Genomic DNA, 72,089 nt, shown 5'->3' with positions numbered 1-72,089 from the left:
ACACACGAAGTGAGTTTAAGAGCAGAGGTTTAATAGGTGAAAGAGAAAAGAGAACATCTCTCTCTCCTGCAGACAGAGAGGGGTTCCCAAGTGAGTCTTCCGGTTTCATGGTAAAATGCAGGGGTTTTTATAGACAATCTTGAGGAGGTCGTGTCTGATTTACATAGGGCCCAAGGGATTGGTTGGACTCGTGTGTCATTTGCATAGCACACAAAGAATCTGGCCATCCCACCCTAATCTTTTTTAAATTTATTTTAATTAATTTTTATTTATTTATTTTATTTATTTATGTATTTTATTCTATTCTATTCTATTCTATTCTATTCTATTCTATTCTATTCTATTCTATTCTATTCTATTCTATTCTATTCTATTTTATTTTATTTTATTTTTGAGATGGAGTTTCGCTCTTGTTGCCTGGGCTGGAGTGCAATTGGCTGATCTCTGCTCACCACAACCTCTGCTTTCCGTGTTCAAGCAATTCTCCTGCTTCAGCCTCCCGAGTAGCTGTGATTACAGGCACGCGCCACCACACCCGGCTAATTTTGTATTTTTAGTAGAGATGGGGTGTCACCATATTGGCCAGGCTGGTCTCGAACTCCTGACCTCAAGTGATCCACCTGCCTCGATCTCCCAAAGGGCTGGGATTATAGGCGTGAGCCACCAGGGCCCAGCCCCACCCTAATCTTTTATTATGCAACTGGGATATCTACCTGGCCTGCACCATATTGCCTGTCTCTTTAGTGCACATGTGGCCACAAAGAAACGGGAAGTGGGAACCTCCACGTTGAACATGTCTGGCACCCAGGTAGCCCTTTTCTATTGGTGCAGCTGCCAGCATTTACCTATGCAAGCTTCCAGCTTGCTTATTTATATCTGCAGCTGTTTTACAGGCTGCTGTTTGTTAGAAATGATGTGATTTGGGGGCTGCTTTTTGTTAAAAGGGAAGCCTTACCAGGGATTCTCTTACCCTTACTAACTACCTGAATATTTCCTTTCTAGCTCCTGTATCACCAACACTAGTTATTTTTATTTTTTCTTTTGATAACAGATTTTTTTTAGTGAGTGTAAAGTAGTATCTCAATGTGGTTTTGATTTGTATTTCCCTAATGATTAGTGATGGTGAGCATCTTCTCATATGGTCGTTGGTTGTTTGAATATCCTCTTTGGCAAAATATCTATTCAAATTCTTTGCCCATTTTTGAATTGGATTGTTTGTTTTTTGTTGTTGAGTTAGGGTATTAAAATATATATAATTTTTGATATTAATCCTTTATCAGATATATAGTTTGCAAATATTTTCTCCCATTCTGTAAGTAGCTCTCTTAGCTAGGACAGCCATAACAAAATATCGTAGACCACATGGCTTAAGCAACAGAAATTCCTTTTCTTACAGTTCTGGAGTCTGGAAAATCTGATTGATTTGGTTCCTGGTGAGGACTTTTTTTGCAGTCTTGTGGGCGGCTCCCATCTTGTCCTGGGGCATTAAAAAAAGCCAATTATCATCTTAAAGAGAAGGTTGAAACCTACCTCTGTAAAGCAGGCATTCTCCAAATAGAGAGGAGATGGAATGATTCAGTTCATCATAGGAAGTGTGGCACCACCAAAGGTTTACCTGACACCTGTCTGAAGATTTGTTTTCAAGTCCCTGCTGAGCATGGTTCCCTTTGTGACCTCCAGAAAGTCACTCAGATTCTTTGGACTTTATTTTTTTCATCTCTAAGCTCTCATTTCATTCTGATTTCTATTTAGACAGATTATAGGACTAGGACTCATGTTTTTCTTCTTACTATTGAAAAGGCTATTCCAAGAAACCCACTTTACCATGAGAATCTAATCTGCAGAGGATTCAAGGACTTAAAGTAGTTCAAATTATACTTTTAGAACATATTCAATCCAGAGTCATTACTCAGTTTACCTTCTGTATTTCTTTCTTTCCCCATACTCATATTTTTCTAATTTAAAATATTATGTGGTGCCATAAATATATTTTGTAACTAACTTTTTTACATTCTTTCACGTAAGGTCAGTTAGTGTTCTAACTTTATTAGCAAATTAATTTTACTCAGTATTGTTGTACAAGGTATTAAAATTTTATTGCTAATAATTTTCAGACAGTTTTCATTAATAAGCATTTAATATTCAACATTATGATGCCCATATTTGACGTGTAATTTCCCCTTGCTTAGATTACTTTTCAATGCCCACCAATACTGTCTTACAACACTAAACATTTCATATTATGGTAAATAAATGATGGTAAATTTAGGATAAGACATGTTTGGATTCAAGTTTGTAGATGTCAGTGCACTTTGAACGTATTGACTCATCTTAGAGCTGGTCACTGTTAGTGGATTACTACGGTTTGTTATTCCTGTTTTGCTGATGGGTAGCACATTCAGAACACAGGGTTTGCACACCATTAGTAAACATAGAACTCCAGCTTCCTGTGTTGCTAGTTTTCTCTCTTTAAGATTCCCGACAACTCTGCAATCAGCTTCTCTTGCTACGTAGAGTTAAATGGGTGTTGGAAAGCTGTCACTATTTATTCTTAAAGGATTTCTTTAGATTGTGAGAAGGGCTTCTGCCCAGGAAGCTAGCCTGGCCAAAGTGTTGTGTACATGAGAGGTTCGAGCACATGCACAGGTCCCTGTAGCTGTTAGCACCTGTCTGTGAGCAACCCTTGATCTTTGATCTCTTCTTCTGGTAGATGCTTTAATGGTGAGAAAAACCATATTCTGCGTGACTCCTGATGCCATATGGCTACTCTGGCCACTGAGAGCTGCCAAAACAACTAAAATAACAGCCTAACCTTTCATTTTCATTTTCTACTTGAGTGGGAATGTGAAACTTTGCAGCTTTTATTTGGGTTGTATGTTCAAGTTTATTTGCTTGCTTGTTTATTTATTTAATGTGCAATTATTATAGTATACATCAGTCAAATGTAAAACTTTCAGATATTTCCATGAGATTACAATACTTTTGTATATTATATGAGTCGTTTAAAATTTTATTCCTCTGTTTTCCACTTTTCCATTTCAATCACCAGATTTAAAATGTCACATCTCTTTGAAAGAACTTAAAGGCAAGATGTTTCCTAGTATCAGCAGGCATCAGGACTGAAACAGCCTTTGCAGAATTATGGCAGTGAGAAAAAATTGACATCAGAACATTATCACCGTAAAAAATCTGCTTGCCTCTAACCTCCAGCCTACCCATGTTCATTCCTGGGCACAGGTCAAACTAACTTTGGAAGGAATTTAGTTTACAGTTTAACTTTTTATTTATTTTTTTTCTGAGAGAGTCTCACTCTATCGCCCACGCAGGAGTACAGTGGTGTGATATTGCCTCTCTGCAGCCTCTGGCTCTGGGGTTGAAGCGATTCTCCCACCTCTGCCTCCAAAGCAGCTGGGATTGCAGGTGTGTACCACTACGCTTGGCTAATTTTTGTATTTTTTGTAGAGATGGGGTTTCACTATGTTGGCCAGGCTGGTCTCAAACTCCTGACCTTAAATGATTCATCCTCCTCTGCCTCTCTAAATGCTGCACCACCGCACTCAGCCTTATAGTTTTACTTTGAAACAAAAATAATAATAGCCCTTTGCAGGAAAAACAAAACAACAACAACAAAAAAACAAACCCTCCTTGAGCCAAAGACCCCAAGATTCCCAACCTCTCCAATTGCTCCTATGGATAACATCACTACTGTAAAATCTCAGATTGGTGTTTGAGGTATTTTTTCCAACCCTGCATTCTGATAGCTCAACTGGCACCACCCAGACTAGTAAAGTGGCTCAACCGGTCGTGCGGCCCCCACCCACAAACTGATTCAGTGTAAGAAGATGGTTTCAAATCCCTATGATTTCATTCCTGACCAGATCAATCAGCATTCCTCATTTCTCAGTCTCCTGCCTGCCAAATTATCCTTTAAACACCCTAGTTCTTTATAACTTAAAAAACAGACTGATTTGAGTAAAGTCCAGTCTCTCATCTAGCCAACTCTCTGTGCTTTAAACCCTCTATTGCAGTTCCCATCTTGAGAAACTGACTGCATCTGGGCAGCAGGCAAGAGGAACCCATTGGGCACTTACAGGACCTTTGTGATTTTGTGCTGCTTGTCTCAAGTTGTAGGTTCAGGATATGATGGTGGAGACAAATGACCAAGTTCTGCTTTTGGTTAGGCCCAGAGGGCATCACCTGTCATTTCCATGCAGACTCCACGTTGTGAGATGCAATGCCACAGTCCCACCTGTCTGACCACTTCCTATAGTAAGAGATATCCTGCAGATGACTCCAGCCAAAGGCATTGATGGCAAAACCAAATTAAAACACATAACAGAAACAGGAGAAGGAGCCAATATTAGAAAAAAACAAGTCACTGATGTCAGTAAAACCACCATGATAAATACTGTGGAGGAAGAGTGGTGGTGAGTTGGATTCACTCAGATCAATAAAGCATTTTATACCTGGTGCTGTTCCTAGATGCTTGCGTGCAGCAGTGTGCCAGAAGTAGAATGAAATCTGTGGAAATCTCATAACTACCAGCTTCGGAGTATATGTCCTTTCTAATTTGTAGAGGAAGATTGATCCTAAGATAATTACCTGAAATTAAAGAGGATGTCGACATCTACATTTCCACCCTTGACGTCTTCCCTAAGCTCCAGATTCATATATCCAGCTGTCTCTTGGAAAAAAAACCAAACTCATAATGTTTCCCCAAACTCATCCTTCTTTATATATATATATTTGTATATATGTAATGTGTATATATGTGAGTATAGATATACACACACACATATATGTGTGTGTATATATATATATATATATTTTTTTTTTCTTTTAGAGACAGAGTCTCGCTCTGTCATCCAGGCTAGAGTGCAATGCTGCTATCATATCTTACTGCAGCCTTGAACTCCTGGGTTCAAGGGATCCTCCCACCTCAGTCTCCCAAGTAGGTAGGAATACAGGAGTACAGGAGTGCGCCACCATGCCTGGCTATATATATTTTTTCAATCTCACCTCATTTATAGTTATGAACTCATTGTATATGTAGTGCTAGTACAAATTAGAAATTAAATCAATATTTTTTAAACTAAACCGACCCTGATGATGTAAGTTCATGTCAGTTAGGATCCTTTCTTCTACTTTTAACATATTCTAAGCTCAAGAAATCAGAAGACATATTTTTCCTCAGGAATGTTCTTAAGGGACACTTTTTCCCTTTCTATAACTCTCAGACAAACTCCAACATTGTCTTTTGGGAATAAATAACACCCAGGGAAGAAAACTGGAAGAAGAGGAGAGAGGAAAGGCAAGGCCATCCATATAACGAAGAGAATGTTGTCTAGAAATGAAAATGACTAAGAGAAGGCATCATGTAAGTCAACCAGCAACAAAAGCCATTCTACAATTGCAGAACTCAGGTTAGGGCCTAAAAATGGTGATAAGTTGACCTCTAAGTTCCCCAAGGCAGAGGGGAGTGGTGGGTTGAAGCGTTGCAGGGTAGGATACTTGGAGGATCTCCTCAGAGTGTGGCATCCTGAGCCATTGCTGCGAGTTGCTCAGATGCACTGTGCATGCCTGACAGGGCATGATGCTTGGCTATATAGGGGCCACGGGAAAAAACTTCCCCTTCACCCTCTGAAGATTCACTAAAAAATGAACTCGCAAAAGGCAGATTTGTTGGAGAAAAGGCATACAGATTTATTAACATGCACACAAGGAGAACCACAGAGTACTCACCCACCCCCTAATGGGGTTCAGAAGCTTGTCTGCCATCTTGGCAAAACAGGGTGTCAGAAGGAGAGAAGAGGAATTCTGTTGAGGGGATTACTAGGAGGAATGAATAGATCAGAGAATAGAGATTAATTTATACGTTGTCTTGTGAGTGGGTCTGTTCAGGCATGGTTACATTCTTGGTCTTGTAGGGAGGGGAATTTAAAACAACTGTTCTCCTTAATGGGTTTGGCTGTTAGGCAGATAAAGAAATCTTAACTTCCTTCTGTGCTTTGAAAGAAATGGTAGGAGGTGGGCCCGGACAGACCTTGAGGCTTCTTCAGTTCAGCATGTCAAGGTGCCATATTTTTGGGGTATCAACTTCTGAGCCCCAACAACCAGCGCCTCCCCTCCTAGGAAGCCTTGCCTGGGTGCTTCCTTCTCTGCTTCCATGGCCCCTGCTGCTCCTGAAATTGTATTGTCCCTGGTCCCCTCTCCACTCGCTGCGACTCTTTGAGGTCCTAGGTAAAACGCGGCAGCACACAGGACTGCTTAGATCTGCCCACCAGGTCTCATGACCTCCCAGCCACAGGGGCTGATTGTTTCTGCTCCTTGAAAACTCCAGCCATGTTTCCGCCGGCAGACCTCTGCACCTGGGGCTTCCTCCTGTCATTCAGGATCTGCGCAAATGTCACCTCATCAGAGTGCTTCCCCAGTCACCCAATGCAGAGTAACATCCATGTCATATCCCTCTTTAAGACACTCTTCATAGCACTTATTGTTGATGTTGAGAAAAGGAAAATAGCTTAGCGCAGTCTGCACTATGTGAAGTATGCAGGCGCAGAGAGACAGGAGCAGAGCCTGCAGTCATTCCACCCCGCTCCCACTGTGGTTTAAAGCCATTTAGTTCCTGACTAGCTGCCTCACCCAGTATCTTCATGTTGCGGGAATTTGTGATACAAAGAACAGTATGTAGTCCATCAATAGCTTATGTCATTTTAATGTAATTTCTTGCTAAACAACTTAGGAACTTCCTCTTTCTTTTACTTTAAAAACCTATTTGTAACTGTTGCTAACTGGATGTATGTTGAGGGCAACTCTAACCTATGGAATTGCAACTGAAACCATCTTTGCAAAGATTACGATTACTACAGTGACAGAAATCCAACAGGGCTGACTCTATCTTGCTTCTGACCACCTAGCTGTCCCGGTTAATTCCTAGGTAGAGGCCAAGCTAACTTTGGGAGGGATTTTGTTTCTAGTTCAACCTTAAAACAAAGATGATAATAGCTCTTCACAAAACTAAACTGCATTTGTAAAACTAATGAAAGTCCACAAGAATAAGATTATGAGAGGGGCCTGAACTCTGCTAAGATGTAGGTGTAGTTTCTATAATCTCTTACTGCTCCAGAGTCATGTGGCAGAAGGCACAGGATTCATGACTTCCCCAGTTGCTCTTATGAATAACATCATGATTGTGGAAGCTAAGATTGATTTTTTGAAATGTTTTTCAAACTGACTGTACCCGGATAGTGACTCATGACCCATCAGGTCCTGTGGCCCCACCCAGAGGACCATTTTCCACATCCCTATGATTTCCTCCCCAATCAATCAGCACCGCCCATTCCCTAGGTCCCTGCCCACCAAATTGTCCATAAAAACCCTAGCCTCTGAGTCCTTGGAGTGTCTGATTTGAGTAATAGCTCTGTCTCCCATGTGGCAGTCTCATGTCAATTACTCTTTCTTTCCTGCAATAGTGTGGTCTCAGCGAATTGGTTTTGTCTATGCAGCAAGCAGGAAGAATTCATCTGGTAATTACACAACCCTCAAGCTTGGCCCAGATAAACTCTCTTATATTAGTTTTGCCTCAGGTTCTTCCTTTTAGCTCAATAGTATTTTTTTTTTAAATTTGCTTACTTGTCAGTTGACTGTTGTCCCCACACAAGAAAATAAACTGCACAAAAGGAGGCAGCGAAACTCTCATTTATTGGTGTAGATTCAGGATCTAGAGTGGTGCATGCAATTCTCGGAGCTCAACCAATGGTTGTTAAGTTAGTGGGTAAATAAAATGCTGACTTGATGTAACATCAGCATCATGGGGTAAAACATTGTATCTCAATCTTACTTCAAAGGAGATTTTGGTCAAGGATCCCCTATAAACAAAAATCTTCCTTCTCTTAACATGCAAAGTCTATTTACTAACTTGTAAAGACCCCTTTCTAACTTGGAGAGGGGAAGGCCTGACAAGATAAGACAGAAAGCAGGTTATCTGAGGGAACTCTTGAGTAGGAAAGGAAATTGACAGCCCAAAGGCTATAACAGTGTCTAATCCTGGAGTTTATAAAGTGGGGGAAATCCCACTGAAAGCAGGTCTGGGTTTCAGAGCTCCCTCCCTCAACTGTGATGCATACTACAAGATCACGGTTCTGATTAGCTGTCTTTTTTTTTTTTTTTTGAGACAGAATCTCGTTTTGTCGCCCAGGCTGGAGTGCAGTGGTGCAATCTTGGCTCACTGCAACCTCTGCCTCTCAAGTTCAAGTGATTCTCCTGCCTCAGCCTCCCAAGTAGCTGGGACTACAGACATGCACCACCACACCCAGCTAATTTTTGTATTTTTAGTAGAGACACATTTCACCATGTTGGTCAGGCTGGTCTCGAACTCCTGACCTCAAGTGATCCACCCACCTCGGGCTCCCAAAGTGCTGGGATTACAGGTATGAGCCACCACACCGGGCCAAGCATGTCCTTTTAAATCTCACCTGGTATCACAGGGAGAGAGGGAATGAGAAGGGGTTTTAAAAGGACATGCTTTTAAATAGACATGCTTTTGAAACCCTTCTCGTTCCCTTTCTTCCTATAATACCAAGTGAGAAAAGATAAGATAAGAATTTGTGGCTGGGTGCAGTGGCTCACCCCTGTAATACCAGCACTTTGGGAGGCTGAGGTGGGTGGATCATGAGGTCAGGAGATCGAGACCATCCTGGCTAACACGGTGAAACCCCGTCTCTACTAAAAAATACAAACAATTAGCCGGGCGTGGTGGCAGGCGCGTGTAGTCCCAGCTACTCAGGAGGCTGAGGCAGGAGAATCGCTTGAACCTGGGAGGCAGAGCTTGCAGTGAGCCGAGATTGTGCCACTGCACTCCAGCCTGGGCCACAGAGTGAGACTCCATCTCAAAAAAAAAAAAAAAAAAAAGAAAAAGATAAGAACTTTTATCTGAGGACTACGAGTCCTTTTAAACAATCAGGCCCAGAGATATAAATCTGAGGACTATGTGTCCTTTTAAACCATCAGGCCCAGAGATTTAAAACTTCTTCTCATTCCCCTTCTCCCTATGATACCAGGTGAGAAAAGAGAAGATAAGAACTTTTATCTGAGGACTATGAGTCCTTTTAAACAACCAGGCCCAGAGAGACATAATGAGACAGCAATCATGTCCTACTTCCCCACTGAGCTACATATTCATATCTTCAAATTGCTTGCGGGTGGACACAGTGGCTCCTGCCTGTAATCCCAACACTTTGGGAGGCCAGGACAGGAGGATCACTTGAGACCAGGAGTTCAAGACCAGCCTGGGCAACAAAGTGAGAACCCTGCCTCTACAAAAAATAAAAATAAATAATTAAAAAAAACCTGCTCACTCTTGCCGCAAGTAGCTATCAATTAACCTCATAATGCCTCACTGGACACTATAACGCATACCCAGTAGCTTAACAAGGTATAGCCAATCACTATTTAATGTCATTTCTGTAAACCAGTGTGAATTCCTACACTTCGTATGAGTCCACTCCCTATCCCCGTTTTCTGCCTTTAAAAATCTACTTGCAACTGCTGCTACTCAGAGTGTATATTCGGGGCAATTTGAATAATGCTCTTGGGTTGCAGTTCTCAAGCTTGGCCCAAATAAACTATTTCTGTTAATTTTGCCTCTGTTTCTCTTTTTTTTAGGTCAACACAGATTCTAGGAATTTTTTTTTTTTTTTTTTTTCTGCAGCGAGCCGAGTTTACTCCAGCCTGGGCCACAGAGGAAAGAAAGAAAGGGAAGAAAGGGAAGGAAGGAAGGAAGGAAGGAAGGAAGGAAGAGATTCTAGGAATTAAAAAACATTTCCATGTTTAATTTGTCCCAGAGGATCAAAGTCACTTGCAAAAATACCTCAAAATGTGTTTGTCAAGAAATTACACTTTCTCTTGATTTTGTGGACCACTTTCTAATTTCCAACCCAGACAAAAGCCTCCTAGTGAAGCTGATCTTTCCTAGCACATCCCCCTACCCCCCCAGCCACTGTCCCATCCCTGGATGGCCTGTCCACAGAGAGCACTGCCTGTGTGGCCACTGGGGGAGGCAGCTGCATCCCAGAGATGATGGTATCCAGGGCTTGATGAGGAAGCTCTTTGTGTGGCCTGGAGACATCCCGGGAGCTGGCTGGTGCCCACCTTCTCTCATTTCCTTACCACCTTCTTTCTCGTGTTGCTGCTTTCTCCTTCCCAGCTCTAAACTCCCCATGGTGCTGGAGCAGCCAGAGAAGAAGTGTTACTAGACCTGCCACTGCTACCTACGGCAAGCCCCATTCTGCACACAGAGGCTGCGGACTCCTTTTTCCCAATCACAGACCAGAATGCATGTGAAAGAAGATGTGGCTGTTCTGCAGGTTGGAGCTCTAGGATTGGAAGAACTCATCTGTATCACATATGATCCAGCTCAAAGTCCCTACAAACTGGGCCCTCTGTGTCTTTAGAAGCAGCTTCCAAGGGCAGGAAGACTTCCAGAGTGCAGGACTGAGCGTGCTGCTAATCTTGTTCTGGTGGAGAGACTGATGAGAGAGACAAGAATTATGGAGCGAGAAAAGCAGCAGCAGCAAATCTGCAGAGGGGAATGCCAAACTCGCTACTGTGTTTGGTTTTGTTTTTTTTTTTGATACAGAGTTTCACTCTGTCACCCAGGCTGGAGTACAGTGGTACCATCTCAACTCATTGCAACCTCTGCCCCCTGGGTTCAAGCAATTCTCCTGCCTCAGCCTCCCAAGTAGCTGGGATTATAGGCATGTGCCCCCATGCCTGGCTAATATTTGTATTTTTAGTAGAGACAGGGTTTTGCCATGTTGGCCAGGCTGGTCTCAAACTACTGACCTCAAGTGATCCGCCCGCCTGGCCCCCTAAAGTACTGGGATTACAGGTGTGAGCCACCATGCCTGGCCTGCTGTGATTTTTCATTGAACCTAATTAACTCATTTTTATCCCCTATTTTTGGTACAATAATAGAACTTAGGTTGTAATCAACTGGTGGGCTCTTTCTGCATACTGCACAGATAAGATCAACCCACGGAGACCACAGCACTGCAGTAAAGAAAGAGTTTGATGTGAGGCCAGCCACGTGGGAGAACTGGAGTTATCGCTCAAATCAGTCTCCCCAGAGGCTTGGAGGTCAGGATTTTTTTGGACAATTTGGTGGGCAAGGAGCTAATGAATGGGTGTTGCTTATGGGTAGGGGGTGAAATCATAGGGGTGTGGAAAACAGTCTTGATGTGCTGAGTTTTCCTCTGGGTGGGGCCACAGGACCAGCTGAGTCATGAATCCAGGTGGGGCCAGTGTGAAGAACATCTCAAAAAATCAATCTTAGGTTCTACAATAGTGATGTTATCTATAGGAGCAATTAGAGAAGTCACAAAACTTGTGACCCCTGGCCACATGACTCCTGGCAGTAAGGGATTACTATGCCTACATTTTAGCAGAGTTCATGCCTTTCCCACAACTCTAATCTTGTAGCCCTTCATTAATCTTACAAAGGCGGCTTTCAGTCCCTAAGCAAGGAGGGGTTTGTTTTTGGGGGGGACTATTATCATCCTTTATTTCAGGTTAAACTATAAACTAGATTCCTCCCAAAGTTAGCTTGGTCTACATCCAGGAATGATAAGGACAGCTGAGAGGGCAGAAGCAAGATGGAGTCAACTATGTCCAATTTCTCTTACTGTCATAATTTTTCAAAGGCAGTTTCAAGGTTACTATTCTCATGATTCAACACATCCTCAAGGAGTGAGATTCAGTCTGTGTAAGTGTATCATGACTTTCTATAACACCCCTTGTCATGCACCCTTCTGCCCTGCTAGAATTGGAGTCTGGCCTCGGCTGGTTCCTACCAGCAGTACTGCCATCACCTCATCCTCATCTGCCCCGTCTGTTGTTTTGGAACCACTTGTGTCCTCTGAAATGCATATGTTGAAGTCCTAACCTCTTGTGCCTCAGAATGGGACTATGTTTGGAGATAGGGTTTTAAAGAGGTAGTTAAGGTTAAACGAGATCATTAGTGTGAGCCCTGATCCAAAATGACTGATGCCCTTATAAGAAGAGGAAATTTGGCCACTTATACTCACAGAGGAAGAAAGCATTTGAAGACACAGAGAGAAGAGGGCCAAGGAGAGAGGTCTCAGAGAAACCAACCCGATGACACTTTGTCTTGGATTTCCATGCCCCAGAATTACTGGAAAATACATTTTTCTTGTTTAGGCCACCCAATCGGCACTACTTTGTTATGGCAACCCTAGCAAACTAATGCAGTCACCAACCCGGGGTGAAAATGGCACATTCCCAACTCTAGCTGTTAGGCCAAGCTTATTTGTAATAGATTCTTGTTTTAAAAGGATACAGATATTGAGATTCTCAATGTATTTGTTAAAGTACATTGTTTCTTGTTAAAAGCATAAGACTTTGAAATGTCTTTGTGTTGCAGATATGTAGATGTTCTGAGCCATAATTTTTGGAAAATGCTTTCAAAGAAAAGGAAATCTACTGGACAAATAGCATGATTAATGGGGATCTAGTGACAAAATAATTGGCCCTAGTTGGATTTGTGATGTTTTTGCAACTTGAAATTAGCTTCAAAATCCAACAATAACACGAAAGAATGTTCAGTATCACTAATCAAATTAAAACCACAGTTAAATCACCTCCTTTCATTAGGGTAGCTACTATAAAAAAAAAGTAAAACAAAACAGAAAATAGCAACTGTCGGCAAGGATGTGGAGAAACTGGAACCCTTGTGAAACCATCCCACAGTGTTGAGACAAGAATTGCATGCTGGGTTCTGGACAGAAGTAGTTCCAACGAAGTACTAATCAGTCTGCACTTGGGCCCACTTCCTCGTTGTCAAAAGTCATGTAGCTCTAGATGCTGACCATGTACATCTGCATTGTTCCTATAGATAGGATCTCTGACATTAGAATCATAAGGCTTTTGTTTAAGGATCACTTACGATGTTTTTCACACCCCAAATTCCAGCAGCCAGTTTGAAGACTCCCACAGAGTAATGGGATCAGCATGAGAATACCGCTTCTTCATCTCCCTATCCTGTGACTTCACCCTCTACTCTTCCAACCAATCAGTGATATCCACATTGCAGCCCATTCCAACACTCTTAAAAACCTCTACCCCCAAACTCCTCAGGGAGACAGATTTGAGGTTTCTTCCTATCTCATTCAGTGACCCTATGATTAAACCCCTTTCCCTGCTACAACCTGGTGTCTCAGCTTATTATTTGCTGTGTGCATGGGGCAATGAACCTATTTCAGCTACACTTGTGCACTGTTGGTAAGAAGGTAAAATGGTACAGCCACTATGGAAAATGGTATGAAAGTTTCTCCAAAAATTAAAAATAGAATTCTCATGTAACCCAGCAGTCCCACTTCTGGGCATATATATCCAAAGGAAGTGAAATCAGTATCTCAAAGAGACCTTTGTACACCTGTGTTCATAATAGCATTATTCACAGTAGCCAAAAGGTAGGAACAATCCAATGTCCATTGACAGATGCACAGATTAAAAAAATACCGTATATACATAACAATGGAAAATTATTCAGCCTTGAAAAGAACTGAAAGTCTGACACGTACTATAACATGAGTGAACCTTGAGGACAGTATGATAACTGAAATGAGTCAGAAGCAAAAAGACAAATATTGTATGATTCCATTTACATAAGGTACCCAGAGCAGTCAAATTCATAGAGACACAAGGTGTCCACTGGAATGGCGGTTGCCAGGGGATGAGGGAAGGGAAAATGGGAAGTTGTTTATATGAGTCCAGAGTTTCAGTTTGGAAATGATGACAGAGCTCTGGAGACTAGTTGCACCACAATATGAACGTAGTTAACACTATGGCATTGTACATTTAGAAATGATTAAGATGGAAAATTTACGTTAGATGTATTTTACCACAACTAAAAATTTAAAAGAAAGAAAAAAACAGCTATGTAGATTTCTAAGTCTTGGGCCTTATTTTGCCATGAGGAAAAATAAATACATCCCATAAAAAAGTCCCGAATGGATCAGGCAATGTTATTGTGTCTGTAAAGTCATTTTCTTGAGCGACATAGGGAATAGTCTGTAATCTTTTGGAATATCATAGGAAGAAAAGCTGGTAAAAGTCACATTGATCTGCCTCAATTCACCAGAGTTTTTATGGAACTCAATTACTGGTTGACAGTAGAAGTTCTTGCTGGATAATTTTTCACTTTTCTGATCATCTGGGGTAGAGTTTTAAGACTTTACTAGTTCCTTCAGGTACAGAGCTGTAGGATTCACTTGGCCATGTTGCTCTCCCATTTCTACATAGTTTTAAAAATTATAGAATCTCTCTTTTCATGGTGTTTGGTTCTATAATCATCAGCGGCTGATAAAAAAATCAATGTTCTACCTCTTGATTCTGATGGCCATTTTCATACTCGTTGTAGGAACTACAATATTGGTTTCTGTCTGAACTTGCAGCCGCAGAGCATGAGAGAAATAGCCATTGAACTCTAAATAACTGCTTTCCAGATTTTGTGCTGGCTATCTAATTCAAACTATTAACTATCTATCATCTATCTATCTATCATCTATCTGTCTATCATCTATCATCTATCTTACAGCACTGTGGAATTTAATTTAATTAATTTAATTTAATTAATAGTTAACTATTGCAGCCTACAGAATGTTAAAATAATTCTGACATTATTAATGTTCCTAAACCTACCAGTAAGCCTCACAGAGAAAATAAGTTTGTTGGGCACGACCCTTAAACTTTAAGAGTATTATTTAATAAATTAATGGTTCACTGAACCAGACCATCTGTATAGCTTTATAAACATTTACTCAGTTTTATAAACAAAAACCTACCATGGAAAATATAATGCACCACTCTTGAAGGCATCGTAGGATATAAAATTGTCATTTTAAGGAGATATTTCCAGTTAGATTTCATGTAGCCAATATTAGCAGGGATGTTAGGGCAATGGGAATTAGGTGACAATTTACATACAGCCTCTGAGAAAAGCAAGAAACAATCCACTGTAATGGAGACTATATTAAGTAGTTGTAAGGATCTTATCAAAATTAAGAGAATCCTGGCCAGATGCAGTGGCTCATGCCTGTAATCTCAGCACTTTGGGAGGCAGAGACAGGGGGATTACTTGAGTCCAGGAGTTTGAGACCAGCATGGACAACATATTGAGACCCTGTGTGTACATAAAAATTAAACAAGTAGCCAGCTGTCATAACAAGTGCCTGTAGTCCCAGCTACTACAGAGGCTGAGGTGGGAGGATGGCTTGAGCCCAGACAGTCGAGGCTGCCATGAGCTGTGATTGCACCACTGTGCTCTAGTCTGGGTGACAGAGTGAGACTTTGTCTCAAAAAATTTAAAATTTTTAATTAAAATTAAAAATAAAATAAAATTTAAAGTAAATTTTAAAATTAAGATAATCTTAAAAAATATTTACCCACACTTAATACCCTTCCAGAAGCATTGCTGTTGAAAGAGGTCGTAAGGTAACAAGTGCACCTGGGCCTCCTCAGATAGGGTAGTGGCCCACCTGAAAGTCATTACTGCAGCAGAATTTTCAGTTGTACACACCCTCTAGCATGATTATTAACATATGGCAGAGGGCAATAATCACCCCCAAAGAACTATAATATTGTGGAAAACATTTTTTTCAAATAAAATTCCTACATTTCAATAATTACATTAAGCACACCAATCTTGAAACTATCATGTGCCTTTGTCAATTTTCAACACCTTTATTGATATTTTTAACTGACATGCAAAATCATCACTCACTGCAAAAGTACAATTCAATGATTTTTCGTAAATATTACAGAGTTGTGCAATTATCACCAGAATCCAATTTTAGAACACTGCCATCTCCCCGAAAAGATAATTCCCACCCCTCCTCTCACCCTTTGGCCATCATTGATATGCTTTTCAGCTCCAAGAATTTGCTTTTTTATTGGTTTCTTCCAGGTAGCCTAGTATTTTTGAAGTTCAGCCATATTTTTGCATCTATCAGTAGTCCATTGCTTTCTGTTGCTTGACAGTATTCTATTGTATGGGTGTACAACTTTTTTTTTTCTTTTTAAGATAGTATCTTACTCTGTTGCCCATGCTGGAGTGCAGTGGCACAATCACGGCTCACTGCAGACTTGACCTCCCAAGGGCAGGCAATCCTCCCACCTCAGCCTCTAGAGTAGCTGCAACTACAGGGGCTTGCAACCACACCCAGCTGTTTTTTTTTCTCTTTGTAGAGATGGGGTCTCACTACATTGCCTAGGCTGATCTCAAACTCCTGGATTCAAGCAACCTTCCTGCCTTGTCCTCCCAAAGTGTTGGGATTACAGGAGTGAGCCACTGCACCCAGCCTACAACATTTTGTAATGCACTCACATTTTGATACACATTTAAATTGTTTCCAGTTTGGGTCTATCATGAATAAGGATGCTATTAACTTTCACATATGTATCTTCATTTATTTATTTATTTTTATTTTTATTTTTTTGAGATGGAGTCTCACTCCGTTGTCCAGGCTGGAGTGCAGTGGCATGATCTCTGCTCACTGCTACCTCTGTCTCCCGGGTTCAGGTGATTCTCCTGCCTCAGCCTCCTGAGTAGCTGGGACTACAGGCTTGTGCCACCACCACACCCAGCTAATTTTTGTATTTTTAGTAGAGACGAGGTTTCGCCATATTGGCCAGGCTGGTCTGGAACGCCTGACCTCAAGTGATCCACCCGTGTCAGCCTCCGAGAGTGCTGGGATTATGAGCATGAGCCACCGCACCTGGCTCTCACATCTATATCTTTGTATGGACATATGCTTTTGCTTTTCTTGGGTGGATTCCTAGCAGTGAAATTGTTGTGTTGTATGGTAAGTTCATGTTTAACATTTTAAGAAATTGTCAAACTCTTTTCCAAAGCAGCTGCACAGTTTGCATTCCCACCAGCGTATGTAAGGCTTCCATATTTTCTACTTCCTTGCTATCCCTTGGTACGGATTGCTGTACTCTTTATAGCCTTGTCACTTGGTTTTTATGGTAAGTGATGCTCTTGATTGTCGGGTTTCTCTCTGAAAGGCCATTCACACTCCTCACAGTTGGGGAGGAGGAGGAGGCAACAATATCAAAGATATCTTTATTGAGGCAGAGCTAGATTAGAGAATGTGGCTGAGATTTGGGGTAAGTAGATAAGGTTTCTAATAATGTCTCCTCTGAACGAAAATTATTCACCGCAGCCTGCAGGCTTCCCTCCCTTTCTCCTGCCACCATCCAGACGAGTCCCAGCCTCCCCAGTGAAACCACGTTGGGGAGATGAGCAGGAAGCCATGAGAGCAGGCAGCAAAGAGCCAGGCCTCGAGGTCCAGGTGAGCATCATAACCAGTAGATACCAGGGAACAGATGAGAGTCAAACGCCGGCTTCTCCCTGCTCACAGAAATCAATTCATACGTGGAAAGCAGTGCCCAAGGCTGAACTTGTTCCTCAGTTAGAGTTCTCTTTTGGGGATTGGAGCAGCAATCCCCACTTACAAACATCAGCAATGAGGAAAAGAATCCCCACCAAGTTTGTGGCCATGACATTTTTTGCTCATACACATTTGTAAACTTTTCTTCCCCATTTTCTAACCACATTAACGTTGATACCAATACCTATGTGTACATAGAATTTAGCGCTATCGAAAACGCTGCTGCATGAGTAACTTTGCTCCAGGCTTACAGAGGACGCTGATCTCTGAAGGCTGCAACAGCCTGAGCGTAACAAAGCCGAGTAGCAGAGCTCAAGCTGAGTGTCTGTGGCTGCAAGTGTGGGCCCTGCCCTCGCATCCTCACTGCTCAGCCTCAAAGCAGAACTAATATTTTTGTTGTTGTTGTTGACAGAGTCTTGCTCTGTCGCCCAGGCAAGGGTGCAGTGGTGAAATCTTGGCTCACTGCAACCTCCACTTCTCGGGTTCAAGCGATTCTCCCACCTCAGCCTCCTGAGTAGCTGGAATTACAGGCTTGCGCCATCATGCCCGGCTAATTTTTGTACTTTTAGTAGAGACGGGGTTTTGCCATGTTGGCCAGACTGGTCTTGAACTGCTGACCTCAGATGATCCACCCACCTTGGCCTCCCAAAGTGCTGAGATTACAGGCGTGAGCCCGGCCAGCAGAACCTGTCTTTAGGAGACTCACAGAATTGCCCTGCATGACTGCTTACTTTCTAAAAGGGAATGCAGTATTTGAAATACAGAATCACAAATTAAATCAATATTAGTAAAAATAAAGCAATACTAATATAGGCACTACCAAAATTAGCAGATTGTTTTCACAGTGCCGGAGCCAATAGAAATGTACACTTGTTTTTTGCCTTATGTACAAATGTGCTGTTTCACTTCACACCAATGATCTGAATGAAAATGACTTCCTTGATAACTGCAACTATGCTACTGCCTTATAATAACTCTGTAACTCAGAGCTCCTTAACAGCAGGGAAACACACACCAAATAATGATTCTCAACTCTTCCAGAATTCCTCCCTTGTGGTCATGCTTGCAGTTGTCTGATTTGTACCTTAGTAGTATCATCTTACGTGTTCTAATAAAGTGTTCCCAAACCATGTTCTCTGTAACACTGGAGTTCAGCAAGTTAGTACTAGATGTTCTGTAAAAAAAAAAAAAAAAAAAAAAAAATTTGTACTAAATAATTTCAGAAAACATAGGTTAAAACAAATTTAAACAGATTCTTTAAGGATTTTCTGAGTCTTTATTATTCCAGTGAACATGTGGATTGTCAAGAGGGACTAGCATATTCATCGTTTCCCAAATATATTCATTTCAGAATTTTTTAAAAATTAATATATTGTGGGTCATTTTTTAACATATTAATATATTGCGAGGTATTCTCTTTATACCTGTATTCCCATCTTTGAATATGCAGCCATATTGAGATACTGACATTAATTTGCCTGAAAAAAAAAAAAACTGCATAGAGCCACTAAGTATGGTGGAAAGTGTTTGAGGGTTGAATGTGATAAAGCAAAGATATTAATCAGTTATCTTGAAGACTACAAAGCTTGTTTACTTCCACATTATGAATTTAGGGTAAGAATACCCATTGTCAAAAATACTCAGACCATTTATTGACTATTAAAGATGAGTCACCAGGCGTGGTAGCACGCACCTGTAATCCCAGCTACTCAGGAGGCTGAGACAGAAGAACTACTTGAACCCGGGAGGCAGAGGTTGCAGTGAGCCGAGATCACGCCACTGCACTCCAGCATGGGCAACAGAGTGAGACTCCGTTTCAAAAAAAAAAAAAAAAAAAGATGAGTCTGAAACTATTGTTATCCTATGTCAAGCTTCCTTATATCCTCTAAGATAGAAACTATTACCCTTAATTTACCAGAAACAAGGCTTAAATAATTGAAGTAATTTTCCCAAGATTGTTCAGCTAGTAAAAGTTGCAAAGCTATGATCCAAAGCAAAGTTTGTACAAATCTGTAACCCAACTATTCTCTGTACTTCTTTATTCTAAAATGTAATCTCTACTTCAAGTGATTTAATATTCTGTAACTGTTAGAGATTTGATTGATGAAGATTATGACCATATAGAATTTAGAACTTTTGAAATAAAGATTACAGAGCAGCAAATATTATCCTGGCATTAATTTTCTTTCTTTCTTTCTTTCTTTCTTTCTTTCTTTCTTTCTTTCTTTCTTTCTTCCTTCCTTCCTTCTTTTTTTCTTTTTTTTTTTTTTTTTTTTTTTTTTTTTTTTTTTCTTTCTTTCTTTTTTTTGAGACAGAGTTTTGCTCTGTCCCCCAGTCTGGAGTGCAATGGTGTGATCTTGCCTCTCTGCAATCTCGGCCTCCCGGATTCAAGTGATTCTCTTTCCTCAGCCTCCCAAGCAGCTGGGATTACAGGCACGTGCCACCACACCTGGCTAATTTTCTTTTTGTATTTTTAGTAGAGATGGGGTTTCACCGTGTTGGTCAGGCTGGTCTTGAACTCCTGACCCCAGGTGATCCATCTGCTTTGGCCTCCCAAAGTGCTGGTATTACAGGCATGAGCCACCATGCCCGGCCTTAGTTTTCTTTTTCCAGGCTTTGGCAATTAATTTTCACGAAGTCCTTGAGAAATTATAATTTTCTGGAAACAAAATAGAAACACTGTAAATACATTTTATATAGTAACACTTGATAATTCTGCTGGAAAACAAAAACACTCCTAAACGTTGTGAAAAACAAGCTGTGGAGTGCAGCTGTAAATTCCTTCATATCAGATTCTAGTACCAGATGCTGTGAGAAAAGATTTAAGAGTGTGTGTGTGTGTGTGTGTGTGTGTGTGTGTGATGTTACTTGGAGAAAGATCAAATTAAAATAGAAAATGGAGGAGGTCTTTTTATAGTCTCCTCATTTGCACTCCAAGTTAGGAAATGGCTGTATAAAGAGATGATCTCCAAGAATCTTTATAGGACTGATGTGGCTTGACCAAGACAAATATAAATAAAGAGTGGACAGTGGGGTCATGGCTTAGGGTGTGACAGTGGCCTCTAGTACTTGAAGAATTATACTTTGATGAGAGATTAAGCTTTTGTATCACCCGGAGGAAGAATCCTGATGGATGGGTTGTGAAGGGGTCAGTCCACCAAGGTGGTTAAGCCTGAGCCTGGAGTCCAGCAGCTCAAACTCACATGCCAGCTCACTCCTCAGTAGTTATGGGAGCTTGGACATGGTAGTCAATTTCTTTAAGCTTCATTTCTTCATCTTTGTTCTAAGGAAACTCATACTAACCCCATAGAGTTATTGTAAAAAAAAAAATGAGATAACATTTGTAGTGTGCTCAGTCCATTGCCTGGTGCTCCATAAAAACACTGTAAGTGGTAGTAATAACACAGTCATTGGGAGTCAGACTGGCTCAAGACAAGTTAGAACTTCCTAAAAGAAGGAGGTAACTTATTCTGGAAGTGCTAAAATTTAACTGGGATTGTCTCCACTTAAGGAAATTAGAGAGAAAATTTAAGATTGCAGATGGGCTTGCTGCATTCCCCTGACCCCTATCTCCTTCGTCTATCAGCTGGTGGCTTGCTCATGCTGAGTCACCTCTGCATTTTCAGAACAGATGATGGAACATTAAGTGATATGGGTGTTAGCTTCTCACCTGGCCACCGTGAGGCCAGATGACAAAATCCACAAGTGTAGGAGTTAGTCCTCTAACTCCTACATTGTTCAAAGGAGTGACCTTTGAACAATGAGAAATGGAACACAGAAGTGATGGGGGACAGGTGAGCTCCCCAGATTGGGGCTTAGCCTGGGAGAGTTCTTAGCTTCACTCAGGAAGAAATTCAAGGGAAAACCAGTGGTGTTAGACGGTACCTTTTATTGAACCGACAGTGTACAGCAGTAGCAGAGGGACTGCTCCTTGCAGAGCAGGGCTCCCCCATAGGTAATGTGCCCAGAGTAACAGCTCAGAGGCAGTTCTGCAGGCATATTTACACCTACTTTTATTTTTTTATTTTTTTATTTTTATTTTTATTTTTTTTTTGAGACGGAGTCTCGCTCGGTCGCCCAGGCTGGAGTGCAGTGGTGCAATCTTGGCTCACTGCAAGCTCTGCCTCCCAGGTTCACGCCATTCTCCAGCCTCAGCCTCTCCGAGTAGCTGGGACTACAGGCGCCCGCCACCACGCCCGGCTAATTTTTTGTATTTTTAGTAGAGACGGGGTTTCACCGTGGTCTCGATCTCCTGACCTCGTGATTCTCCCGCCTCGGCCTCCCAAAGTGCTGGGATTACAAGCGTGAGCCACCACTCCCGGCCACCTACTTTTAATTATATGCAAACCAAGGGAAGAATTATGCAGAAATTTCTAGAAAAAGGGTGGTAATTTCTGGGTCATCAGGTCTTTGCCAGGGAAAGGGGCAGTGACTTCTGAGTGTTGCCATGGCACACCAGTGGGTGTGTATTAAGAAGAGGTGCCTTCACCTTTTCCCTTTTTTGGCTAGTTCTCAATCTGTTCTTGTGTCTGAACCCTGCCTCCAAAGTCAAGTCCCACTTCCTACCTCAGAAGGAGCTGGGCAAATACACCTCTCCCTCCTTTCATTCTGCTGTGGACTACTCCAGAGTCCTGCATGAGGATAGGCTGGTTAAAAGGCTGTCTGTAATTTGCAGATGACTGTGGCGTGTTGTACCACACAGTTATTGTCTCATGTTCCTTTGCCTCACTTTGTCTTTTCCTCACCTCACCATTCTGGCTGTGCACCTCTCAGATAAGCATTCAAAGCTGAAGCCTTGAGTCTGGCTCATCTTTGAAAAATAAAATAAAATTAAAAAAATTTTAAAGGCCAGGCATGGTGGCTGGTGCCTGTAATCCTAGCACTTTGGGAGGCCGAGGCAGGTGGATCACTTGAGGTCAGTAGTTCAAAACCAGCCTTGCCAACATGGTGAAACCCCGTCTCTACTAAAAATACAAAAAATTAGCTGGGTGTGGTGGTGCATGCCTATAATTCCAGCTACTTGGGAGGCTGAGGCAGGAGAATCACTTGAACCTGGGAGGCAGAGGTTGCAGTGAGCTGAGATCAGGCTACTGCACTCCAGCCTGGGAGACAGACTGAGACTCCATTTCAAAAATAAATAAAATAAAATAAAATAAAAGATCTGGACTAACACAGGTGTTTCTTGAAATCTAAGATTTGCTGTCATTGTAAAGCTAACCTTTGACTTTTATCTCATTAGACAGGATGCCACACAGCAAATCAACTGATTTACCTAGGATTTCTCTACCTCTTTGAACTAAATGAATCATGTTTTCATGATATTAGGCATTTACATAATACCTTTGGGGCCAAGTGGCCTCTTCTTTCATGCAAAGTGTGATATTGCTATAGGGAACATTAACCTTATGCAGGCCAGGGTGCTGGTTATTCTTGAAAAAATAGTATATGGTGACTTTTTGCCTTTTCTGCTACTTTGTTATACCCTAGTACACTGTGACACCTCCCACTAGTAGTCAGGAAATAGTAAATGATGTGTTGCCTCTGTTGAAGGTGTGACTGGAGTCACCATTTTATAGATTTGAAGCTTCAGGGGTTAGGGGCTAAAATCCTAGTTTTTGTTTGTTTGTTTGTTTTTGTAGTTAGGAATAACTGAGAGCTGAGAGTACAGTTGTTTGTGCATTTTCTATAATATGTGCCCTTTGTGACTTAATGTTTATTGATCTGTTACTCACTAGACTCTGTGACAGGTGCTGGAGTTAAAATGATAAACTGGATAAACATGGTCCCTACCTTTGTGTAACTTACAGTGTGGTGAAGGAGATGGTGAAAAATACAATGACATAAACAAAATGACTAAAAATGGTGACACATGCAATGAAGAAAAAAACGAAATCAGGGCACTGGGAAAGAGAAACAGAGGGAAACCTGCTGTGGAGGATGGTCAGGAAATCCTGTCTTAGACAGCAACATATAAACCCCGCCCTGCAAGAAGCAAAGAAGCTGGCAGTACGCAGAGTGGCCATGGAGTGCTGAAGGGGACGAAGAAACCCATCTGGGGCAGGAAAGAGGCCATCCAGGTGAGCATTGGCATTGCGTTCTGTGAGCTGGGTTTTTGTTTTTGTCCTTTTTTTTTTTTTTTTTTTTTTTTTTATGAGATGGAGTCTTGCTCTGTCGCCCAGGCTGGAGTGCAATGGCGCGATCTCAGCTCATTGCAACCTTCGCCTCCCAGGTTCAAGGGATTCTTCTGCTTCAGCCTCCTGAGTAGCTGGGATTACAGGCGTGTGCCACCATGCCTGGCTAATTTTTGTATTTTTAGTAGAGACGGGGTTTCACCATGTTGGCCAGGCTGGTCTGGAACTCCTGACCTCAGGTGATCCACCCGCCTCGGCCTCCCAAAGTGTTGGTATTATAGGCGTGAGCCACCATGCCCAGCTGAGCTGGGGTTTCAATTTATGTACAACCAGAAGCTGCTTGAGGATTTGAAGGAGGGAATTAACACATGCTCCAATTTAGGTACTAAGAATTTTACTCTGGTTTCTGTGTGAAAACTGATTTGAGTAAGGGGGAGACCAGTTAATAAGTTGTTGACATGATTAAAAACCCTGTAAGGAGAAGTGACCTACACCAGTGAACGGGTGAGAGAGTGGTAGATGATTCCAGATATGTTTTAAGGGGAAAATCGACAGGATTTACTGATTGGTTGGATGTAATGGATAACAAAAGATAGGGATCAAGATAGATCACTAGACTTTGACCTGAGATATTAGGAGGATGGTGGGCAAGATTGGGGAAGAGGGGTATGCTTAGAGGGAAAAAAAAATCATTCCAATTTGAATGTTTACAGAGATATTTAAGCAAGCAGTCAAACATGTAAGTCTGGACTTCAGAGGAGTGTTCTGGGCTTAAATGATAAATTTATGAGGCATCTGACATAGCTGTTATTTAAGACATAAGATAAGATGAAACCACCTAAGGGGAATGTGTAGAAAGAAAAGAGCACTGAGGGTCTAATCCTGAAGAAAGCTGGCAAAGAAGATTAAGGGGGATCAACTAGCTAGGAGGAAAAAACCAGAGAGGGTAGAGCCCAGGAGCTAAGGGAGAGAGTGTTGCTGGAGTGCGGCTGGGCAGCTATGTTGGATGCTACTGAAAGGTTGCCCAAGATAAGGGCAGAAAAGTTCCCTGCACAGAGTGACAGGGAAGCCAATGAGCTTGGCAAGGCTGGGTGGTGTGATCAAGGCTGGAGCTAGACTGGATTTCCTCAGAGGAAAGGTGAGCCGAGGAGGCCAAGTCAGTGTATGTGTAGACAGAAAACATTTCGGTGGTGACTGGACAAAGGATCAAGAGATGGTTTCTACACTGGCAAGGAGTAATCTTGGAGACAGGAAGAGACGGGTGATTCAAGAGACAGTAGACAGAAGAAGGCGCTGTCTGGGGGAGACAGGTAGAGAGATGCACCAAACTACAGATATTGAGATTGTCCCTGGGTATTAGGAGTGTGTTAGTTTGCTGGGGCTGTCGTAATCAGGTACCCAAACTGGGTAACAGGGATAACAAAAAAGAACTGTGTCACGGTTCTGGAGACTGAAGGTCCAAGATCAAGGCGTTGGTGGGGTTGGTTCTTTCTGAGGGCCGCGAGGGAAGCGTCTGTGCAGGCTTCATCCCTCAACTTGTAGGTGGCGTCTTCTCCCAGGTCTTCACATCGCCTCCCCTTTGTGTGTGTCTGTGCCCACATTTCCTCTTCTTATAAGGACACCAGTCATATTGGAGTAGAGCCTACCCTCATGACCTCATTTTAACTTTACATCTTTAAAGACCCTGTCTCCAAATACAGCCCCATTCTGAGTTACTGGGAGTTTAGAATTTCAACATATGAATTTGGTGGTTGGGGATGTTGGGGGTAGGTGGAGGGATATAATACATCCTGTAACAAGGAAAAACATTTTTTCTCCTGTAACTGAATGAGAAAGGGTTGCGGAAGGCAGAGCTAGGTGTTCAGATTGGTGGTGAAAGGTAGAAAGGTGCCTAATTTCATGGCTTCTTGTCTCAATGCGACAACTATGGGTAAAAGATTAGAAAAGAAAAAAAGTTTGAAACAGTTGCCTGGAGAGATGGGAGCATTATATTACTAAAGAAACACAGTAGGATTCCTGGGCAATAATAAGGGCCCATTTCAGTTTTGTGGTCATGAATTTAAAGTGAAACCATTCAGCTCGGTTTGTAATTTCCTGTAGCAACACACAGCTGCTCTGGAAGGCAGAAGGAAGCAGATGGGATTGTGCCAGGCAAGCGTCACTCACCACTAGAAATTAAAATAGTGTGCAATTTTGAGAGAGGTTTAAAATAACACAAGCATTTAGATAGAAGCTATCACTCTTTTTACCAAATATTAACTGTTGCCAATTGCACCTCTGTCTGTTTCTGTTCCTCTCTGAGCTTAAACAAATCAACTTGCATTAAGTCTTTTATTAGAATCTGAGACTTTCTGCAGTCCATGTGACGTGTCTGGGTTTCAGACTACCTGAACCTGATAAGCAGGACCCTCCAGACTAGAGTCAGGGGTGTCCACAAGCAAGCCCTGAGGGAGGACAAAAGTTTGCCTGAGGCCAGAAGGTCAAACCAAATTCCTCCCTGGTGAAGAACTTGCCATTCATTTACTTTCACATTTCCTTATAGCTGGGGAGCTAGGAAAGGTTACTACGTTTTGTGTTCACAGCCTAAAGTGAACTTTTATTTATTCAGTCAGCAAATAGTGTTCTGTGTGCTCACTGTGTGCAGGTGCCATTCTCCTCAGTGTTAGTGAACAAGAAAATGTCTGCATATAAAGTTTGGTAGTGGAGATGGAAAGGATCACAAAACTAAACAAAATAGTAATGTTGTTTTAGACAGGGATAATGCTGTGAAGAAACAAAAGCATAGTAGAAAGTTAGCGAAGGTTGCATAAGCTCATGAGATAGGGTGATTGCATGAGCTCATGAGGGGTTGCGTTTGGGCAGAGCATGATGAAAGCCAGAGAAAAACACACTTTAGATCTGGAATGTTGCTTTTTGCAGTAACTTTTTGCTAAATTGCAGATTAAATGATGATAAATCTGCCTTGTGAGGGATTCTACTTCCTAAAACACAGTAGTTTGTATACAAAGTTTGATTTGCCATTGCTTTGATTATAAACATGCAACAATGTAAAAAAGTTCTATTATAAAATTATTAGTGAGTACAGAATTATTATTTCCAATGTATCAAATGGTTCCTCTATTATTTGAAATCTTAGTGGATGACTAGTGTTCATAAAAAAGTTAATAGAAACCTTGAAGCCACTTGGATTCTTGATTTTCATGGACAACTGAAAGACACCAAAATAGTGCTCCTTAAATCATTACAACTGCAAAATAGGATTTAGTACATAGTCGACTCTTGTAACACAGAAGATATTTCCATAACACAGCATTATCACATGACCCTTTTCCAAATATAAATTCACTTCTCTGCCAGGTTTATGACATGATAGCTGAACAACTTTGGTATTAAAACTAGTGGAGACAGAGAAATAAGGAAGCCTCCCATGCATATGACATATTATGTAGATGTGTGTATTCATGTCCAGGATTTCTATACTTCTACTTATTCAAGAAATCTAGAAATACATAAGAGAGTAGATTTTCATTAAGTTCCAAGTATGTTACTTCCTTTAGGTGGTGGCTTTTATAGGGCAGTATTTGGCATCTGGTTATTTGTCACATAGTTGAAAATATGCTGTTGACACAATCTCAATCATGAGCCACACCCACCAGGAATGGTGAGCTCTGGAAGTGTCTCAGAATCCCAGTGGACCCTCAGCCTCCTTTTTCCCCAGTAAACAACTGGGAAGAAAATCAACCGCTCAGTCAGAGGTGACTTAGGGAGATTGTAAGGTAATACCAGGCAAACAGTTGGTCTTTCAATCACTGGTTCAGTATGTTTTTCTTTACAGAAGGTACAAGTATTCCATGTCTTGCTCTCTCACTCCTAGTCAACAGCTGAAACATGTGGCAACCATTTAGGCTATTAGCTATTATTTACCAAAGGTGAATGGAGTTAGTTTTATCTTCAAAAGTGTTTAAGACTGGAATCATTGAGGACAATGAAGCTAACATTAGACATGTGCCATCCTAGACTCCTTTATTTATCTAAAAGTTAATAATAAGACTATAGCAACATCCTAGCAGTCCTTGCTTTTTTTTTTTTAAATAACAGCTTTATTGTGATGTAACTCATATGCTGCAAAATCTACTCTTTTAAGATGTACAATTTAGTAGTTTTAAGTATATTCACAGATATAGTCTATTCATAGCATATGAACAGTATATTCTAATTTTAGACATTTTGTAATACCTCAAAAGAAACTTCATGCCCATTTTCTCCTGCCAGCCTCTGGCAACCTTTCTGTCTATATTAATTTACCTATTCCTTATTAAATTACTTTCTTGTCTATAATTATGTCTTCCTGATTGATTCTTTAATTATTAAAAATATCCTTTATTTCTAGAAACAATTTTTGTCTAAAGATCATTTTGTGTAATATTAATATAGCCACTCCATCTTTAGTTTGGTTACTATTCTCTTACAAGATCTTTTTCCACAGTTACTTTCAACCAATTTATGTCTTTGATCCTCAAGTGTATCTCTTGTAGACAGCATACAGTTGGAGCATTTTTTCTTTTTTAAAACCTATGTTGCCAATCTCTCCCTTTTTATTGTAATGTTTAATCAATTTACATTTAACATAATTACCAGTGAGGTAACATTTACTTCTAGCATCTGGCTATGTGATTTCCTCACCTGTTACATCCTGTTGGTTTCTCTTTTTTGTTAGATAGGTGTTTCCTATTGTATCATTTTACTATGCTTTTTACTTCTTGATTGACTTCTTACTATCTATTTTACTCACTACTTTAGATTTTACTTCTTGTTTCTTTTACTATATATTTTTTGGAGTTATTTTCTCAGTGGTGTCCTAGAGATTACAACTAGCATCCTAATTTTAAAAATCTTAATTTCAGTAGTATACAAAAACTTCACACAAAAATAACACTCTTTCCTCCCCCACCTCCTTTGTGCTATGATTGTCATTCAAATTACCTTATACATGACAGGCTCATCAATACATTTTAGAAATTATTGCTATACGCAATTTTCTTTTAAATCAGATTGGAGAAGAAAACAGTTATATGTGTGTTGTCTTTTATATTTGCCTATGTGGCTATCTGTATCAACCCTCTTTATTTCTTCATGTGGATTTGAATTACTGTCTAATGTCCTTCATTTCAGCCTGAAGGGCTTCCTTTAGTATTTCTCATACAGCAGGGCTGCTGGTGATAAATTTTCTTTTGTTTTTCTGGGAGTATCTTAATTTCTTCTACATTTTGAAGAACAGTCTTGCTGCATACAGAAATTTTGGTTGGCAGTTGTTCTCTTTCAGCACTTTTACATATGTCGTCCCACTGTCTTCTGGCTTCTGTAGTTTTGGATGAGAAATCAACTGTTAATCTCATTGAGAATCACTGGTATATAATGTATCATTTTTCTCTTACTGCTTTCAAGGTTTTATTTTTGTCTTTGTCTTTTAGCAGTTTGACCATGATGCAGTTTGACTATAATGTAAATTTATTTAAATTTATCCAATTTGGGGTTTATAGAGTTTCTTAGTTGTCTAGATAAATGTTTTACATGACTTTCTCTAAAATTTCATAATAAAATAATAACATACGTTTCAGCTTTATTTCTCTAAATATTCTTTTTGCCTCCCTTTCTTCTTCCTCCCCTTTCTAAGGAACTCCATTACATGTATGTTGGCATATTTGATGGTGTTACACGGGTTTCTGAGGCTTTCTTTATTTTCTTCATTCTTATTCTTTGTCTTCCTCAGTTTGAATAATCTCCTTTGATTATCTTCAACTTTTATGAGTCTTCTGCCATTCAGGTCTGCTGCTGAGTCTTTTCAGTGAATTTTTTCTTTCAATTATCATACTTCTCAACTCCAGAATTTCTATTTGGTTAATTTCTACAATTTCTCTCTGTTTTTTGGTATTCTTCATCTGGTAAGGCAACATTGTCATATATTATTTCTTGAGGAATTGTATTCTTTAGTTCTTTGACGTATTTATAATAGCAGATTTAAAGTCTTTTAGCAGTAAAGTGCTATATCAGTACTATATCAGCAATAAAGTACAGTATCTGAGCTTCCTTGGAAAAAGTTTCTATTAACTGCATTTTTTCCTATGCACAGGCCATACTTTCCTGTTTCTTTGCATGTGTCATAAAATTTTTGTTGAAAAGTGAACACGTAAAATATAGTGCAGAAAAAGAGGGCATGACCAAAAAAAAAAAAGAACAAATTCTAGAAATATAAAACAGTAACAAATAGAGTAGATATTAACTTGACTATCTCAATCACTTTCAATGTGAATGGTCTAAATATACCAGCTAAGAAATAGAGACAGATGGAGTGGGTAAAAATAGTCTCAATTATATGTTGCTTACATGAAATTCACTCTATCATGACACAGATAGATTAAAAGCAAAAGGATGGATGGATGTTTAGTTGTGCAAACACTAAACAAAAGAAAGCTGGGGTAGATATTTATTCATAATAAAGAACATAATTACATAATGGTAAAGGAATCAATTATCCAAGAAGACATAACATCTTTAATGTGTATGTGCCTAACTACAAAGTGTCAAGATACATGGTATCAAAACTAATAGAACTGCAAGAAAAAATAGAAAAATCTATGATTATATTTGAAGACTTCAACACCTCTCTATTGTAACTGACAGATTAAACAGGCAGAAATTCAGCAAGGATATAGTTCAACTGAAGACTTCTATCAATAAACTGGATCAGACTGACATTTAAAGAGCACATCATTCAACAACAGCAGAATGCACATTCTTTTTAATTTCACATGGAACACTTACTATAGGCTATGGAGATGATAGACCATATTCTAAGTCATAAACACCTTGAGAAATTTCAACAAATACAAATCACATAACATATATTCTTACATCATAATAGAATTAAACTAGAAGTCAATGATAGAAATATAACTGAAAAATTCTAAGTATTTGGAGACCAAATAATGCAATTCTAAATAACACATGGGTCAAAGAAAGAGAGTCACAAGAGAAATTAAAGTGTATTTTGAACTAAATAAAATCATAATTCAACTTATTAAAATTTTAGGGATGTAGTAAACACAATGTTTACAGGGAAACTTACAGCATTCAATAGATACGGTGAAAAAGAAGAAAGATAAAAATTTGTAATTTCACCATAGGAAACTGGAGAAAGAAGAAGGATACAAACCTAAAGGAAGCAGAAGAAAAGAAATAAAATTAGATCATAAATCAATGCAATTGAAAGCAGAAAATGAATAGAGAAAATCAACAAAACCAAAAGCTGTTTCTGTGAGAAGATCAGTGAAATTGATAAAACTGTAGCCAGGCTAACAAAGACGAAAAGAAAGAGTACAAAATTCTGATATAGGAAATGAAAGAGGAGCCATCACTGCTGATACCATGGACATTAAAAGAATAATAAAAGAGGGTCAGGTGTGGTGGCTCACGCCTGTAATCCCAGCACTTTGGGAGGCCAAGGGGGGCGGATTATGAGGTTAGGAGATCAAGACCTTCGTGGCCAACATGGTGAAACCCTGTCTCTACTAAAAATAATTTAAAAAAATTAGCTGGGTGTGGTAGCGTGCACCTGCAGTCCCAGCTACTTGGGAGGCTGAGGCAGGAGAATTGCTTGAACCTAGGAGGCGGAGGCTGCAGTGAGCTGAGATCGTGGGTGCTGGAGTGAGACTCCATCTCAAAAAAAGAAAGACTAATAAAAGAATATTATAAACAAGTCTATGCCCACAAATTTGATAACCGAGATGAAATGGACAAATTTTTTTGAAAGGCATAATCTAACAAAATTCATTCAGGGAAAAATAGGTAATATTATTAAGTCTTATTTATTATAGGAATTGAATAAACAACCAATAAGCTTCCAAAATGATAGCATCAGGCCCAGATGGTTTCACTGGTAAGTTCTAGCAAAGAATTAAGTGAGAAATAATAGCAATTCTTTACATTCTCTTCCAGAAAATAGAAATAGAGGGACTTCTTCTGAACTCATTCCATGAAGTAGCATATTCTTAATACCAAAACCAGAAAGAGACCACTGGAACAACTAGACGCCTCATGTAAAATACATGAATAAATCTATATACAAACTTTAGACCTTTCACAAAAAATTAACTCAAAATGGATCATGGATCTAAATGTAAACCATAGAAACTTTACAGTTTTATAACTTCTAGAAGATAATAGAGAAAATCTAGGTGGGAGATGGCTTATTAGATGCAACACCAAAAGCACTATCCATGAAGGAAAAAAATTGATAAATTGGGTTTCGTTAAAATTTTAAATGTCAGGTTTGTGAAAATTACTGTTAAAAGAATGAAAAGACAAGCTTCAGAATGGGTGACAGTGTTTATGGAACACATATCTGATAAAGAACTTTTAACCAAAATATACAAATAAACCCCTACCTTTTTTTTTGAGACATTGTCTCACTCTGTTGCCCAGCCTGGAGTGCAGTGGCACAATCTTGGTTCAGGGTAACCTCTGCCTCCTGGGCTCAAGTGATCCTTCCAAGTAACTGGGACTACAGCTAATTTATTTTTTGCAGTTTTTGTAGAGATGGAGTCTCACTATGTTGCCCAGGCTGGTCTTTAATTTCTGGGCTCAAATGGTCCACCTGTCTCAGCCTCCCAAAGTGTTGGGATTACAGGAGTGAGCCAGCGTGCCCAGCTCAAAGAACCCTTAAGCTTGACCGTAAAGAAGGAAACAACTCAATTTAAAAATGGGCAAAAAAAAAAATCTGAACAGAAAACCTCATCAAAGAATGTACACAGACGGCAAATAAGCATAGAAAACAATACTCAACATCATATGCTGTTAGAGAACTGCAAATTAAAACAATAGTGACATTATGAACACATACTAAAATTGCTAAAATCCAAACATCTGACCATACCAAGTGCTGCAAGAATGTGGAGCAATAGGAACTCTCGTTCTTCACTAGTGGGAATGCAAAATGGTACAGCCACCTTGGCAGACAGTTTGGTAGTTTCTTACAAAGCAAAACATAATCTAACCATGGAATTCAACAATTATGTTCCTAGTTCCCCAAATGAGTTTAAAACTTATGTTCCTAATTTGCTCCCAGCCCCATGGCATTTTTAAAAAAAAATTTTTGATTGAGGGGGTATATATGTGGATTTTTATATGGATATATTGTATAATGCTGAGGTTTGGGCTTCTACTGAATCTGTCACCCAAATCATGAACACAATACCCAATAGGTAGTTTTTCAACCCTTGTTCCCCTCTCCTTCCTCCCCATTGGAGTCCCCAGTGTCTACTGTTTACAGCTTTATGTCTACTCACACAACTTGTACACAAATGTTTATATTCATAATTGCAAAATACTGGAATCAAACAATATATCCTTCAATAGGTAAATGGATAAACAAAGTATGGTACATCCATATAATGGCATGTTACTCAATAATAAAAAGAAAATGAGCCGTTAAGCCAAGAAAAGACATGGACGAACTTTAAACACATATTGCTGAGTGAAAGAAGCCAGTGTGAGAAGACTGTATACTGTATGGCCCCAACCATATAGCATTCTGGGAAAGGCAAAAGTATGGAAAGAGTAAAAAGATCAGGTGGGCGCAGGCAGCCTCAGTCTGGTTGACTTTGCAGAGCTATGGAGGGGAGCTTCTGCTTGGATTTCAGGGGTTCAAGCAGCAGAAGGCTTGATGCAGGGCTCATTGTGGAGCAAGTGAAGGTGCAGATTGCATGGCACCTGCAGAAAGGTGCTTCTGGAAGCACATTGGGAAGGTGGGTTGGGGGCTCCCAGGACAATTTCAAGCAGAAGTGCATCCTCATGTGAATAGACTGCTACATGGACACCTGGAACACCATGTCCTGTGCCCACAACTCCTGGCTTCAGCGAGAACAAGCCAACATGTGATCAGGAGGCATGACACTGGCCGGAGGGCCACCCTCCGGCCTCCCCACACCATTTCTATTTCCATGTATGTGCATTATGAGGTGGGGGCCAACATGTGCGCACTGACTGCCCATTGCTTATGGGGATGGCACTGTGCCTGGACAGATGGGACTGTGTTGCTCCTGGCCCCCACCCTGCCCCCATCCCTTACCCCCTGCCAGTGAGTGTGGCTTGGGTCTGGTTCCTTCCTAAAGTGCTGGCAGCTCAGTGGCACCTCCTTCAGGCCTGAGGGTAGGTGGTTCCTCCCCTGGTGTGCCCAGGTCATCTTCATGCCCTGGGCAGAGAACCCTTGTTTTATTTTATTATCATTTATTTCAGTTTCAAGCAGAAGTGCATCCTCATATGAACAGACTGCTACATGGACACCTGGAACACCATGTCCTGTGCCCACCTGTATTTTGGCGTACAAGTGGCTTTTATAGTGGTAAATTCTGAGGCTTTAGTGCACTGTCACTGGAATAGAGTACAATGTACCCAATATGTAGTTTTTTATCTTACATCCTTCCTTCCCCCTTCCACTTCTGAGTCTACAAAGTTTATTATATCACTCTGTATGCCTTTGCGTATTCATAGCTCAGCTCTCACTTGTAAGTGAGAACATACGGTGTTTGGTTTTCCATTCCTGAGTCACTTCACTTAGAATAGTGACTTCCAGCTCCATCCAAGTTGCTGCAAAAGACATTATTTCATTCCTTTTTATGGCTGAGTGGTATTCCATGGTGCATATATACCATATTTTCTTTATTCACTCATTGGTTGATGAGCACTTAGGTTGGTTCCATATCTTTGCAATTGTGAATTGGGCTGCAAAAAACATATATGTGCCTGTATCTTTTTCATATAATGTCTTCTTTTCCTTTGTGTAGAAACCCAAAGGTGGCATTGCTGGATCAAATGGTCGAACTACATTTAGTTCTTTAAGGAATCTCCCCACTGTTTTCCATAAAGGTTGTATTAATTACATTCCTACAAGCAGTGTATAAACGATCCCTTTACACCACATCCACACCAACATCTATTGTTTTTTGACTTTTTACTAATGGTCATTCTCCCAGGGGTAAGCTGGCATCTAATTGTGGTTTTACTTTACATTTCCCTGATGATTAGTGACGTTGAGCATTTTTTTTCATATTTTTTTGGCCATTTGTATATCTTCTTCTTTTTTACATTGCCACCATAGAAGCACTGGTTGTGTATCTTTTGAGAAATGTTTGTTCATGTTATTTGCCCGCTTTTTGATGGGATTATTTGCCTTTTTTCTTGCCGATTTGTTTGAGTTCCTTGTGGCTTCTGGATACTAGTTCTTCGTCGGATGCATAGTTTGCAAATATTTTCTCCCATCCTATGGTTTGTCTGTTTACTCTGATGATTATTTATTTTGCTGTGCAGAAGCTTTTTAATTTAATCATATCCTATTTATTTATTTTTGTTTTTGTTGCATTTGCTTTTGGGGTGTTAGTCAGGAATTCTTTGCCTATGCTGATGTCTACATGAGTTTTTCCAATGTTATCTTCTATAATTTTTATGGTTTTGGGACTTATATTTCAGTCTTTGATCCACTTTGAGTTGATTTTTGTGTGAGAGATGAGGATCCAGTTTTATTCTTCTACATATGACTTGCCAGTTATCCCAGCACCATTTATTAAATACCCAATTTATGTTTCTGCGCGCTTTGTTAAAGATCACTTGGTTGTAAGTATTTGGCTTTATTTCTGGGTTCTCGATTCTGTTCCATTGGTCTATGTGCCTATTTGTATACCAGTACCATGCTGTTTTGGTCACTACAGCCTTGTAGTATAACTTGAAGTCTGGTTATGTGATGCCTCAAGATTTGTTCTTTTTTGCTTATGATTGCTTTGGCTATTTGGTCTCTTTTTTGGTTTCATATGAAATTTAGGATTGTTTGTTTTTTCTAATTCTGTGAAAAATAACGTTGTCATTTTTTATGGGAATTGCATTGAATCTCTAGGTTGCTTTGGGCAGTGTGGTCATTTTCACAGTATTGGGAGAACCCTTATTTTGACCTTGTTGGAGTAGAGAGTGGTCAGACCCCACCTGCGCTGTGACCCCTTGAGGGTGGACAAATAAATTGCTGGAGGAGGGGCAGAGAAAAAAGCAGTAAAAAGATCAGTGGTTGTCAGTGCTTCACGGTGAGGGGATGAGGAAAGGATAGGTGGAGCACGGTGGAGTTTTAGGGCAGTGAAACTATTCTCTATGGTACTATAATGGTGGATTCATGTCTTTAGACTGATAGAATGTAAAACATAAAGAGTGAACCTTTCCCAGCTTGCTAGGAGTCAAAAAAAAAAAAAAAAGGGCCAGGCGTGGTGGTTCATGCCTGTAATTTCTGGGAGGCTGAGGTGGGAGGATTACTTGAGCCCAGGAGTTCAAGACCAGCCTGGGCAACATAGTGAGACCTCATCTCTAGAAAGAAAAAGAAAAAGTTAGTTGGGTGTGGTGGTGTACACACCTGTAGTCCCACCTATTCAGGAGGCTGAGGCAGGAGGATTGCTTGAACCCAGGAGGTTGAGGCTGCAGTAAGCTATGATTATGTCACTACACACCAGCCTGAGCAATGGCTGGAGGACCTGTACCAAAAAAAATAAAATAAAATAAAAAATAAAAAAGAATGAACCCTAATGTAAACTATGGACTTCAGTTAATAATAATATATCATTATAGGTACATCAATTATGACATATATATCACACTAATTCATTGTTAAGAACAGGGGAGCTGGCCTGGTATGGTGGCTAACACCTGTAATCCCAGCACTTTGGGATGCCAAGGCAGGAGGATCACTTGAGCTCAGGAGTTTGAGATCAGCCTGGCCAACATGGCGAAACCCTGTCTCTACTAAAAATACAAAAATTAGCCTGGTGTGGTGGCAGGCAGGTGTAGCCCCAGCTACTCAGAAGGCTGAGGCAGGAGAACTGCTTGAACCTGGGAGGTGGAGGTTGCAGTGAGCTGACATCGCAACATTGTATTCCAGCCTGGGCAACAGGGTTAAACTCCCTCTCAAAAAAAAAAAAAAAAAAAAGAAGAAGAAACAGGGGAGCTGTGTGAACTCCGTACTAGCTGCTTAATTTTTTATTAAACCTAAAATGGCTCTACAAAAAGAAATCTATTAATGAAAACACTATTATAATGTGGCAACTCTTAAAACCAGATTCCCCTCCATCCCCAGGGTCTGTTGTTGTTTATATTGCTTTTTGTTTGTTTAAAGTTTGCGAGTAAAGCCTCTATTCTTTGTTCTGTGTAGCCTCTGAAGTATCTGCCTGGTTAGCTTAGGGGTCAGTTAATGATTAGACAGAAACTTCCTTGAAGGCCTTGAGCCAATGTCTCCCACTCTTACAAGGGGCTCTGAGTACATAGTGGGGCACATGTGCAATGCTCTGGCAGTTTGCCACTCTGCCTTAACCTTGACTTCCTGTTTGCATAAGGCCTTAAGGTCACCTCCAGGTGAGAGATTTGGGACTTTTCTTTTTTTTTTTTTTTTTTTTTTGCTGGAGTGCAGTGGCACGATCTCAGCTCACTGCAGGCTCCGCCCCCCGGGGTTCACGCCATTCTCCTGCCTCAGCCTCCTGCATAGCTGGGACTACAGGCACCCGCCACCTCGCCTGGCTAATTTTTTGTATTTTTTTTTAGTAGAGACGGGGTTTCACCATGTTATTCAGGATGGTCTCGATCTCCTGACCTCGTGATCCGCCCGCCTCGGCCTCCCAAAGTGCTGGGATTACAGGTGTGAGCCACCAGGCCCCGCCTCCCAGCCTTACTTTTTACATCAGCTTTGCTCCATACAAGTGCCAGGGGTTACATAGGTAAACCTTATTTAGTTAATCTAATCACTGAAACATTTATATTAAATATTAAGTAATTATTTTAAATATATGAGGTGTGGTTACTTTTAAAAAGTAGCTGCTAACTTGTTTTACTTTACTTAAGGCCTCAGATTTTAATTCTCGAATTTATCATGCATGAGAAGCCCGACTCTTGCTCCTGACTATACTTTAGAATCACCTAAGGAACTCTAAAAATACTGATGCTGAGGCTGTACCTCAGGCAAATTGAATTGGAATCTCCGTGGGTGGGACCCAAGCCTCTGCAATATTATTTTTAAGCTTCTCAGCTTATTCTTATTCTCAGAGAGGGTTGAAGGTTGACAATCCCACAGCATTGTCTGGCAGTAATTGATTTGACCTACTTTTTGAGTATTCAAAGAAGGAGGAATGAGCTCTAGAAAAAGCAATGGACAGTGATTGCCACCAGAGGTAGGTCAGTCTCAGGAGTGTCTTCAGTGGTGAATAACACAAGGAATGTAAAAGTACTGAAAACTGAAAATCACAATACAAAAAAATAGTTTTATTGCGTTTCAAAACTATTCTAAGAACCATATATGTACATTTGTCCACCTGTAGGAACGGTTAATTCTGATATATTATCATATATTGGATATTTATGGAAAGGTTCCAAATGCAAAGCTTCTATTGATGCCAGGACATGCTACCCTCTTGGCATTGACGTGTGACAGTATGCTCAGTATTGCCAACCGGAAAAGCATCCCTAGCTTCAATGTCCAGAGTTTTTATTGGGGCTTCATTTTGTAGGCATGATTGATTGTTGATTGATTACCCCGTGGTTGAGCTCAGTCTCCCCACCAAAGTTTGGGCTGATATCACATGGCCAAATGGACCTACCATGAGTCAACTTGCTAACATGAACCATTAGCTCTGGTCTGCAGGAGGATGAACATGAAAAAAAAGGCGCTCCTATCGTTCCAAAATTCCAAGGTTTTAGAGGGTACCTCTCAGGACAAGGTCAAATTCTTTCTTACACATACATGGAAACTAAGATTTAAGCTGTTAGGCTGGTGTTATTTAACAAAATCATAAAAATTGAAATTTGTAAATATGAAAATTGTGCATATATTTACACATGCATGAATTGCCTACAGAAAATAAATAGCAATGTTTTTATTTAGGAAAACAGTTTGTCAGAATGTACCAACAAGCCTTTAAAAAAGCATACATTAGGTTCGGTGATCTCATACTGTGACTAATTCAAAGAGTAACATCAAATATTCAAAAATTTATGTCAAAAACATGAAAAATAACTTAAACTGGAAAATGTTTACATTTGAGGGAGTTTAATGCAGTTATTTTCATGCATAAAATTGAAAAATGTTTTTACATAATGTTACCTGAAAAAGTATGTAAAATTTTATGTGTAACATGATTCAACTTATATTTCAGAAGGCATACTAAATTTTGTGTAGTAGTTATCTTTAATTCCTAGAAAAAAAGTAAATTGCTAACTCATTTTGCTTTGCTATATATTTCAATTTTTCTATAAGCTGGAGTTCTTAAAAAAATTAAAATTTAGGCTGGGCATGGTGGTTCACGCCTGTAATCCCAGCACTTTGGGAGGCTGAGATGGGTGGATCACTTGAGGTCAGGAGTTTGAGACCAGCCTGGCCAACGTGGCGAAACCTCATTTCTACTAAAAATACAAAAAAAATTAGCTGGGTATCGTGGCATATGTCTGTAATCTCACCTACTTGGGAGGCCGAGGCAGGAGAATAGCTTGAAAATGGAGGTAGAGGCAGGAGAATTGCTTGAATCAGGAGGTGGAGGTTGCAGTGAGCCTAGATCATGCCACTGCACTCCAGCCTGGACAAGAGTGAGACTCTGTCTCAAAAAAAAAAAAAAAAAATTAAAATTTGAAACAGACATTAAGTAGTTTTGGGTTTGACATATTTCTTATTGAGGTACCAATTGAACATTGAAAAGTGATTTTTAAAGACACAAGCTATTTAGAAAAACAAGATTTAGAATAGACTTTTGTTGACTACATTCTATGCAAGATTTTTGGGAGTATGTAACTTTCTTGTCTAGGCATTTTTTTGCGGGGGTAGAGATGGTGCAGGACTTCTATCAGATATTCAAAGAATATGCAAACTCAAAAAAGTTAAGAACCACTCCTAGAAAATTTACAAAAGGAACACAACAGGTGAAACTGTAAACAGAAGAAGGAAGAGTAATATTTTGATGGGGAAAACAAGTCATAAAGGGTTTTCTTTCTTTCTTTCTTTCTTTCTTTTTTTTTTTTTTTTTTTTTTTTTTTTTTTTTAGACGTTGTCTTGCTCTGTTGCCCAGGCTGGAGTGCAGTGGAACGATCTTGGCTCACTGCAAGCTCCACCTCCCGGGTTCACGCCATTCTCCTGTCTCAGCCTCCCGAGTAGCTAGGACTATAGGTGCCCTGCCACTACGCCTGGCTAATTTTTTTTGTATTTTTAGTAGAGACAGGGTTTCACCGTGTTAGCCAGGATGGTCTCGATCTCCTAACCTCGTGATCCGCCTGCCTCGGGCTCCCAAAGTGCTGGGATTATGGGCGTGAGCCACCGCGCCCGGCCAAAGGTTTTCTTAAAACAAAAAGAGCTAGTATTGCAGGACAGTTTAAAAGGTATGGGTTTTGAAATTGGTGGATCTGGGGTCAAAGTCCAGTTCCATCACTTAACTAGAATTTTCATGTGAGCGAAATTATTCAGCATCCCTGCTATGGTTTGAGTATTTGTGTTCCCCACCCGAAACTGTATGATGAAATTTAATCTCCAATGTGATAGTTGTAAGAGGTGGGGCCTTTGAGGAAGTGACTAAGTCCTGAGGGCAGAGCCCTCAGGGATGGGATTAGTGCCCACATAAAAGAGGCCAGAAGGAGTTTGTTTGCTCACTTATGCCATGTAAGGACACAGCAGGAAGTCACCATCTATGAAGCAGACACCAAATCTGCTGGTGCCTTGATCTCAGACTTCCCAGGCTGCAGAACAATGAGCAATTTCTCTTGTTTACTCATTACTGAAGTCTAAGATATTCTGTCACAGCGCTGAAATTGACTAAGACACTCCCACAGTGTATTGTCTATATAGTCCTAGTCTAGAATGTTGATTAAAGCTGGGTGAGAGTTGCTAAGTACTGTGCTTGACAGTTTACGTGTAGCAGTTCATTGATCTAATGACCCTAGGAGGCAGGTAATACTGTTCTTATTTTAAAGGTAAGAAAAGTGAGACTACCCAACAGGATAACAAGGAAACCTGCAGTCAGTACTTAGCATATGCTGGCAAAGAAAACTAGAAACTGCTCGTTTCAACACCTATTGAGTGGAACAATATTATTCTTGCTGCAGAGCCATTCCTATCCTTTGCTATCTGCTCCTCTCCCTGATATATTGAAGACTGCTGGAAATACAAATTAACATTTTTACTTTAATCCACATTGATACCCTTGAAGGAGTAAATATTCCAAACATGGCCAATTAAATTTCCCCAGAGGGACTCTGGAACGCAGTTCAGACTGAATTCAGTTCAGACTGAATGTTCATTGAATAAAACAAGTCTGTTGAGAGATTTTACTCCAAGACAAAAAGTCTATAAATAGAATATAGTAATTTATTGTTGAGAATGATAAAGTTGTGATTATTGAGAGTACCAAATTATACCCACTTCAGGAAGACTCCTTCTGTTCATTCTCCATCCACTCCACAAATGTTTGTTGAGCAGCTAATTAGTGTCAGATCATCCATAGGATCTGGGCACAGCAGGGAACAGACAGACACAAACCTCCTTCCAGGCATGTGCTCTTAAGAGTGCGTTATGTGCTCTTCATGCCTCTTATGTCTAGCCATTTCAATGAGCATACACACCACGGAGTAAATATGGATTTACATATTTCTGGAAAATTCCTGGTTAAAATTGGATGTCAAGAAACTACGGTATGAGATTACTTGAAGCAGTATACCTCTGCCATCTGGTGACACGCCGCAAATTTTAGGGATAATGCCTAAAGCAGTGGTCCCTAATCTTTTTAGCACAAGGGATTGGTTTTGTGGAATACAATTTTGCCATGAACTAGGGTGGGAGGGATGGTGTTGGGATGACTCAAGTGCAATTGTGCAATTTATTTCTATTATTTTTACATTGTAATATATAATGAAATAATTATACAACTCATCATAATGTAGAATAAGTGGGAGCCCTGAGCTTGTTTTCCTGCAACAAGGTCCCATCTGGGGGTGATGGGAGACAGTGACAGATCATAAGGCATTAGATTCTCGTAAGGAACATGCAACCTAGATCCCTTGAATGCACAGTTCACAATAGGGTGGTTTGTGCTCCTATGAGAATCTGTTTTTTAATTTATTTTTTATTTTTCTTATTTTTTTGAGACACAGTTTCACCCTTGTTGCCCAGGCTGGAGTGCAATGGCTCTATCTCGGCTTACTACAACCTCCACCTCCTGGGTTCAAGTGATTCTCCTGCCTCAGCCTTCTAAGTAGCTGGGATTACAGGTGCCTGCCATCACGGCCAGCTAACTTTTTTTTTTTTGTATTTTTAGTAGAGACAGGGTTTCTCCATGTTGAGCAGGCTAGTCTTGAACTCCTGACCTCAGGTGATCCACTCGCCTTGGCCTTTCAAAGTGCTGGGATTACAGGCGTGAGCCACCATGCCCGGCCATTCCTGTGAGAATCCAATGCCACTGCTGATCTGACAGGAGACAGAGCTCAGGCAGTAATGCCAGTGATGGGTAGTGGTTGTAAATACTGAAGCTTTGGTTGCTCGCCCGCCGCTCACCCCCTGCTGTGTGGCCCGGTTCCTAACAGGCCATAGACCGGTACCAGTCCATGGCCCAGGGGTTGGGGACCCCTGTCCTAAAGGAAATAAGGTCATTTGTTAATCTTATAAACCTTGCATTACAGGATCATGTTGTGATACTTCTAAATCACATTTGTGTCAAAAAAATTGTCTATTTTTTTTAATAAGACGACTGACACCAAAAAAAATTAAGTGAAGAGTAACTCTTACTTACGAAATTTCCAGTCCAAAATATTTTTGTAGTGGATTTCAAAGCACTGCCCAAGGAGTAGTGAAACTGCCTTCGCAAAATTATAACTGAGGAGATTATGACAGTGAAAGAAATCAGACCTAACCCACTCCATCTTGCTTCTAACCTTTAAACTGTCCTTGTTCATTCTTGGTGGTAGGCTGAACTAACTTTGGGAAGAAATTCACTTCATGGTTTGACTCTGAAGCAAAATTGATAATAGCCCTTTCCCAAAAAGACTCCCTTCTTGCTGGGAACCAGTCTACCTTTGCAGGACTAACAAATTAGCTACGAGATTAGAAATTACAGTTTAGGGGTCATTCAGCATCTGGCTCCAAGAGTCTGAACCTTTCCAAATTGGTCCTGGTGATAACATCACTACTGTAAAACTTAAGATCAGTTCTTGAGATATTTTGCAATATCTCATGCAATATCTCATAGCTGCATTCAGTGGATCAGCTGACACCATCTAGACCAGTAATCTGGCTCAACCAGTTCTGCCATCCCATCCAGAACAGAAAACAGCAAGAAAAACTCACTATGATTCCACCTCCAACCTGGCCAATCAGCACTCCCCACTTTCCAAGCCCCTACCCGCCAAATTTTCTTTAAAAACTCTGATCCCGGCCGGGCGCGGTGGCTCACGCTTGTAATCCCAGCACTTTGGGAGGCCGAGGCAGGCGGATCACGAGGTCAGGAGATCGAGACCACGGTGAAACCCCGTCTCTACTAAAAATACAAAAAAAAATTAGCCGGGCGTGGTGGCGGGCGCCTGTAGTCCCAGCTACTTGGAGAGGCTGAGGCAGGAGAATGGCGTGAACCCGGGAGGCGGAGCTTGCAGTGAGCCGAGATTGCGCCATTGCACTCCAGCCTGGGCGACAGAGCGAGACTCCGTCTCAAAAAAAAAAAAAAAAAAAAAAAAAAAAAAAAAAAAAAAAACTCTGATCCCTGAATGTTCCGGGAGACTGATTTGAGTAATAAAACAACTCTGGTCTCCCACACAGCTGGCTCTGGGTGAATTACTTTTTCTCCATTGCAAGTCCTTTGTCTTGATAAATTAATTGGCTCTGTCTAGGCAGCAGACAAGGTGAACCCATTGGGCGGTTACAGTAGTCCTAAAACGAGTTACAGACTTAACTCTTACAATACAAATATTTATGTGATGTTGTTGGTAAGTCCATTCCTTGCAAAGAAAACGTCACTTCATCTCTTCCTTTTTGTTCATTCTTTCCTTTTCTCTTTGTGGCAGTAATGAAGAGTAGCAGAAGAATGTATTACTCGGGGTTCTTAAAGTTCTTAATCTACCAGAGTTTGTAACATGATTCTTATTTCTTTTTACCTAGTAGCATAGATGAGACAATTCATGTGTTTTGCTAACAGAGCAAATGTAGTCAATGTTGAAGTGTAAAACTCCACTAATTTCTATATGGGTCACTTAGCTTTGTGGTATCTCATGGCCATAGAATGTGGCTTTAATTAACTCTGGTCAGCCATTGTGAAAATATGCACCGAAAGTTATCCAGCGGATTGGGTGAGAGGCGATAACAAGGTAGAAATCCACCCACACCACAGAAAACCAGCTTCAGGCAACTATCCTCCTCGGTAAATGGCTAGCATTGTTATCCTAAATCTGAGGTAATAAACACTATGTAACAAATTATTGATGGATTATTTATTATTCATGACAGTCCAGATGAACAGATATATTTGCGTTTCAAATGACTAATGTCCAGTGACAGATACACTGTCACAGATAGAAACCTTTTAAGCAAATTATTTATGTTATTTGTATTTGACATTATGAAAGGACTTTAAAGCACCGATCCTTTTCCAGTCATTATTGGAAAGCTTCACACACATGTGCATGTTATATGAAAGCCTGACCCACATGAGCACATAGACATGTACTTGACAAAACCATGGCGCTGAGCTGCATAAGAATGCTCTGTCTCAGTGTACACTGCTCAGGCGATGGTGCACCAAAATCTCACAAATCACCACTAAAGAACTTACTCATGTAACCAAATACCACCTGCTCCCCAAAAACCTATGGAAATAAAAAATTTAATATAATAATAGTAAAGAATGCTCTGTCTTTCTGTTAGAAATAAGAATGCCTCTCTCAGTTGTTTCTCACCCGACAGTCAAGGTTTGTGTTGTGGGGGTGGAGGCGGGGCTAGGTAAAGAGTTAATAACATTTACCTATGGGCAAAAAAACCCAAAAAATTAATTAGAAAATTAGTTTTACACAACAGTGGTTGGCTATTGATATTTTTTCTCAGAAAACATTTTAATGTTTAGTCCTTTCCATTGTGAAAACCCAAAACCAAGCATACACTTGTAGTGGCTTCTCTCCCTTAAGGTTTTAGCATTCAAACTTGCAAATTACAATTAGATTAAAAAGTTCAGTACTTCAAAGGGGTTGCTGAGTTCTAAGGAAGGAATGGCAAACTGTTAATTTTGTTCTCTTAATGCAACCTTTAGTGATTTTCAAAGTGACTGTGTTTATAGAAATTATTTAAGCAGATAATAGAGCAAACCTTTTTTTTTTTTCTGAGACAGTGTCGCTCTGTCACCCAGGCTGGAGTGCAATGGTGCAATCTCGGCTCCCTGCAACCTCTGCCCTCCCGGGTTCAAGCGATTCTCCTGCCTCAGCCTCCTGAGTAGCTGGGATTACAGGTGCCTGCCACCATACTCAGCTAATTTTTTGTATTTTTAGTAGAGATGTGGTTTCACCATGTTGGCTAGGCTGGTCTCGAACTCCTGACATCAGGTGATCCACCCACCTAGGCCTCCCAAAGTGCTGGGATTACAGATATAAGCCACTGTGCCCAGCCGGAGCAAACTTTTTTTTTTTTTGACATGGAGTCTCACTCTGTTACCCAGGCTGGACTGCAGTGGCACAATATCAGCTCACTGCAAACTCCGCCTCCTGGGTTCAAGTGATTCTCCTGCCTCAGCCTCCTGGGTAGCTGGGACTGCAGGTGTGCCACCACACCTGGCTAATTTTTGTATTTTTAGTAGAGACGGGGTTTCACCATGTTGGTCAGACTGGTCTCAAACTCCTGACCTTGCGATCCGCCCTGCTCGGCCTTCCAAAGTGCTGGGATTACAGGCGTGAGCCACTGTGCCCAGCCAGAGCAAACTTTTAACACACTAAACAGCTATGATCCTTTGTTGACCATAACTCTAATAAATGTAAAGGAAGCAAGAATACTTTTCAGAGCTTTCCCAATCAGTTAGAATATGCAATGGCTCTCTTAGAGGGAAGCATGGGTGATAATAGGACATACTTTGCAGAGTATCATGCAAATAACATTTTTTGATGACCTACATTAATTTAGATATGCAACTGTGAGGTTGTAACATAATTATCTCTACTTTTATTTGAAGTGACACATATGCTTGTATATTTGAAAGTTGGTCATATAGATTGGGTCATTCTTTTCACACTTAACTAAAACAGAGTCAAGAGCCAGGGGAAAAGGCACTTAGGGCACAAAACATTGCTCCAAAACTGTAATCTACTGCAAGCTGGCTACTGAAGCTAGCTACTGTAGCCTGAAACCAGGTTTACCTAATAGCTACTGAAATAACTTGTTGCAACTCCACCAGTCACGCACAAATCAGAGCTTGCCAGCTTGCCAAAACTTTACTAGTGCCAATTAATTTTCTTTCAAAACAATATGTAACATTGCTCCTTTTTGTAAAATGCCCAAACTTCTCTTTGTTCTTCAGACACACTGAAGACCATCTCATTTGTGTGTATGCCCCAAATTGCAATTCTTGCTTCCCAAATAAAATGTTTTAAATTTAGAGATTTATCTCTATATTTTATATGACTTTGATATATTTGTAGTTTTTGTTTATTTTGTTTGAGATCAGATCTCGCTCTGTCACCCAGGCTGGAGTGGAGTAGCATGATTATAGTTCTCACTACAGCTTCGAATTCCTGGGCTCAAGCAGTCCTCCTGGCTCATCCTCCCACGTAGCTGATACTATAGGTGTGAGCCACTTTGCTTGGCTAATTTTTTTTTTTTTTTTTATGTAGAGATGAGATCTTAGTATGTTGTCTAGGCTGATATCCAACTCCTGGGCCTCAAGTGATCCTCCTACCTCAGCATCCCAAAGCCCTGAGATTACAGGTGTGAGCCGTTCACATAGTTTTAAAAGTCAAATTGTCCTTCATCAATTTCCTGTCTCCACCTCCCTATCCCAAATCTTGCTCTTGGGTACAATCACTTTTAGCTTATTTAGCAATGTCCAATGGTCTTACTTTTAAATATCATATTTTGTTGCCATTTTTTTTTTTGAGATGGAGTCTCACTCTGTTGCCCAGGCTGGAGTGCAATGATGTGATCTTGGCTCACTGCAACCTCCACCTCCCGAGTTCAAGCGATTCTCCTGCCTCAGCCTCCTGAGTAGCTGGAATTAAGGTGCCTGCCACCATACCTGGCTAATTTTTGTATTTTTGGTAGACATGGGGTTTCACCATGTTGGCCAGGCTGGTCTCAAACCCCTGACCTCAGGTGATCCACCCTCCTTAGCCTCCTAAAGTGCTGGGATTACGGGCGTGAGCCACCACGCCCGTCCTTGTTGTCATTTAAAATTTGTCTTTATTAATCATGATTTTTTACTTTCCATTATTGAAAATGAAGATTAAGCCATGTTATCCACCCACAACTTCTTTTCTCTCCAGCTTGCTATTATATGGTTTTATGGGACTTTGCATTCAGCATGATTAGCAAGTTCAGAGGAAAACATGTTTTTTGGCAGCCACCCTCCCTAATCCTCCAGCATGCAATCTGGGCCTATCTAACTCTAAACCTCTTTTCTAGTATCCCTGGTACCCTGTGCTCCAGGCACAAAGGGCAATTTACCCTTCTGAGTACACCCCGGGCCCTCAAATACTTTCCTCACCCAGGGCCAGCTGCACCAGCCTCTGCACCTTGCAGACCCCTCACCCCTTCAAGCCTCACCTCTTCAGAAGCCTTCCCCACCTCGACAAGCAGAGGCTGCCACTCCCTCGCTGCACTCCCATGACACCATCCTAGTACCTCTGCCACAGCCATTATTGGGTTAAAGAAGATTAGCGGCAAAATGGATCATTTAAGATTGTTTTCATCCTGCCATGTTTTTCCAAACCAGAGGTGCAAGGGACAAGACTAAAAGCTGAAGAGAGTAGAAGTAGAAAAACTAGCCTTATTTTATTTGTTTTTTTTTTTCTAGGAAGACTGAGGAAAATGCAAGCAGTATTCCTAGGGTCTCTATGCTCCTGTAGAGAGTTTGAGAAACATATCTTAAGTCCATGGGATGCATGGCTGGTGCCTTCCCTCCCGATGTCGCGAGCAGTCACCATGGGCCAGTAGGCCTGACTCCTGAGCCAGCATCTGGTGTCCTCATGAGACTCAGCTCCAGTAGCCCCAGGGGGAACCCACTTGCTATCACACACCTTAGTGGCTTCTTTCCCTTCCTGTTTCATTTCTCCACCCTGTACCAGTAGAGTTTCCTGGAATCAACTCCCAAATCATTGACTTACATACTCCTTTTTTCAGAGTCTGGTCCTGGGAGAACCTAAGAAAGGACTTGACTCATTTCAAAATTACTTAAGTTTCCATGCACTATGCCCGGACCGACCTCACTAGGGTCAGGATCTGAATGTGCCTTCCTTTCCTGCCAGATGGGTGGCAAAGGCCTTATATTATTGATCTGACTCTTAACAGATTCTTTGTGAAATGAATAAATGTATGGATGAATGAAAGATGTCTCATAGGAGCCATAAGGTAATACAAGGGATTTCTAAAATTCAACAAGTTAGATTCCCTATTGCTTCTCTATTTCAGCAAACACATCCACTCATCATGAACTGGCTCATCTTAAGTAGTGAATAGGCTCATTAAATATTTTAGTGACATTCACACTCCCTTAACTAGTTGTTTCTTCCAAACTTACATAGCATATTATTGGCTTTAAATGTATTTTCACTATTTAATAATAATAATTATGTTTCAGCAGAGGAATTTTTAATTTAGAGTTTAATGATCCTAGAGACTCATTACTTTGTTTTCTTGAAATACAGAACCAAAACATTTTCATCTCATCCTAAATCACTTTTATGAAGCTAATTTTCTCCACCACTGAATTTAGAGGAAATCCTCTTAATTTGCAGCGAGACATTACATAAGATGTGTGGTCTTAAATATATAAATAAATATTAAAATAACATATTTTCTATATTACAGAGGATATTTAAATTGATATTTTAAAGAATCAATATACAGAAACTGAAAGGAATAAGTGTTATTTTTAGGTTGTCAGGAATCAGGTTTAAGATATTAAAAAAATATATATATATACACATATTCAGCCAAAGATGGTTGATACCTTTCATATCACATGCATAGTTGGAAGGCATTATAATTTGGTGGCATCCAAAGCAAATGTTATTTGTCCTTTCTCTATCACTGCATGTGAACACAGCTTCAGGGATAGCACACATCTTACTTTTTAACTCACATTCATGTGCTGCTAGGGTTTTGCTATAGGTGGAATATTTGTGTCTCTCCAAAATTCATATATTGAAGCTGGCTCAATACCAAATGTGACAGTATTTGGGGGTGAGGATTTGGGGAGGTAATTAGATCATGATGGTGGAGCCCTTATGAATGGGGTTAGTTTCTTTATATAAAGAGACACATGGGAAACGATATCTCTCTCCATGAACTGAGGACACAGTGAGAAGGTGGCCATCTGCAAACCAGAAGGAGAGCCCAAGCCAGCAACTAAATAGGCCAGCACCTGGGTCTTGGACTTTCCTGCCTCCAGAACTTTGAGAAATAAATATTTATTGTTTAACCTACCAAGTCTGTGGTATTTTTTTAAATAGCAACCTGAGCTGAATAGCAGGTTTCCAAGAGTGAACTTTCACATGAGGCTCAGAGGAGGGCTCAGGAGGATTTGGCGGTGGGGATGGGAGTTGGTTCTCAGAAGACCATCTTGTCCCTGACAATCCAGCATTTGGTGAGTGACACTGGTCAGGTCACTTTTCTGGGCCTAAGAATTTTCAACTCATAGAGAAATGGTACGGTCTACCCTTCACACTCTCTGAAATAGTGTGAGGATGAGATGAAACACTGATATGAAAAATGCCTTAAAATCTGTAAAAACTCATACATGAGTAAAGGTTTTGTTTATTCTGAGATTTATGTCTGCTCTTTCTATCTTATGGAGGGAGAGACAATGAAATATTTTAGGTGTAAGGGGAAGGAAGAAGAGAGATAAGTGAATACACACCTTATTGTATTGATTGGATATCAAATCAACAGACACAGATTTTTCCCTTTAATTTCCACTGGTCAACCTCTCAGGTTCCTAGTTTTCTCCTACTTAACGTAAAGGTTTGGAATGGTTTCTAAATTTTTTTGAGATACTATGAGGAAAGGTTTCTACTAAATTTATAGATCACTTTTAGAAGGAATTTACTAAATATATGCTGTAGTTCCTTTGGAAAAAGTCCATACTACAAAATTATGTTTATTTAGAATTAAAATTCCATTTTGGAATGTAAGCCCTTCTCATTTCTATCACACCTCAGTCATTTCTGTCATGAACAGTAGGCACCCCTACAAAGCCTACATAATTTTCTAGGCTGACATCGACTTGCTTCTTGACCAAACTCTAGTCAGGCTCCTCTGAGCCCTTTTCTTGACTAGGCCTCAATCTCAACCTTTGCCTATAAAAACTTGAAAACTGTAGACTCTCAGCACAGATGAGTTTGCTCACCTTCTGCACTAAGAGATTGAATAAACAGTCACATAGTTTCTAACAGCTCAACGCCATGCCCCTAGAATGATGACTCCAAACCCCATAAATTTTTGCCTGGAAAAGCTCAAGGCTTCCAAAACAATTCACTGTGTGTTCCAGCTAAAACCTGCTCATCTTCTAGGCTCTGTGGGAGGGTAAGACCCTGTCTTCCATGAGCACCAGTTAGCAAACCCAGATGGCCTAGGCAGTTGGACCAGCCCCTGACTGATTTTTGTATTTTTTCACTTCTCTGACTCTACTGAGCCCCCACTGGCCCTCTTCCTACTCCCTCATTCTCCTTTTACAACACAAAGTCACCTCTGCACAAATCTGAGTTGAGTTCAGTTCATTCTGGACTCTTTTCCCTATTGCAACAGTTATTCCTGGTTAAACGCTGCCCTTACCACTTGAACTAGTGTTCTGCTTTGTTTATCTCTTGACAAGGCCCAGTGCAAAATGAAAACACAGGTCCCATGTTCAAAAAGCATGAAAAAGTGTTATTACAGGTACTAAAATATAAAGTTTTTTTCTTTTCATCTAACATCTATTTCTGAACCAGTTTTTGTTTCTGTTTTCATTTTGTTGTTTAATATTAAGTAAAGAAGACGTAAAATTTTAAATATTAGCATGAAGTTTATCATTCATCTTTATACTGTGCAATGCCATTTTTTAATGTAGGTGTAAAGCATTTAACTCTTATCACAGAAATTACACAAGTTATACTTGTACATGTCTATGCATTTCATTTTTAAGAGAATAGTGAAAATACTTGTGATCTGAGAGACCAAAGTAGATGCCCCATTATCAACGAAGATGAACTCTAAAGTTAAGGAAAGAAAAGTTACCTATGGGTCCAGGGTTCAGGGAAGCTGGCATGGCAACTCCCTAAATTTCTACAGCTACAAGAAAAACCATGGTCTTGCTAAATTTGCTAAGAATAGGAGCTATTAAACAAATTATCACATTCCTCCTAACTTTGATTTATAACTCAGAACACTGCAACTCTGGACAGAGGACGGACCTTACAAATACTTTCTTCCGACAAGCAACTGCAGACCTTAAGCTAGTTTCAGCAGCTTATAGAAACTGCACACAAACTGTCCCTGTGTCTTGTAGTTCACCTTTTGATGTAAAGAACCAAATTCCATCTCGTTTGTTTGTTTGTCTTTTTGAGACGGAGTCTTGCTCTGTCACCCAGGCTGGAGTGCAGTGTCAGGATCTTGGCTCACTGCAACCTCTGCCTCCCGGGTTCGAGTGATTCTCCTGCCTCAGCCTCCTGAGTAGCTGGGATTACAGGCACCCCGCCACCCTGCCTGGCTATTTTATTTTTTGTATTTTTAGTAGAGACAGGGTTTCACCACATTGGTCACGCTGGCCTCAAACTCCTGACCTCAAGTGATCCACCCACCTTGGCCTCCTAAAGTGCTGGGATTACAGGTGTGAGCCACTGCACCTGGTCCCACCTTGTTTTGATGCTAAAACCCCACTCCAAAGTAAACATGGGATGTACGTTACATACGTGTTTACCCATTGCATATGTGCTTGGCTCCCCTAATAAGTATGTCTAGCTTTCCCTCCTCAACATGCTGAATCCGTAGGACTCTATTATGTAACACAGACCTTGCAGGGCATAAAACCCAAGCTGCCCTTTCCCTCTTCAAAGAGAGCACCTTTGATCCTTGCTACAAACTGTCTTTTCCTGATTTGCAAACTGATAGCACCAAAAAAGCTCTCCTTTCTACTGTTTAGCAATTCTGGTGGTCTTTTGGAGGACACATTGCACAGAGTAACTTTCTATTTTGGTTCTTGATATGTGCACATTCTACCAATGCTCTCTGCCTTTGGCTTAGCAACAAGTAAGGGAGAACTGAAAGGTAAAATACTCTGTGTTGCCCCTTTTCCCTTTTCTTCCCATCATTATCTTCAGCGAACACAGGGAAGAATGTAAGCAGGAATGAGTATGAGAGGACTCCTTGGTGGTTCATATTTCTTAGCACACTTTCTGCCTTCTACTGGCAAGTTCTGGCTTGCAGGGAAAGCATGTCCTCTCTTGGCTCTCTGCCATAGACTTTATTTTTATTTTATTTTTATTTTTTGAGACAGAGTCTTGCTGTCACCCATGCTGGAGTGCAGTGGCGTGATCATGGCTCACTGCAACCTGTGCCTCCTGGGTTCAAGGGATTCTTCTGCCTGAGCCTCCTAGGTAGCTGGGACTACAGGGACATGCCACCATGCCCAGCTAACTTTTCTGTATTTAGTAGAGACAGGGTTTCACTGTGTTGGCCACGCTGGTCTCAAACTCTTGACCTTGAGTAATCTGCCCTCCTTGGCCTCCCAAAGTGTGGGATTACAGGCGTGAGCCACCGTGCCTGGCTGATAGACTTTAGGCACTCACCTGGTCCTCACTTTGAATCTCTCTGAACTCCAGTGTGGCCCAGGTCCACTGGAATTCTGTTGTCATGGGGCGTCAGTGGGCTCTATGTACCAATGAGGCTACAAGGAGCAGCCCTGATCTGCTGTGCTCATGCACAGGCTCCATTGTCCCATTGCACCTCACTGACAAAGCACAAGTTCAGAGACAAAATTATTAAGAATTTTAAACCAGTGGCAGCAGAAAATTTAGCCAACCATGGGTGCTTCTGAGAGCCAGGCCACACGTGACTGCAAAGGTTGTGCAGTAAGCCGGTGCTACCTCCCATTGCACCAATTGTTCACCGTGTCCTCAAGACTGCATGACTGATTACAACTGTTCACTGGTTTCCTCTTCTGTTTAGAATACCCTCTTCTCTCTTCTCTAAGTGGCTAATTCATTCTAAATTGGCAACTCTACCCAAGAGATCATTCTTGATTCGTGCAGGTAGACTTACTAGTTATTTCTCCTTTGTTCCAATAGCATTTAGACTGTTTGCCAATGATCAGCTTCATCACTTGCAACACTGTGAAGACCTGTGCATTTATACACAAGAATAAACAAGGGTCCAGGCAAGGTTTTATTTACCATTATCTTTTCCCTTCTCCCTCCACCCACTGACCACATACAGTAGGAACTCCAACGTTGGCTGAATAATAGGCTAAGGCTTTAAAATGACAAGAAACACTAGTTAGCATGAGTATAAATTACAATCTTAGGATCATTTGACTCCAAATAGTCCTAATTTTCAATTTTTCATTTAGCAAACATTTATCAGGCTGTATTGTAGGCCCTCTATAGAGGAGAGAGGGACAGAGGCAAATCCCTGTCTCCTGGAGCTTATGCTTCTAGTGAGGCGGGGTGTGATGGTGAGCTTTCAGCAGTAGGTAATTGTGTGATGTGAGCTCAGTTAATGCTACCAAGAGAAAGGAAAGATGGTCAAAGGATTGAGGGTGGCAGGTGTTGTTAAGACAGGGCTGTAAAGGAGGCATCTGAGTGCAGGCGGGAAGAAGTGGGGCCAGCACATGCTCCCCTTCTTGGGGAGAGCACCCAGGCAGGCACCTGGGAGCAGGGACATGGTAGATATACTTGAGGAGGAGCAAAAGGCTGAGCATGAAACTTTAAAGAGAAACAGTATGTTTGCACAGCTTCCAAAATATTTTCTCCTCACTATGGTACTTTTAATATAGATCCATACACTCTTTGATACTTCTCCCTCCAGGGGTGGAGCTTGACTCTCCTCCCCTTGACTGCAGGCTGGCTTCTAACAAATGGGGCAGAGAAAGGGAAAAAGAGCATCTTCACAGTGGAGAAACCTGCCATTTCCCCTCAGGACTTGAAAGATAATGTTCATCGCTTAATAGCAACTTAATGGGTGGTAAGGACTCTGCTCCCAATTTGGTTCTCATTCCCCCAGCTTCTATCTGAATGCTGTTAATAGTTTTATTTGTCCTTTGGTTTCTTTTATTTTATCAGGATGTGCACAGGTGTTGGTCTGGGACTACTTACCCCAAGTGGTATCTGATTAGTGATATTAGTTTGGACCTTTTTCCCCTTCAAATTTCTTGTTGAAATTTGATCCCCAGTATTGGAGGTTGGGCTGAATGGAAGGTGGTTGAGTCATGGGGGGAGATTCCCTCTCGAATGGCTTGGTACTGTCCCTGCAGCAAGGAGTGAGTTCCCTCTCTATTAGTTCATGTGAGAGCTAGTTGTTTAAAAGAACGTGGCACCTTCCCCTCTGTCTTGCCATGTGACATGCCAGGTCCCCTTCTCCTTCCACCATGGGTGGAAGCTTCCTGAAACCCTCACCAGAAGCAGATGCTGAAGCCATGCTCCTTGTCCAACCTGCAGAGCCATGAGCCAAATAAACCTCTTTATTAATTACCAGCCTCAGGCATTCCTTTATAGCAGCACAAAATGGATCAATACAATTAGCAATTTGAATTTAAAGATGTATGTTTCAGCCCGGTGCAGTGGCTCACACCTGTAACCCCAGCATTTTGGGAGGCTGAGATGTGAGGATTGCTTGAGTCCAGGAGTTCAAGACTAGCCTGGGTGACATAGCAAGTTCTCATCTTTACTAAAATTCAAAACAATTTGCTGGGTGTGGTGTGCATACCTGTAGCCTCAGCTACTTAGGGCATTGAGGCAAGCAGATCACTTGAACCTGAGAAGTTGAAGATGTGGTGAGGATGTGGTGAGCTGTAATACCACCATTACACTGCAGCCTGGGGGACAGAGCAAGACCAAAAAAAAAGAAAAAAAAGAAAAGAAAGGACTTGTGTGGGGGAAATATTTTTCTTGATTTTTTTCCCTCTATTATTTCATTTGTTTTATCCTTCTAGAACTCCTGCTAAAAGCATGTTAGAGTTTGTGGATTTATCCTTCCTGCCTCATAAAATGTTTTCTAATATTGTCCATCTCTTTGTCTTTCTCTTTTATGTTCTTGGAGAAGTTTTGGCTTTGTCTTTTGACTCTATATTTTAGATAATTAATTTACTTTAATGGTGTCTATTTTTTAAAACATGGCTGTTCTAATTTTTAAAAAATTTTTGCAATTGCGTTTAAAACCATTTAAAAAGTCATGTTTATTAAGTGAAACTTACACAGAATAAAATTTACCCTTTTTAGGATATAGTTCTATGAATTTTGACAAAGGCATAGACTCATGGAACCATTACCACAATTAAGATATGGAATAATTCCATTACCCTAAATTACAATCACATTTTAAATTATTGTTTTGGTTCCTTTTTCTATACAAAGTTATTCTTTTAGCAAAGCGGGAGGCGTCTCACCACCCAACTTCAAACTGTATTATGAGGCTACAGCAACCAAAATAACATGGAATTGGTACAAAAAAAGACACATAGACCAATGGAACAGAGTAAAGAACTCAGAAATAAGACTGCACATCTACAACCATCTGATCTTTGACAAACCTGACCTGAAAAAACAAACAATGGGGGAAAGAATTCCTATTTAATAAATGGTGCTGGGAAAACTGACTATCCATATGCAGGAAATTGAAACTGGACCCCTTCAATACACATATAAAAATTAACTCAAGGTGGATTAAAGACTTAATGTAAGACCTAAAACTATAAAAACCCTAGAAGAAAGTCTCGGCAGTACCATTCAGGACATAAGCATGGGCAAATATTTCATGACAAAAACACCAAAAGCAATTGTGACAAAAGCAAAAATTGACAAATGGGCTCTAATTGAACTAAAGAGCTTCTGTGCAGCAAAAGGAACTATCATCAGAGTGAACAGACAACCTACGGAATGGGAGGAAATTTTTGCCATCTATCTATCTGACAAGGGTCTAATATCTGGAGTGTACAAGGAACTTAAACAAATTTAAAGAAAAAAACAAACAACCCCATTAAAAAGTGGGCAAAGGACATGAACAGGCATTTCACAAAAGAAGACATAAATGCAGCCAACAAACATATGAAAACAAGCTCAACATCACTGATTATTACAGAAGTGCAAATCAAAACTACAGTTAGAAACAATCTCATGCCAATCATAATGACTATTATCAAAAAGTCAAGGATCAACAGATGTTGGTGAGGTTGCAAAGAAAATGTAATGCTTTTACAGTTGGTGGGAGTGTAAATTAGTTCAACCATTGTGGAAGACCCTGTGGCAATTCCTCAAAGATCTAGAAGCAGAAATACCATTTGACCCAGCAATCCCATTATGGTTATATACCCAAAGGAATATAAATCATTCTAATGTAAAGATACATGCACACATATGTTCACTACAGCACTATTCACAATAGCAAAGACATGGAATCAACCCAAATGTCCATCAATGATAGGCTGGATAAAGAAAATGCAGTATATATACACCATGGAATACTATGAAGCCATAAAAAGGAACAAGATCATGTCCTTTGCAGGGACATGGATGGAGCTGGAAGCTGTTATTCTCAGCAAACAAATGCAGGAACAGAAAACCAAACACCACATGTTCTCACTTATAAGTGGGAGCTGAACGATGAGAACACATGGACACATGGGGAGGAACAACAGACACTGGGACTTGTTGGGGGTCCGGGGGAGGGAGAGCATCAGGAATAATAGCTAATGGATGCTGGGCTTAATAGCTAGGTGATGGGTTGATCTGTGCAGCAAGCCACCATGGCATACACTTATGTATGTAACAAACCTGCACATCCTGCACATGCTACAAGTGTACCCTGGAACTTAAAATGAAACTTGAAGAAAAAAAAGTTAAAAAAAAAGAAAGCTTTTTTTTTTTTAGAACAAATTAATTTTGTTCTAAAATATTTTCTGTTTCCTGAATTATTTTAGACTTTTCAGAATCAATTGCTCTGTCTGGTGATTCTCCGCCCTCCCCCACAGATTGCTGATGAGGATTTCTCGGCAATTCGTCACAGGTCCCTTTCTCTCTCCAGCAAGTCTCTCGCTTGAGTGAGAGCTGCATGCATGCAGGATCTGTGGAGGTGTGTGCCACCAGTAAGAGGAGCAGGCTGTGTGCACGGCAGGCTTTACTTTAGGGCCAGTGGGCACGATGCAGTCAGGTGGACTGAGGTTCCCAAAGGCAGCAAAGGAAAGCCACCTTCACCTTGGCTGTGGACTTCCACTCTGGGTGAAAGTTCATTTCTTTATTCTTTTATGCTTGTCATGAAGGGCCAGAAGTTCTTGAGACACACGTTCCCTCTCTCAGGTATCTACTCCCCATTAGAAACCTTCCTGAGACGGTAGTTTTCTTTCTTCTGATGGCATGTTTCAGCTGGAAAGTGCTTGTTGAGACCCACTGCTGATTGCTACTGTAGTCTCTGTGTGTGTGTTGTGGGGGTGGATCTGGGGGCAACCGGTCCACCTGCTCCATAGGAGGCGCTCATTATCACTGCCCAGATCCCTTGGCCTCGCCTCCGGGCTTAAAGTTCCCTGTAGTGCGCGCCTTTTCATCTTTTCTTCTGCTCCGTGGCTTGCACTATGGTTTCCTTTACACACCTCAATCTGTCCTCCAGGAATTGCTCAAAAGTTCTCTTCCATTCATACCTATTCCCTGTTTCCCAGCACCGTTGTGGATTTCTTGTTTCTATCCTTCCTTCTTTTCTTTTGGCCTCTGTCTGTCCTTCCCTTCTTCCCTCTCTGCCTCTCTCCCTTCTTTCCTCAGTTCCTTCTTGTGTGTTGTGTCATTTTTAAGGGATTTGTGTTTGGAAAGAAAATGGACTCTGTTCTCAGTCTACTATCTTAATCCAGTCTTTATTGTTTATTTGACACTTTATTTTGTCAAAGTCAAATAAAACAAAGAGACAAATCCCTAAAATGAAAATGCTTTATTTGGGAGGAAAGAATCACAGTTCAGGGCATACATGCAGACTGGAAGGTCTTTACTGACTCCCAAGGAAAAAGAGGCTAGAGGTTTTATAGAAAGGAGAAATAGTGCATATTGCTGTTTGAGAAATTTCATTGGCAGGTTCTGAGGAGCTGGCAAGTTCTGATTGGTGAGCGATGGCAGTGGGCAAAACTAGTCTTAGAATTGTAACAGGTTGTTTTGGTAGTCATTAGATGAAACTGTTTTCAAGTTACAGCAGGCCGTTTCAGCTGCCAGTAAATGTAATTTATTGCAGAAAATTACATTTTCGGAGCAATATTTTGTGCCCTGAGTACTTTTACCGTTGGCCTCTTCATTCAATTTGTATGATAAAGAAGAATGACCCACTTTGTATGATAAACTTTCGCAAATTGTATACTCATTACAGAGGCAAGGTAGTATAATGGTTGAGAGGGTGTACTCTGATACCAGACAGCCTGAGTTAGAATATCAGCTCTTTTGCATAATATCTGTGTGACCTTGGACAAGTTGCTTTATTTTTCTGTGCTTCAGTTTTATCTGTAAAATGGGATAAAAAATAGTTTCCATTTTTATCCCATTTAGTCCCATAGAATAGTCTTCTATGAGACTGTTCTAAGGATTAAAAGTGAATATACGTAAGTCACTTAAAACATTGCCTGGCACACATATTATTATTGTTTTATGTAATATGTTCTTAAAATTCAATGAGTTATCTCTTTAATTTTTTTTTAATGTTTGGTTTTATAGATTACACCAACAATTCATTTTATTTACTTATTCTTAAGGTAGAGAAACATTATTTGTATAAAATAGTTGCACAATATATCAACAACCACAAACAACTCAAATATATAACAATTATAGAATTAATAAGTAAACCACAGAATATATTGTAAATTAAAAGGCAGACATGGAAAAATAGATTCATGAAAATTTTTGTATTAAAAAAGACAATAAAAAATAGAATAATGTTATTTTTCCATTGATTTTATATATAACTTTGAGTTCTTAAAGAATGGAATCAGAAAAGTTGTACTTTACCATTTTTTAACATGGTGGATTATTATTTTAAAGGCAAAAGTAAAGAGAAGAGACACTTTGATTTATTTAACAACCATGCCAATTTTCAGGTACCTCTAAGCTCTTCCAGTCATGGGCATAGACAATGCCTGCTTTCACCGTGGCTGTCTGCAAGCAAAGGCTCCACCACCATAATTGCCACTGGGACCCACCCTAGTCTAAGGAAATGATTCCAAGACACTCTATTTTTCTTAAATGAAATAGCCCTTTGTGTCTCAACCTTTTGAAGGCAGCCCAACCCACCTATATTACAACACCACAAATAGACTCAGATTTTCTAGCAGGATTTTTCCAATGAAGAACAAAGCTTTATTGTAGCGTAGATGACAGGACTCCAAAGAAGTCTGGAAAAGAGGAAAAAAAAGCTCATATTAAACAATAGGCAATGTAATATAAGTTAAAATAGAAATTAGGATACCATTGGTGAAAAATATTTTACGTTTTCATTTAGGGCATGTACTAGGATAGGATGGGTGAAATATTTTAGAGAGTGTTTATTTCCTTCTGGTATAATTTAGGATCAGAAAACCAGCTATATATATATATATATATTTTTTTTTTTTTTTTTTCTTTTTTTTTGAGATGGAGTCACTCTGTTGCCTAGGCTGGAGTACAGTGGCACGGTCTTGGCCCACGGCAACTTCCACCACCTGGGTTCAGGTGATTCTCCTGCCACAGCCTCCCAAGTACTTTGGATTACAGGCATGAGCCACCACATCCAGCTAATTTTTTTTTTTTTTTTTTTTGAGACAGAGTCCCACTCTGTTGCCCAGGCTGGAGTGCAATGGCATGATCTTGGCTCACTGCAAGCTCTGCCTCCCAGGTTCATGCCATTCTCCTGCCTCAGCCTCCTGAGTAGCTGGGACTACAGGTGTCTGCCACCATGCCCGGCTAATTTTTTGTATTTTTAGTAGAGACAGGGTTTCACTGTGTTAGCCAGGATGGTCTTGATCTCCTGACCTCTTGATCCGCCTGCCTCGGCCTCCCAAAGTGCTGGGATTACAGGTGTGAGCCACCGTGCCCGGCCTAGCAAGGTATTTTTTTTTTTTTAAATGTGGGCAGAACTTAGAGAACTAAGGATTTGGTTAACATGGAATTTAAATAAAATACACCATTTCTCCAATTTTGACATCTAAAAATTATCTGCATTAAAATATTTTTAAAAGTGCAATCATATTCAATTCTAGTATTGTGGAACAAAACACATTTATATACAACTATCTTTTTTTTTAGCTAGTGTCTTCTTCAGCACATACTACTATCTTTTAAAAATTAATTTGTAAACTAATCTACAAATCATGAAAATAGTGTTAAGCTTATCGTCATTAATATGTTGCTTAATCTTTGTGTTTTAAATATATAAACAACGTGTTTACATTAATTATTTTTCTTTTAGCACATCAAACTTAGTATAGTAATATGGATAAACTCTGATTTGTATGCCTTTTAAAATTACATTTGGAAATATACATTACATTCCTTAACAACATCTTGCTGATTTTTTTTTTTTTCAGTTTTCAAATTAAGAGAAAAAATGAAAAGTGACAACTGAGAAATATGAAAGAGTCTATTTACTACAAACTAGTTTACAGATTGAGTTAAAATAATGAGATGAGGAGACTTCTGGCAGACACACAGGACTTGTTTACATTTTGATTGCAGTTTAATGATTTTCTGATTACATTATAATCACAGCAATATTGCATTTTAATCACATGCATACATTTGGTTAACTAAATTAATACCTTTAAATCACTATTTGATTTTTGCTAATACATAACCAGTTCTTTTTCTGTCCCTGCTCCGATGAGGATAATAATCAGTGAGCATGGTTTTGGATCAATTCTTTTTGGTGAACTCCCTAGCCACATTCTGCTTCTTGCCTACTAAAGACATCATCTTTCACACAAATGTGGAATAATGAATAATGCTTCATAGAATAATGTATAATAAACTGGAAGCAAGCCTCATTTAGCATAAACCTTCAATATTCTTTGTGTGACTAAAATCCACAATTACTGGAGCAGAGAATTGCCCTGCTCCTCCCAAACTGTGTGCCTTTCCTTCATGGTGCTGAGGCCGCTTGGTCTCAAGTGGGCAAGTGGTTGGGATGAGTGCTTGTAGAAGGGGGTCACAGGAGAAGTCACAAGACCTTTTAGAATCTGCAAACACTGTTGCAAGTTTTCAGTGTACCCCTCCCACCATTAGTCAAGCATGGACTCATTTTTAGTAGAAAAAAATTACAGGAAGGCAGAAAATTATTAATAGTCCCACTGCCCAGATAATCTCTGTGCCATTTGAAAAATAAAACATGGGGCCAGGCACAGTGGCTCATGCCTGTAATCTCAACACTTTGGGAGGCTGAGACAGGCAGATCACCTGAGGTCAGCAGTTCAAGACCAGCCTGGCCAACATGGTGGAACCCTGTCTCTACAAAAATACAAAAATTAGCCAGGCATGATGGCGGATGCCTGTAATCCAGCTGCTCGGGAGGCTGAGGTGGGAGAATTGCTTGAACCCGGGAGGTGGAGGTTGCAGTGAGCAGAGATCGCACGACTGCACTCTAGCTTGGGTGACAGAGCGAGACTCCATCTCTCAAAAACAAAAACCAACCAAACAAAAAAACACGGGAAATACATGAATGGTAGAAAATTCAAAAAGTGTACAAAATAATTTGTAGTGAAAAGTAAATCCTTTGCATTTCTTTTCACCTCATTCTCTTTCTACAAAGCCAGTGCCTTGAGGTCTTTCGAGGACATTTTTTGTGTCTTTCTAGCAGGGTGGAAGGATGATGCCCCTGGGGTGCCGGAGGCAGGGAGGCAATGGGCTCAAGCTTTTTTTTTTTTACCTCCCTAAGCTCTGGGTGTGGGATGCAGAGGCCTTGGGAACAAAGCAAAGACTGAGGAAGGGTCTGACTTAGGGTGTTGGGTGGTGCAAACATGTGGAGGGGTGGCTGGAGGGAGAAGGTGACTCAATTTACTGAGAGTCATCAGAACAGACTGGTCTGGTCTGAACCCTGAAGTAGGGACCCAGGCTGGAATCACACACCTGGAGACACAGTGGATGAAAGGCCTCAGAGAAAACTGTGAGGACAGGGTGCAATATGTTGACCTGGTGGTAGGCTTCCTATGAATCTCAAAGCCAATGAAGCCAGGAAAAAAGACAGGAGAGAAACCCTGAGAAGGGACTGTAACTGGAGTTAACTTGAGAGTGATGGGGTTAAACAGAAGCAATCACATTGGCAGGCAAGATTAAATTATTTCCACCATCAGTAGAAATGTGTGTTTCAGAGCTAAGTTAACTTCTTTTTTTTTTTTTTTTTTTTTTGAGACAGAGTCTTGTTCTATCACCCAGGCTGGAGTGCGGTGGCACAATCCTTCCTCACTGCAACCTCTGCCTCCCAGGTTCAAGCAATTCTCCTGCCTCAGCCTCCCAAGCAGCTGAAATTATAGGCGTGCACCACTATGCCCAGATAATTTTTGTATTTTTAGTAGAGATGGGGTTTTGCCATGTTGGCCAGGCTTGTCTCGAACTCCTGACTTCAGATGATCTGCCCGCCTCGGCCTCCCAAAATGCTGGGATTATAGGTGTAAGCCACCACTCCTAGCCTAAGTTAACTTCTGTAATACAAAAACATTGTTTTAGTTCTTTATATTTGAGTTATGACTTTCATTAATAACCTTGTTCTAGTTGAATTTTATTACTCAATCCTTACAGCTTTAGGCAATACTATTATTTCATTTTTACAGATGAGAAAACTAAGGCTTAGATTGATGAATTGACCCAAAGTTATATAGCTAGTAAGTGATACACCCAGGTTTTGTGTTCAGATCCCCAGAGTCCAAAGTTATTTTGCCCACTGGATCAGTCAGGGGACAGTTAGGAAATAGAAACCACACCATAACTTTAGGAGAGAGAATCTATGTAACAACCGTTAACTAATACGGAACAACTGGGGAGGTGGACACTAATTTTTCTTAGTGGCAACTACTTCAGAAAGCAGCTACTACCTTTTGGGCTGAGGAGAACAAAGGGAAGTGGTTGGAATCAACAGAACTTAGATACTTGGAGAAGGGCCTCTGCAGAGTTAGACCTCCGTCTGAGGGCACCTGATCAGGCTGGGCCTGTAAATCCACCAATGCTGTTGAAACAAACTACCACAGCCAGTGTGAGGGTACATTACTGGCAGCCAGGAAGAGGAGGCAGAGGCAGGATAGGCAAGAAACAGGAAGTGGTGTCTCCGTTCTTCTTCCTTCAACCTCCCGGTCGGTCACCCTCTTGCATGCTTAGGTTGCTGAAACCTGACATGGAGCCAGTGGCCAGAATATAAATGTGCTCTGCAGGATCCTAGCAGAGTTGGAAGGATGGGTTCAAGGCTGACAGTACATTGGTAATTGACATAGTCAATGCACACTCCTTTCCACACATTTCTGGATTTTCATACAATATCCAAAACAACTCCCTACATCTTCCTAATTAGCTGCAATTATCGTTAGTACAAAGACTTTCTCAATCTCTCCTCCAAACAAGGACACACAAAGTCCCAATAGTTATAGTCTGTATTTCTGGACACTGTTAATCCTATTCAAATTCAGTCCCAAACCTATGTGAATATTCTGTTACCTAAGCAGGAAACTATCATGCTAACTATCACCACAGATTTTGAATAAAAAATAAAGGGAAGGAGAAGAGAAAATGAGTTAATGCTGCTCTAGTCCTCTGACTTTCTTTGTCTACTACTTGCTGTATGTTTCCTTTGCCCTCTTACAGGAAATGAACTGATTGTGATATTTTACCTGACAGAATGACCCAAACCTTCCTTGCCAAAGTTTTTGAATTATCAGTGGTTCTGCATTTTTGTAGTAGTTGTTTGTGTTGCTACAATTTTCCTGGAAATTTTTAAACTGCGCATGGATATACTAAGAAGCACTCATAAAAGCCCCTTGTCTTCCAGACATTAATGCATTTTGCCCCTATGGTGTAGGAGAAACCCAATTCTTCTTGATAATCAGGATCGAATAACCAGAGAAGTAGCCTCCTTCTTTGCCTATTGCTTCAGTAGCATGAGGATTCCAAAAGGCCAAATGGTGTTCTCTACTTCCAGTTCAATGGGGCTATCAAAAGGCCCCTGTGAAAGAATTTCTGACGTGTGAACCAAAACCTCTAGACTAGCAGAACTCAAAGTTTCAGTAATTGGAAGTGAAATTTTGTGAGAGGGTTATTAGGTATTGTCATTGGTTTTCTTATCCTGATAGAGAATGTTTCAAAGGCTTCCACTAGGCCTTTCCTATCATAATGGACCTTGCTCCAAGGGTCAGAAGGTCAATGTGGGTATTCTGCCGGTTGTTGTGTGTGTTTATTCCAATGATAGATTTGGCAAAAGCAGGAAAATAAGCATAAGTTTGGTTCATGGACCTACTGGTCCACTTGAGCCCAAACTTCATTGATCATCTCACCATCATAACCCTTGCTTTGACTGCTATACCACCATGGCATTTGGGTCCCCAGGAAATAGTGTCAGTTCCGAATCAGTGCCTAGTAATTCCCAAAACATCTAGGTACTTCCTTTTTTCCAAATAACAGTAACTTCATTAAATGGCCTCAGGTCCCTTAGGGAGAGCTACAGGAAAGGACTTATAGTATATACTTAGATTAGCACAGCAGGTTCCTGCAAAGACATCCACCTACACATTTAGCACCATAGGGTGTTATAATACTTTCTTCTGGATAATATCATGAGAACCCATTCCCGTATAGATTCCTCAGCTCTCTGTTAACAGAAATTAGCGACATCTTGCAATGGTTTTTCTGCATAAACTGTTTCCTCCAGAATTTTACTTTGTAATTATTTCCCTGGAGTTGCTGATATATGGCACTAGCTTTGGGTCTACAGGAGGTGGCCGTGTTGGATCTTAAGGAAAATAGACATCACCTCACATGGAGACTATACCAGGTGAGCTTACTGCATGTCTTCAAATGAGGGAAGGCTAGTCTCCTCAGGCCTGGAAGGCCAGGCTGCTGCCACTGGAATGGAAAAGTCAGAGAGACTTGAGAGTTAAAGATTCTCAGCTTTTTCTGGGTTCACCTAGATGTCCTTTAAAAAGTCTAGGATCCCATTCCTTCTCAATCAATGCTGTAACCTTAACTCAAGAGACTTGCTGATTTCAACTTATGCTGTTATTTCTGCAGCCTTTGGAATTGAGTTTTGTGTACAATTTTTAACACTAGATTATGTATGTAGCTACATACATAACACTAGATTATGTATGCAGCTACATACATAACACTAGATTATGTATGTAGCTACAATAAATAAGAAACTCTTTTAGGGCTTCTGTGGAAGCTTTTTTTGCTCTGTCTTTTCCTTTGAAATTTCTTTCTTTGAAATTTCTTTCAAAGAAAAAGATTTTGAGGGTTTAAACATGTGAGTTGTGCTTCTTTTCTTTTCCATATTTTTATCTTTGAGAGGGAGTCTTGCTATATTGCCCAGGCTAGTCTCAAACTCCTGGGCTCAAGTGATCCACCCGCCATAGCCTCTGGAGCAGTTGGGACTCCAGGTGTGCAGCCGTGTCCTGCCCAGTCATTTTCTTTCTGTGAGCAATCCAGGGCACTTAGAAGAAGCTATTCCAAATCATAGCCTTTGTAGAATTCATTCCTGCAAAATGCCAATGGCAGCAGCCACTTGATCATGTGGTCATTAATTACACTCAAGCACAGGTAACTAGTTATGCCTAATCAGGATGCTCCTATCAGCCTGGGAGGACTAGCTCCTCCTCCCAGCAGGGAGGTCAGCACCACGCTTAGGCCCCAGTCACAATCCAAACCATGCCTTTTTGGAGTATACTTACTGGGAACACTCATAGCACAAATTTCTATATTTTCTTTAGAGTCAAATCAAGAGACAGAACCACACAAGTTATTTTAGCAGATAATTTAATACAAAGAATTGTCAACCAGGTATTGAAGGACAGACAACTTAAAAACCCAGACATCACTGAGGTAGCAACCTCAGGAAGCAGATACTATCCCTAGGGCTGGTGGAAAAAAAGTTGGAATATTTAAAATTTAGAAGCTTGGAGACCCACAGACCCCAGAGACACAGATCTCTGGGACTAGGATGCCCTTTGGCTGATGCTGAGGTAGACACTACGGGGCTGGGACCTTGACTTCTAAGGAGGGACTGCCTGGTGGCTGATGTTGTTGTATTTTATATACGTGTATATAAAATATGTGTATGTGTATATATATTTATAGAATAGATACTTTTTTGGAATTGTTTCAAAATAAATATCAGGCATCATGATATTTATGCCTAAATACATCTCTCCTATTCTCCTTTTACATTATTATTCCCATCTACCCCAAATTTTATATTTATTCAATAATACTTAATATCCAGTCCATATTCAAAGTTATCCAATGGTTCATGAAAATCATTCAAAGTTCTTTTTGTTTTTTAAAATTCAGGACTCAATAAAGTTTCCCTTGTTATAGTTGGTTGCCCTGTCTCCTTTAATCTAGACCAGCTTTTCTTTTCCCTTTCTTTTTTTCCTTCCTTTCTTTCCCTCCATCCCTCCCTCTCTTCCTCCCATCTTCCCTTTGTTTTTTATGACATAGACTTTTTGAAAGGTCCAGACCACTGTTTTTACTGAATGTCCCGGTTTCTGGATTTGTCTGATAGTTTTCTCATGATTAACTTTAGATTAAATATGTAGGGGGAGAATACAAAATCAATAATGTTCTGTACTTTCAATGGTAGCAACGACTCCCAGTATATCGAAATTATCCACCTGAAGTGGTAGATACTAAATGACACTGTCCCTTTCCAAAATACAATATAATAATTGTAGTCATTGGTCAGGTACTAAACTGGGTGCTGCACATATACTATTTGCATTCTCAAAACAATTCAGTAGGCATTATTTATACAATTTTACATATAAATACGGTGTTAGAGATGATTGCTGCCTAACATCCATTTTCTTCTTCTTTAGCAGCATAATTCTGATTATACTTGTAACTGACAATGTACCTAGTTAAAAGCCTAAATCTCTACCCTCTCTTATTTAGCTAGATGAGGTCATGTGACCACATTCTGTTCACTGAGATGTGTAAGTGAATGTATTGTTTGAGATTTTTGGGAGTCTACTGAAGGAACTTAGCTGGGCTTCTGACTGTCTCCTTTTTATTTTTCCTGCCTTCTGGACTATGAAAGTGGTAGCTCGAGCTCCAGGTGCCATATTGGACCATGAAGTAATTTTAAAGATGGAAGTCACTGAACTCAGGATTTAAGGGTGAAAGGGCAGAAAGATGGAAAGTCTCAGGAGGGCAGATAACTGTGGAGCTTATAAGTAATAGAAATACATGTCTATGTTATTTGTCACTGCCATTTTGGATTTTCCTTTATATAACCAAACATAATCCTGATACAGAATTCCAGAAAGATTAAATACATTGCCTTGGATAATGCAGTTTGTGAGCAGCAGATCCAGGATTCAAGCCTAAGATAGAGTCTTCCTGTGCATCTCATAAAAATAATGCGGCAATGAATAATAACACATAATATATTCATACCACTTCATTGATTCAGCACACTCTAACAACTCCACTGGCAAAGTTTATGGTACCTAAATAAACTAGCAAAAAACTATGTTACTTTATGTGAGCATCAAGGCAGGATAAGACAATTTTTTCAAAGTTCAAACAATCCATCATCCAGATCACAGATTGATTAAAATCTGTTTTAATCTCAGCAGTGAGCTTTATCTGCAGCAAGCTTTCTATAGTTGCAGTTTCTGAAAGAATACAGCTGTAGAAAGCTCTAGAAATGGGGAGCTTTTTCAGGCTACTGCTGATCCAGGCCCAAACTGTTGGGGGAAGCTCTGTGCCCACGTGGCTGAGGCCAGGCTCGCTCTGCTGGCCTGGGTGCTGCTCTCTTCTGGGAGAAGCTGCTGTTGAAGTGCACGGTGGCTTCATGGCACAGGCTGAGAAAATAACCCTAAAGGAGCTAAAGAAAACTGGCATCTTTTCTCTGAGTTCATGATCCCCATGTTCTTTAGAGTTTAAAGCAGAATAAATTTTTACTGATTCACTAGCCTTGATTTTATATTTTAAACAATAAAGTCTAAATAAATAATGTGGAAGGACCACTTGTTAGGAAACATAAATCTCACCCAAAATGATAAAAGAAATTTGGTTTCAACCTCTCTGAGGCCATTGTCATCTTTTTCATTTACACATTCACTTTAAGCCATCTTAGGTATTTGATGATGTTTTAATAATTAATATAGTAAATTAGTCTAATTAAAATAATTATAACCTAACAAATTAAACTTTGTATTTTGTTTAACACTTAAACATATATTGGTGAGTTAGATAATGATTAACAATTACACCACTAGGGCCCTGGTTTAATTAGTATTCTCTTGATAGGTACAGTTGCTAGGTGATAAAAATTATACATTTTGTCATTTCATTATAAATTGTCATTATAAATCACTTAATGATTTCAAAGAAAAAGACACTTCCCTTGGTCCCATATGATATTATGAAGTCCCTAAAAGAAGATTTGCTGTTCAGAAAAGACAAATTGAGTGAGAGATTTTGTATGCTAACCATTCAGTTCTTATTGACTACTTTAACATAGTAATAAGGTATAATAACTTTGAGACTAACTGTAGAGGCATTTCAAGGTGAAGCATGTGGAAATGAGGGGAAAAGTCATAGGAGGCTGGGAAGCCACAAGGGGACTGATGCAGCTGGAAGGCTGTGCGTGTAAAGTGTCCCTAATGATGTCATCATGGAGTCGCCATCCAGCCCTGGGGGGTTGATGGTCTCCCTGAGGTTCATCCAGGCAGCATGATTGTCCCTGGGCTTTGGTAACCATGTGGTAGACCACCTAACCTGGGACCTTTTTGAGAATGAAAAGGGGCCCCTAAATTCTAAAAATTTTATAATTTTTGAAATACCAATTTATTAACTAACATTGGTATTATTACAGGGACAGACTCATAACATTACATTACATTAACAACTATTTTCAAATATGAATTCTAAAAATAGTGTATATGTATGTATGTATGTATGTTAAAATATTTAAAACTGCCTTATATTGATGATATCATTAAAATAATACAAGCAGAGTCATTATTCTTGGTATATATTCAAATGTTTAAATTAATGTTGTAGACATTTAAAAAAACACTACGGCACTGGCATTTTTCTGAAACTATTTTTTTTCGCTCTGTGGCCCAGGCTGGAGTGCAGTGGTGTGATCTCAGCTCACTGCAACCTCTACCTCCCGGGTTCAAGCAATTCTCCTGTCTCAGCCTTCCGAGTAGCTGGGATTACAAGTACGTGCCACCATGCCCAGCTAATTTTTGTATTTTTAGTAGAGACAGGGTTTCACCATGTTGACCAGGCTGGTCTTGAACTTCTGACCTCAAGTGATCTGCCAAGCTCGGCCTCCCAAAGTGCTGGGATTACAGGTGTGAGCCATCAGGCCTGGGTGAAATTATTTTTTAATGTAGCTTTTCAGTTTTTAAAAATAAAATTGCCTGCAGTCTTTTTCAAAGTTGCATTTAGAGCTAATAAAGTTGAAATTATTGGTACTTTCCCCTGACTTCGGTCTATGGACCATAATAACTTTTAGTTGAGAAAATTCTCTACAGATGTTGAAGCACTTAGCCTAGGGTAAATTCTGACAAGTAGAAGATAATGTGTTTGGGGATAATACAAAACATTTTTGTCGGAGGCATGGTAAAAACAGGAATCTTACTAAGTCGAGAAAGCTGTGACATACAAAAGACTTGGATTTGGCTGTGGTGCAGACAAAGTTCATGGTTGTGTCCACGCCAGCTGCAGCGTTGTTTCAATCTACAGAAAAGCTGCAGCTGTCAGAATGCACACTTATTTGTAAATACAGCAGTTTCTGAGCACAATTTTCTTTAATCTGCAAGTGCCTGCAGATGTCTGTAAAAGGGAGGTGTGAGTACTACCGCTTCTGGCCAGGGTCAGGGAGAGGCAGGTGCTGGCAGAACCAAGCATACCTCAGTTAGCCTCTGTTGTCACACATGTCTCACACACTAGTAGCCGACTGAGCAGGAAGTATGGCGTGCAGGTCCACAAACCCATTCCAACTTCTTTTAATGCACTTATTAGTACTGCTTTAAATTTTTTTTTAAAAAACCCAGTAAAAGTGTGAAACTGAATGATTTCCCGAGGGCACTGGGCATCATTCAAGACTGTTCTGGCTGCCGCAGGACAGATGGCCATCCCTCTTGCGCTCTAGATCAGTGCTCTTAAGTGGAAAGAAAATGTGAGCTGGACGTGTAGTATTATTACATTTTCAGGTAACCACATTAACAAGTAAAATAAACCGGTAGAATTAATTTCAGTATTTTCCCAATATATCCAAAATGTTATTTCTAATGTAATCAACATAAAAATAGTTAATGAGATATTTCACATTCTTCCTTTTTGTGCCAAGTTCTTGAAATCTTTTGTGAATTTTACAGTTATAGACCCTCTGTTTGGAGAGCCACATTTCAAGCCTCAATGACCACCTGCGGTCGGTAGCCACTGCATGGGGCAGCGAAGCTACAGATGAGAAACGTGTATCGTGCATGTTCACCACAGCGCCTGAAATTGTACAGCACATAAGAAGCAGAGTCGTTTTTGAGCCCAAGTCTGAAGACGCCAAGGCTGGTGTCTCACGCCTGTAATCCCAGCACTTTGGGAGGCCGAGGCAGGCCAATCTCCTGAGGTCAGGAGTTCGAGACCAGCCTGGCCAACATGGTGAAACCCCATTTCTACTAAAAATCCAAAAATTAGCCAGGCGTGGTGGTGCACGCCTGTAATCCCAGCTACTCAGAGGCTGAGGCAGGAGAATAGCTTGAACCTGGGAGGTGGAGGTTGTAGTGAGCCGAGATTGCACCACTGCACTCCAGCCTGGGCGACAGAGCGAGACTCCATCTCAAAAAAAAAAAAGAACGGACGAAGTTCAGATGAGGTCCTACGGGTGGGACCTAATCCAGTATGACGACTGGTGTACTTATCAGAGGAAGAGATTAGGACACAGACACACACAGGGAAGGCTGTGTGAGGACATGGGGAGATGCTCTTTACTGGCCATAGAGAGAGGCTTCGGGAGAAACCTCCCCTGCCCTCACCTTGGTTTTGACTTTCTAGCCTCCAGAATTATGAAGAAATAAGTGTCTGTTGGCTTAGCCTCCCAGTCCTTGGTACTTTTTTTCGGCAGACTTAGCCAGCAAGTGCATGTGGCACAGGCTGAACTGCTCTATCTCTTTCTGGATCGCCCTCTGCTTTTAGGGCTGTTAGTCTCAGATGCCCTGCTTCCCGGGTAGGTCTGACCTGCTGGCACATTTTCAGTATTTGTATTTCCCTTCTCTGAACTCCTTTTAGACTTTCATGATTACACCCAAGCTACGAGACAGATTCTGTCACGATTTCCATGACTTCTGTGAGGTCAGGGGGCAATAGTACAAATTAGAAGGTATAAGTCAAGCTAAAAACTGTTTTAAAATGCCTGTTCTAGCCTGATACCTTTCCAAATAGTGAGGGAGTCCAGACATGACGTTCCAGCTCTGGGCCTCTCTGAGTGCCCCTTTAGGATGCGGTGGTGGACCGGGTGGTCTCGCTTTCCGCTAGCCGCGGCTCCCTCCCTCACCATTGCAGCCTGTGACTCTCAAAAGCCACTGCTGGGCCAGTCCTCCTCCGGCCTAAGGATACAAATGGGGGCCAAGCCCAGCCTCTGGGGCATAGGCCCAGGAAGAGGAGCACAAGGCCCTGGGGATGCGCATGGGCAGCTTGGGAAAGGAATTGTGAGTCCCTCGTCGCTGGAGGGTGTGAAGGGGACACCCTAGGACGACTTAAGGGACAAGGGCCATGGCCTGGGCCCATCTTTCCTGCATGTAAGGAAAGTGCTGAGCTTCATTTTAGTTTTCTTTACAAGTAAACTGACAGGGACTTAGCTCTCCTT

Source organism: Hylobates moloch, unplaced genomic scaffold, assembly GCF_009828535.3.
Source record: "Hylobates moloch isolate HMO894 unplaced genomic scaffold, HMol_V3 SCAFFOLD_9, whole genome shotgun sequence".
In the NCBI taxonomy this organism is placed as follows: domain Eukaryota; kingdom Metazoa; phylum Chordata; class Mammalia; order Primates; family Hylobatidae; genus Hylobates; species Hylobates moloch.
The sequence above is the reverse complement of the archived record's forward strand: the minus strand, read 5'-3'. Positions refer to the sequence as shown.